This window comes from Fringilla coelebs, assembly GCF_963513975.1.
Source record: "Fringilla coelebs genome assembly, chromosome: 1".
In the NCBI taxonomy this organism is placed as follows: Eukaryota; Metazoa; Chordata; class Aves; order Passeriformes; family Fringillidae; genus Fringilla; species Fringilla coelebs.
This window is the reverse complement of record NC_140028.1, coordinates 122,608,910-122,680,998: the sequence shown is the minus strand read 5'-3', so window position 1 is coordinate 122,680,998 and position 72,089 is coordinate 122,608,910. Positions and strand designations below refer to the sequence as shown.

Genomic DNA, 72,089 nt, shown 5'->3' with positions numbered 1-72,089 from the left:
TTACATGCCACCCCCAGTGCTGCTGCAAAGCTGCTGGAACAAGACAATGCTCCATGAATGGCCAATTAGTTAGATATTTAACATGTATGCCAGAAGGAAAACTTGGCCTTGATCGATAAACCTGAAAAGCACGTTTATCCTGCAGCAATTATTGTATTGCGGCTTCTCAGCTCCTCAAAGAGGTTCCAGCACTGGCAGCACCTTCTGCCAGAGGCCCTCAGGGGCTGTTTAGGGGTCTTCTTGAGATAAAAGCCTAGCCTCAAATTAACATGTATTAAAGATTTGAGCAAATACAAAAATAACATTGATGGAACCAAGGCAGTTGCAGAACCCTAGACCTGCAGTGGAAATGAAGCAGCGTGTACTGAGCACCTAACACACCCCGCACCCTGCCCTTCCCGGTGGTAAGGCTTGGCTCCTGCTTTTGTGCTTTACCAAACCTGAAAACTCAAGAACAAAAAAACAGAACCAAAATTAAAGAAAAAACCAACCAAAAACCTAAGCTAACCAACTAGCAACAAAAAACCCCACCAAGTCTTCCTGAACAAGGAGCTCCTTTCAGCTGGATATTAATTAGAGAAGCAAACGCTGAATCTCCTGGCCCTCTGCTGAGCTCCTCGCAGTGAAAAGTACAAAGTGAGGGCCTGCTGTGTGGGTAAACTGATGACTCACTTTTAATATCAGGTTGAGCCAGGATCTTGAAGGCTGCCAAGTTAACTCTACAGGGATCCCCACTTCAGCCCACTCACATTTCCTAATAACAGCACAGCATTTCAGCGGGCTGCGCTCAAGCGAGGCACTTTGATTTGTAAACAGAGGCGGTCTCGGAAACAGCGTAGCAGTGTGGTTAGCTGGATAATATTGTGAGACAACAAGGTAGAATGGCAGCTCTGGTATTAAATGGCCAGAGGATATTGCTCAAATTTGAATGTGACAGCGATTAATAAGAGGTAATTTTTAATGGTATTTTAAAATTCTACCCGTGCTTTCTGTAGTCCCGGGAGAGGTATTACTGCCCTTCTTTGAATCACATGGAGAGGAAAAGGCTGCTGGTAAATGTATGCAGAAGCACACGTTTTAAAGAATTTTAATTTATCGTTAGATGACCAAAAAATATTTTGTACAAAATAGACCGCTTGTCCCTGTGTTTTGACATAAGGGCTTAAGCCATCATGCTTGCTGGAATAGTTTTATGGGTTCTTGGGACATTTTACTTCAGGTCCCCATGTCTTAGCCTGGTAAAATTTAGGATGTGCTGAAACATCCCAGAATACTGACTCACTCCTGGCAGATTTGCATCTCATTCTATCCTGGCATTAGCTACGACTCATGCACTGTTGCCTCGCAGATCAAAAGATGCATGTTTATTGTCTTGGTCACATGACTGAAAATATATCACTGTGGAAGTTCTGCATTAGGCTTCCTGCTTGAGGACAAACCTCCTTCTGTTCAGACATGAAAAGGTTTCTTAAAAGAGATGTCTGATTTTAAGATTCCATTGCCAAACTGATTGCAAATCCAGTAGTGTATTCTGAAACGTTAAACAACTCTGTGAAAGACGTTTAACTCCCTACCCACACTTCTTACCTTCTTCGCCCACTTGGCTAAGGCTTCAACTTTCTTTGTGGCAGGCAGTCTTCCACATGCCTAACCCTTGGCACTCTTTCAGGATTACAGTCTTGTGCCTGTCCCTTATGCACAACATAATGTGCAGGAGGTTTAAGTCCTGTGGTAGGAAATGAGTGCTTTTCCCTCTCACTAAATCACTTTTACTTCCACTGGGCAGTCACAGAAAGTGAGGAGAAAATCCTAACCAAAGATTATTTTTAAATCTGAATGCAGGTAAACAAGAGGAAAAGTCCTCAGCTGACTGGTGCCAATGCACCCACCTAATCTCCCCCAGCCAAAGTCCTGGGGCAGGAAGCGTCCACCACACTCTCAATCCACTTCTGCTTCATGCAGCAGGTTGTCACCCTTAGCTTCCTGCTAGGGTCGTGCTCCACAGACCTCAGGAGGTAACTTCTCTCCACATTAAGGTCCTGGTTGTGCCTTACATCATTCATAAACCACGATTTTTCTTCTGATGCCTGCAATGGTACAATATGATATAAGGCTTTTTCAAACTTTATTCAGAGTTCAAGCAGAGAACTGATTTTAAATTACCTTAAAGAGGGCAATAGTATAAAGAAAACTTGTAGTGATTCCTAACTGCTGGGTATAGCAGCTCTTAGAGATATTGATGATGAAATACATCTGCGTGTGTGTGAGGCAGTTATTTTGCCATGTAGCCATTAGCTAGAAGCCTATTGGAAAGGGGGGGAAGAAGTCACCAATTGTTTCAAAGGAAATAGTATTAAAACAGTATGTAAGTTACAGAATCATAGAATCAGCTCAGCTGGAAAAGGCCTCTGAGGTCATCAAGTCCAGCCTATGAATGCCACCTTGTCACCTGCACTATAGCACTCAGTGCCACATCCAGTCTTTCCTTAAGCACGTCCATGGGCAGTCCATTCCAATGTTTTGTCACCCTTTCTGTGAAGAAATTCTTCCAAATGTTCAACCAAACCCTCCTCTGGTGCAGCTTAAGACCGTGTTCTCTAGTCCTGTTGCTGGTTGCCTAAAGAGGCCAACCCCCACCGGGCTCCAACCTCCTTTCAAGCACTTTTACAGAATGATAAGGTCTCTCCTGAGCCTCCTCTTCTCCAGGCAGAACACCTGCAGCTCACTCAGCTGCTCCTCATAGGACTTGGGTTCCAGACCTTTCACCAGCCTTGTTGCCCTTCTCTGGTCAAGTCACTGTGGCATTTGCACCTCCTGAGTTCCTGGTTGGCTGCCTATTGATTCTTCATATTCTAGGTTATTTCTAAATGGAGCATCTTCTAAATTTTAAATTTTCTGTGAATAATATCTACAAATCTTTGATATAGCCCAAAATTTTAAGAACTTCAATAGGATTTTGGTGCAAGATGTGCAGAATTTGTCCCAAAACTTATCAAAGCAGTAGCAAAAATTGCCCATTCCCTAGGTATGTATATTTGGCATAATGTCCACTGCACTGAAGGCTGTGCAGGAACAGTGGTTTAATTATAATAGGTCACCACACCTTTTGGCAGCACTAACTGTAAATGACCTTTGTGTTTTCAATCCACTGAAATGAGTTCCCTGAAATGTGTTAATTTTCCATGGCAGTGATATCTTTCCACTGATACAGAAACAGACTGACACAGCACGGATATAGCCTGCTCTATCCTGGTTTGATGAGAAAATGCCAAAGCTAAGTCATCTCTAGTCTTCGCATCAATTAAACCTGGCAGAGGTGCAGTAACATTATTTTCTTGCTGCTGGAACTGATCCTGATGGCATTGATGGGACTGTTTATCATTTCAGTATACTGTACTTGATAATCTTCTCAGAAGACAGCATAGGGGCACAGATTTTTTTGGCAGGTTCTTAAACCAGGGCCATGTTAAAAAATATCAATGAGCCTTCTATGGATATAGATGTCTCAGGACATTCAGGATAGTAATGGGAGTCAGAGACAAGCATGAAAGAGCCTGTGGATGAGAAGTGAGAATGAGATTTAGTGTACCATTTTAATCTGTTTGATGAACACCTCAGGGATAAAATTACAACCTTTTGTACTGCCCATGAGAACACAGGGAATCCACAGTGCATTGTGAGCACATGGGAACACAAAAATGCAGCGAGAAGCTTTCTTGTCCTATTGCATTTGAAGAACAGAAGCTTTTAACAGTTGTGGGGTTTTTTTTGGTTCTCACCCCACATAAAAAACAACCCAAAACACCTTTTCTCTCCAAAATATCCATGAGTCTGAAAGGCAGAGAACTCATGTAGGATACATAAGTAAGAAATGCCAGTGCCAAAACAGTTTATTATCAAGGCTCTTGCCTTGGCAAGAAATAGACAATTTTCTGGAACCATGGCCTCTCTCCAGGAGCTGGGGCAATTTATAATATCATCTCCTTTTCTGCAAATTTTGGGTGTTTTAGTCTCAACAAATTTTCTTCCAGTGCTTGGCTCAAGTGAAAAGACAGTGGTGCACTGACATCAGGGAGTTTGCATTGCTTGTGTCTGCTGTGAACTCAGCACTAGTTGGGAGGTTTCTGTAAGGACCTTCACAATGTAGAATTCCATTTACTTTTTATCCACAAAAAATTAGCAAGTTCTAAGTTCCAGATGCTGGATTGGTTTACAGATTTTACTTTATTTGACAGACAGATTGCAGTAGTGGCATGAAGACTTATTTTAGCCTCTGAGAGATTAAACAAGATCAGGCCTGCCAGTTCTCTAGAGAAACCCATGTGGCAATAAGAAGTGCAGATTCAGCAAACCTCTGTCCTTTTTGTAGCTCCAGTTCTGCAAAATAAATGTATATATGAGCACTTCAAACTAATTGTGGATACTGAATTACAAAGATTACAGATATATTTGAAATATATCTTGCTTTTCATCCTAGACAGATGGTAGAGTGGCAGGGACTCCTTGTCTACAGATGTTACTAATTATCTTAATTTACAAGAAAGATGCTCAGATACTTTGGTAATGAGCAGTAGTTAGGTTGAAAGGGTAAGAGCAACTCAATTTTTCTAATGAACATTTCTGATTTGACACTACTGCATCAATAAAATATTATCAGCACCTGATATTGCAATATCCCAGTATGACTGACATTCATTCCCTGCTTGTTGTGCCTGTTCATGGACTGAGCAGTCCATGAATGCTGGTGCCTGTTACTGCCAAAGCCAGATAACATAAATCCTTTGCTATTTCATGAGATGTTCTGATGAGGATTCTGGGACTCAGGAGGACCTCACCTATTACTCCAGTGTAGGATTTCATGTCCAGTGAATTTCAAGGTCAGAAGAAAGAGTTTCAAAGAGCACACCCACTTCTCTCTGCAGGTATCAACATCATTTTGCTAATCTAATTAACATGCAGGACAATTTAAACAATACATTGACTCAGCTGCTCTTGGAGCCCCATGGCACTTGGTTAAGTTACTTTCCAACACTGCTGTAAATCAAAAGAGAAAGTCTAAGGTCGCTGTGTTTGCTGGATGTTTCAGTTTGGGACCCTGATTGCTTTACCAACTGCTCACTGATGTTTTCATTACTTGCTAAGGAATACTTCATTTCTTGCTCCAAGATTTTCATTTGTATCCTCACCTGACATGCAAGGTAGCCTTTAGCTTGAATATAATATGCTTAAATTTAAGAAACAAAAAACAATTCAGGGAAAGTACTTGCAAAGGACAAAGCGTACAGCAAAGACTTAACATAAGCAGCAGAAAACCATGTAATTCTTTGGTGTTTTGCTTTTAAGGTTTCCATTCCATCTGGGCACAATTCCCATTCTTACAGGGAGCAATATAGACATATTGTTTGAGAGGAAAGTAAAAACTTGGACAGAATCTTCAAGAACAATTTCTGTAGAGAGAGCAGCCCAGCAAAACAAAGCGATGGATAAAGAGTGGAACAAAATGTTATTGGCTTGAACTGGCAGATGGTAAGGGAAAAGCAGGAGAAAGGAGCAGACAGGCTCAGGGCAGCATCAGTCCTCAGGACAGATGTCCATCCCTGACCTGGCTGGGACAGCTCCTCTGCTCTGGGCTGGGGTTGCTCCAGTGGGGAGTCAGAGGCAGAGCAGTATGGGGATCTCTAACATCGAGTTTCAGGCAGGTCTTGGTCATGATGCATTCTCTATTCAAATCAATACCTTTTCTTGTGCTGAGTAAGAGTTTTGGAAGAATCAGCTCCCAGCTGTGCAAATTTTGTCACAATGCAGTTTTTAAATCAACATTAAAAATGCCAGTGAAAAACAATTTTCATCCACAGTATATATTTCAATTTCCCAGCTAGCAGACCCTTGATATTTTATACCACTATTTAAGTAGTTTTGCTGTCTTATTTTTGTTCTGCCTTTCATATAATACTGTGTATACAATTCTGTTAAATATGAAGAAAACTCAAGAGTATAATTAGAAGTCAATGCAAGGTGAAAGAATTGATAAGACTTGCTTAAGTTTTCTATTCAAGGAGTGTTTTTTCTTGAATAGTATTTACTTATTGATAGACAAGACTGTTAGAACTGGCAAAACTTAAGGAGATTATGAAAAGAAGGGATTTGATGTGATCCTGTGAGTTTAGACGCACAGATGCTAAATTTTCTTCCACTAACAAAATGCTGCATAAGAAGAAATAAGTCTTGCAATGAAATCAAATATATTTATATTTAATATTTGGTCCTCCCCATGGTTTTTTTTTTTTTTTTGCAATATTTTGCAAATGTCAACACCTATGAAATACAGCCTCTGTATCTGATATCCATTGTGCAAATACCTTTTAAAATACCTTTCTGAGACACTTTCACTTCAGGCAAGTAATCTTCAACTTTGTCAATTTTCTGTGTGGTTGTCTGCATTTATAAAATTTTCCTAAATGCTCCTAAAGTCCTCAGTGATATTTTTTACTACTTCTGGTTATGTGGTATGTATCTGGCAATAACCCCTGTGCTTGCATGTTTGCATATACTGTCCCATTGTCTCTCCTGGTAGTTGTATACAGATTTTGCAGGGTGAAGACATTATTTATTTCTATATTAATTAATAATCCTTTCCTTGAATGGATCACATACTGAAAATATTATTTGTGACCTAAATCAAAGCTGCAGCCAATATTTTATATGGTCATATATTTCAGACATGGAATAGATTTTACTTTAAAGAGTCACAAATCATTCTTGAATTTAGAAGTGTAAGGACAACATAGGACTCAAAAATAATGTTAATGTGGGTTTGAGATGAGAAGCTTCTGCTGCTATAATGTAAGCAGGAGTCATAGAATCATAGAACCATGAAGGCTGAAAAAGCCTCAAAGGTTGTTGAGTCCATGCACTGTGTTCTGAATTTAAAAAGCATCTGGCACCATGTGAGTGTAATTCTGATTTGGATTGGAGGATGTACTGTAACATTCTTTTATTTTTGTCCTCAGTGTGTAAATGGATTTTCCTAACTATAAAATCTAGTTCAGTGATTGAACTAGTCAAGTTTGACTTGATTGCCTTGAGTTTTTTTGTTATTTAAACATACATATAATATAATTCTTGGGCATATCTGTTCTGTATGTCTAGTTATTAATTTCTAATTTTCATAGAATCTGTCAAATTGTAAATAGACATTAGATGTAATTTTTTTTAATCCTCTCTGTCCAAACATAATTCAGTGGATAACAAGCAGGTTTTAATTGGACAAAGAAGAACTAAGAATGGGGTGTTACAGCTGCAGTGTAACATGGCCCGGTGCCAGCCAGGGGGATTGTCAAAAAGATGACATTTCAGCATGTCCTTCATTCCCAAAAATCTCCATAAAACTTTCCATGGCCAGCTGTAACTGCAAGCCCATCATAGATACAGCTGTGGAATGAATGGGATCTACCACTGCCTCCTTCTCTTAATCTCCAGGGGATTTCTACTCACAGTCTGACTAGCTCACCCTGTTTCATCACAAAGCAGCTCAGTCACTGTAGAACTGTCAGATGACAGGGTTGCACTGGCTGCTCTTCCAGCCAAGCCTCTGGGAGCTGGAGGGGCTGTGGCAGAGCTCTGGCAGAGTGACCTACAGGCTTGAGGTTCCTGCTGGACTCCCACCACTTGCCCTCCTCCAAGGGCTCTGATGGAAAACCACAGCTCAGTCCTTTGGGCTCGTAACTAGACACAAGCAACTTGAGAGAGTAAAAGGCAGGATGGAAAAAGGCAGCCAAAGCATCAGGATAAACCTCTGTCCTGACTACTGGTTCTGGAATAATACCTTACCTGAAATACATACTCCCAAGTTTCTCCTCCAGTTTCTGGAAGTGATGGCTATTTCAGAAGAAATCAGTAAATGTCAGTGTGCATAAAATATGGGGCAGATCAAATAAAGGTATTTCAGTATTAAAAGCCATTAATTTTGCACAACATACATTTGAATTACAATATTATTAAATTCCATTAAGCTAAAATGATATATTTAACTCAGACTTCAGAGTGCTAATTTCATAGACCCCTCCAAGCTGTTCCTGCAAAGGTGTTAGGGGTAATTAACTGCCATTTTCTCAGTAATTCAGAATCTGCAATCAATCAAAATGCAGGGCCAGAGTGATTGTAGAAAACAGTAACACTTAGTTTATTATGTAGTACATTTTCATTCTGATTGTTTTATGATGGGATCAGCTACACTTTTTCCTCTGAATTTATTATGCCTACCCTTCAGCCAATTAGTTTTTCTCACTTTACTTTAACCTAAAACCTGGTGAGTTTGTTATATATATGTGTAAGTTTGCCTGTCAGTTATATTGGTCATAGGACTGCGTATGTTTAAACAATTAGGAACCGAGTATTGTCCAGAAAAACAGCAACTTTGCTTCCTTAAAGCAGCGTTTCTTCTTTAAAATATATGAAGGGGAAAAGGAGAGCAATGGGAAGGCTGTTTCCCATAGCTACAAGTGCCTGGCACAGAGGGATGCCCAGAGCCAGGTACCAGCTGGGGAGTCCTGGTCTCCAGCTGCTGGCTGTGGTACCTGGATGGGCCATGCCTCCAGACCGTGCAAGCACTGCCAAATCAGTTGTCACCAAGGCATTGTGATAATGATGAAGGAGAGATATTTGATCTTCATATTCAAAATGAAGCATAGAGGTAGTATTCCCTACTGAAGTTCTCATTTACTTTTGGAACTCAATCCTGGTGCTTTGGCACATGTTGACTTTACAGCTAGTCTCGCAGGGAAGGAGATTTTAAAATTATAGCCAGTTAAGTGGGTAGTTTGCTGAATGTTACTGGTGTGGATAACAGTAGCAGGCCTCCAAGATGGCCTGATGGGAAAGTATAATTGACTTAGTCCATTTTTGTTTCCTAGCCATTTAAACCTGCATCTGGAAATCCTTCTCTAATTTCACAGCTGGGGTGTTGAAACATATGGGGTTGCAGTGGAGTTTAATCAGTATTATAAAAAATGATGGAAACTCTGAAGCAAACCAAACTTTTTCAAGAAATTTACCAATGTGAAGCCATAAGAAGGACAATACTGAAAGACTCCTGCTGTTCCTGAGAGTGTTGGTAGAAATTATTGTCCCAGTGTGATAATGCTGACTGGACATTGTGCAGTATTGTTCGATCAAAGCGCTACAAACACCTTTGCTAGGACATAATATAGGTATAATTTTAAAATCTTGCTACCCTATTTTACTAACTCCAACACTCTGGGTGCCTATAAGCCCAGCCCTCAAAAGTAGCTCTCAGGTGGAGCCTGTGCTCTTACTCTGTCACTGCAACACGGTGTGCCCTGCGTGAATGCTTTCAGAAGTCCTTATCTAGGCAGGACCGGGCATTGTGTCTGATTTCCCAAGGGCAGCTTGGCACATTTGGCAGATCTATAGAAAGGTCCTTTTTGGTTCGTCTCTACTATACTGGCAGCTGCTGCTGCCCTCTACTGAGAGCAGAGACCACTAGGCTGAAGGATGGGGTTTGTCTGACTCCCACCACTCTTATTTTCCCTTATTGATCTATAGTGGACAAAAAGACATTTTTGATGGGGTCACAGTCTAGATCAAGAGAATGACACAGTGTACGGACAGGTGGGAGACCCAATATGTCTCCAAAGTACAGGTTTTGCATACAAAGGGGTTGTCCCATCAGCTAATGCCAAAGAACATGGAGAGAGAGGATATTGTGATTTTAGATTGCTTCACTATGTGTGGTCCTCGAGATACACAAAAAAACCTGAGTTGACCAAAACAAACCTCTTGACTTGAAACAACTGTTGTTTTAAAGGTAGGCTATATTACTTTTTGACTCAAGTACCCTATTTGAATCTGAATAATCCTAATGATCTTACAAAGTATCTGAGAGCACAGAGTTTGGCAAGATAAATTGAATATTTATTTCCTAGAAAGCTTAAAGAGACATGATATTCAAAGAAGTGACACAAAATTGAGATTTTACAGTGTTCTAGGTAAATGTTAGATAAACATGAGAAATAGCAGTGTTACCCTTGTGATGGTTGCAGTGATGTAGTCAAAAAATGCCAAGTGGTATTTCAGTCTGTCATAGCACCCCACAGCCTTATTGGGTTTTTTCCCCTTGAAGAAACTGTGCCAACATATATTTCTCTTTCTTGGTTCTGAAAATATAAGATTATATAGAAAGAGATGAATAGAAGTCTTGTATTTACTTTAGGATGAAAGAGAAACACATAGGGAAGTGGAGTAATAAAGAAATTTTGAGAGAATGATGTTAGGAACAGATGTTGCTGTTTATTTTTATTTCTCTCTCCCCCTCCCTGATTACAACAAATTTTCTTATTTGCAATGATTAGGGAAGAAGGGGATTACACCAAGGTTAGACAGAAGCATCAGATAAAACTGATTATAACCCCACTTAAATCCTCTATTCAACATTACTCCAAGGTGGAATTAAAGCTACTATGTAATCTGGTACTTTAAATGAGTGAAGATATCAGAGAAGTGCACTGTCTTTAGACACACTTCAGGGAAAAATGAAAAGAGTTTTCCATCTGGTGTTTGAATTCTGGTCTGAATTAACTGTATCATCACATAATTTCCTATTTTATGTTGGTTAAAACATGAGAAATAGGAAAGGCAAGTAAGGATTCAGAGATGTCAGAAGAGGTCATGTCAAAAAATGCAGGGCTATTCCACATACTGTGCAACTGACAGTATAAAAGACATTGTTGAAGAGCAGGTTAGTTTGTCTGAACCATTCATGACTCTTTAAGAGTAATACCAAAGAAACAATTTAGTTAGCTGCATTTTTCACTGTTCATCCTGTTTGCCTGCTTTTTTCATATTTGAACTTTGAAAATTAAACGAGACATTTTTACAGCAGACTGTTAGCCCTTTGCTCCAAGTGTGTTTGCAATGTTCCAGAGTTTGGATAAAGATATCCCAATCCACTGCTCCTTGCAACAAACCCCGTAAGAATTCTAGGCTAAATAAAAGTATTCCTAATCATATTTATGTTATCTTCTAATATAAGCATAGGGATCAAATGGATAGCAAAAAAATAAAAATATTAGGCACAAACCTCTGTGTTAACATAATTATGACAAATCGTTTTCTGTCTTCAGTAACATTAACTTCTGTGATAAATACACTGGCTCATTAAGAGTTTCCACTTTGGAAACCCTGCTGTCTTAGAATCCAAATATATTGTGGTTTTGTTTGGGGGGATTTATTTTCTTTTTAAATTTTTTTTTTCTTTAAAGTCAGACAATTCATGTTTATCTTCCCTACAGAGGAAAACCATGAAGTTTCTGCAAAGTGTAATTGAGAGGAGATGTTCAGATGTTGGAAAGCCAACAAGGTCTAAAAAAAAAGGAATTAAACCCAAAATTATTGGAGCATCTCCACCTAGCCTGAATCACTTGGAAAATCTTAAACAGGGCCAAAATGTGTGTGAATTGTCATGAGCCATGCAAATACATCTTTTAAGAGGTATTGCTAACTTTCCTTTTAATTTACGAACTATTACTTCTCACAAAACCATACGACAAATGGCTTTTTACTTTCTCCTCCCATAAAACCATACAAAGCTTTTTGCCAGGCTAGTAACCATTAGCAAAAATGTTAGTGTTAGTTTTGTATTGTAGGAATCTATCTCCTGGGATACAGATACAGTAGCATGATTTAAAGCTTCGCCATAGTAAGGGTCTTTAAGTTTCTGCACACGCTGCAATTTTAATAGAATGTGTACATTCTTTCTGCACTCAAATGTTTTTTTGTATTATACCTTCTTCTATTAAAAAATGACACATATGAAACTGTACTTAAAATCTTGAATAAGATATGAGCACTTCATTATACAGTTCTCATACTTTAAGGAATGATTTCCTTTAAAGTGGTTCAAGCTGAAACTTGGCACACCAAGTTCTAATTGGGGAAAGGCAGGGATGCAGAATGGTTTTACAAAGTCTCACATAAATCAGTCTTGTCATTTTTTAATTTTTTTTTTAAATACAATTTTTACAGAAGAGCTCGACACCCGTTTTAGTACCATTTCTTGTTCTCTTAATATTTGCCAAGTCTTAAATAGAAATAAGTTATTTTTCTGAGTTGTTTTCACAGTATTTTATTGTCAGTTTAAATCATTTCACCTTAAATAGAAAGTTTACCAAGTCCCAAATCCTACTTAGTATTTACTTTTCTTCTCTCAGAGCATGCATAGTGATGAACGTTTCAAACTAATGTGAAAAACGCCAAACTGTCAGATGTAGAAACTAAAATAGTGTGTTTGTGCTGAGGATATTTTATTTTATTTTATTTTATTTTATTTTACTTTATTTTATTTTATTTTATTTTATTTTATTTTATTTTATTTTATTTTATTTTATTTTATTTTATTTTATTTTATTTTATTTTTAAAATTGCAGTTGGAGGCTTCTCCAGGGTTGTGCACCACGAAGGTCTGTAACTTTGACAGATGTGGGAGCTGGTGACAATGATGAGGCTGGTAATGGAAGCATGCTGGCTCATCTGTGCAGCATAAAAGACGACCTGGAACACAGCACTTTATTTTAAGTACATCTAGGATACTACTCTACCTCTCATCAGACTATCCAAAATTTTGCTAAAAGCAAAGGAAAACACACTGGGGTAAAAGAATGTTTGATAGAGACTCATTGCCAATATACAGCAAAAATATCAACTTACTGCCTGTGATTAAACACAGGGTGAGCTACTGTTGAGACCTCTTAGCCAGAAGCTGTCCAAAAAATTGCTCCTCTGTAAATCTAATTATTCAGTTATTTTCACAAAGGCAAAATAGTAGGATATGAATTTTCCCTGGGTAAGGACAGCAACTTTGTTCATTTCTTACCAGTTCAGTAAAGCGTATAAACCTTACTTCACCTATCTCCTCATTATTTATTTTTTCCTTCTTTAGGTTAGGAAGGCATTAATCTATGTGTTCTAAATATCTACATCCAAGATGACTAGCAATGGACAGATTTCCACAGATACTTTTAAGACAAAGGATGGACCTAATTCTTCAGCTGGGCTTTTATTCATTTTAACTGTAACTTGTTATCATTTTTCATTACAAACAGTACAGTGCAGAAAGAGCAGACTGTTCCATTTCTGGGGCAAGTACCTACATTCTCAGTAACAACCACTAGAATTATATGAATTAGAAAATACTTGCCAATATACCTTAAGACCGCTGTTTTTATTTTTCATTAAATTTTTATTCTCTTGCCAGAAGCATTTTCTTGCTAAAAATAATTCAAATCCTTTTGGGGGTTCTTTTTTTTTAATATGATATTTTTAGATTTAATATCTGCTACAGTCTGTTCAATGTCACTGTGTCAGTACAGGAATATGGCTATAACATTCTTGCATGTGAAACTGTACATCAGGCACATTTTAACAGATTTATGTCATCAACCCCTACACAGTATTAATCATTCTTCAAGGTCATTTTTAGCTACCAAAGTAAGAACCTTCGTAAAATTTCCAAGGCAGCTTTCAAGCCAGGCCAGTTGCAAGTTTTCAGGTGCTGGGAAAAAAAAATAAAAGAAGAAGCTGAGGAATTCACAAAGTAAGTTTCTTGGCAAAGTGTCCTTAAAGGTCTGTGATGGGAGAATAACCATTCATCAGCATCCATGCAAGCTGTCTCTGTTATGAAAACCAGGGCACATTTAAAGGAAAAATAAACAGATTTATCAGTCTGATTGCAATTTTATGAAGTACAATATTGAAAGGCTACCTCTGTCTGTTTCAGACACTGACAAGATAAACTAGACATGGCCAAGGTGGAATGTGTCACTTCTGTCAGATGCTATGATAAGTATGAAAAGCCAGGTATGCTTCACACACGGACTCCAAATAAATTTCAGACAAGGTTTATGTTCCTTTATTTTGTTTTCCACGTTTCATCACTGCTGAAGCAAATCAAAGACACCAGATTTGGGGATGTTTATTACCACACCAAATGGCTGAGGCCTGCAAGTATGGAAAATCACATCAAACTGTTGGGTTTATGTAAGACCATGCTGACATTTAGCAAAAAATATTTAAATTATAATTGCTTGAGAGTTACTCTGCTTGTTTTACATCCTGGAGAACTTGGTAACAGGACAGTGCTGGTTTCTGGGTCAAGTTCAACTACAAAGGCTGTGCAGGGACGAGAGGCAGCCTGGAGAACAATTACACACTAGATTTTTACTAGCATGTAGGAACCAAAAATCTGCTCTGGAGTAAATTCAAGAACTGATCAAAGCTCACAATGTCACTACATTAAGTTTAGGATGATTTTTTTCATCAAGAAACCTTGAAGATATGGTTATTTATATGTTCTTTAGGAATGTGGAATGAAAACATTACATGTGACGATGTCTGCAATGAAATCCTTTTTCTCCTACTTCCTCTCCTACATTCACACCCACTAGCCCTTTTGCTTGAAAGAGACAAAAAAAAAATCACATTAAATAGAACTTCTGATATTGGAGTGGCTTCCTATATGACATACATGGGCAAAACAGAGACTGATATAAGAGACAGACCACATATGATCCCCTCTTTGCTACAACAGTTTGCATCCCACAAGTGTTGTTCAGCTTCCTTTATTAACTCATTACTAATTTAAGTCCCTGTCACACCTAGCAGCTATGCAGGTAACTTATGCTTTTTAGATCTGAAGAAAGACAGAAAATTAGAATAAATAAAAGTGTGAAATAAATTGAGGAACAAACCTCAAAATATTTAGGGGGAAGTGCAATTAAAAGAGAAAGCTGATAAAGAAAGATGTAACTGATCAAGCTGTAAGGCAAAAATATTAAAGGTGATAGAGTTTACTGTGATTTGTTTCCTAGGTTCATCTCTTTGTACTCTATTTACTTGTCCCCATGCTCCTCTGAGGTCATTCATGCAACTGAGGTCTTTAATTTTTAATCTTGAGTGTTTGCCTCACTTTTAAAAAAAAGTCGGAATGAATGCCTTTGCTTTGATGTGCTGGCTGTCCTCACTGCAGGACTGGCAGGCATCCCACAAGCTTGTCCTGATCCTCAGACTGCCTTAGAGGCAGGACATGAGCAGCACAGGAGCTTGCTATGGACCCTGTGTTCTGTCACCATCACTGACACCCACTCTGTTTGAACTGTGCTTACATCAAATATGGATTGTTTTATTGTTTAACCTTCCCTTCATAGCAGCCAGTGTTGGATGAAGATGCAGTGCTCAGTGGGTTTTATTGCCTGAGGCAGAAAAAACTGGCTTGATGCTGGAGGGTCAGAATAACACCCAATGAAATATGAATGAAAAACTAAGACCAGAACACAGACGGGCAGGGGAAGGAGGAATAAAGTTCTTGGTCAGGACAGATCCCTGGAGATAGGAAAGCAGTATGAGACATGATGTTGAGAAATGAATCAGACAAAAATCAAAGTATAGATTCCTTTGCATTCAGTACATGCATGCATTTTATAGAAACTTATTCTGAGAGAAAGTTGAGCATCAGAAATACCTAAGAATAGCACTTGGAACAGCTAGGAAAAAATTGTATATTTTTTCTAATGTATATCTGAAGTGTACGTTGTTTTGTGGGAAGAAAGTTCCCTTTACAAAGTCCAACTTGCTTCAAGATTAAACACTTCAGCAAAAGAAAAGTAATATGCCATCTGTTACTATGTAGGAATAAAGAATGTCATGTTTCACCAAATAGCCACTGCAGAGATTTTTGTGCTGAGCTTATTAACAGCTTGATACTCTGATTAAAAAAATCATAAAGAAGAATAGAGATATATTCCAGCATTCAGGAGAAAGAAAAGACTTGATTTCATTCTGCTACCCAGCCAACATCTTCAAATAGGGAACGATTAAAGAGTGACCTTCTAATGTCTCCATCTGCCCACCATAAAACATACCTTCCCTCTAACAGAGCAGTTGACTGTGTTGGTACTTCATAATGAAGATCATGGCCATTTTTCCCTATTTGCTGGATCTTCAGGTATGAAATCTTGGTTTTGACCTCAGGATTTGCTATTTATGTTCTTGTGATATTAGACAGCACCATTGTTATTCACACATGACCAGTTAAATGGATTGGTGAATGAAAAATAAAGGTGTTTTTTTCTGTAAATAATGTTATTAGTTATGAAAAGAAACAGGAAAAGCAGAAGATTGATAGCTTTAAACGATAAACAGAGAAAATTAAAATGGCTTCTCTTATGAAAAATCGGCACTTAGAACTAGGGAAAAAACCTGAAATATTTAAGAGAACCTTTCTCAGTTATGCACACTGATAAAAAACCCTTTAAGCCTAAAAAGAAGAAATTAAAATAAGATGGATTCAATGAGATCTATTTCCAGCTCTGATAACTGACTGAACACCTTACGTCTATTTTCCATTATTGAAAGGACTGTAAGGAGACAGTTGTGAAGAGATTGAAGATAAGAGGCAATCTGATGCTCATAGATAAAAAAAAACAATTAAAATTGTTTATTCTGGGAATTGATTCTTCTGGGATCATGGGGTTGATGTCAGTAGCCCCACTACTCTGTGCAAAAATACTATGGACTTGATCAAGGCTAGACTTTCAACCTTGGCTTCTAGAAGGTAGAAATTATTTTAAAGGAATAACATAGGCATTGTGCCAAGTGCACATTAAATACAGATAGGGATTCCCATTTAACTTCTGCTTCAGCTGCAGAAAGCAGGCATTTGTGATTCAAAAAGTAAAGGAAGTTTGTCATTCTTTGAAGATTGGGAGGAATAGGATTTATTTGTTGGGGTCATGTTGAGAAAAATGGCGACAAAAATAGCACATAGTGAATGGGACCCAAAATGAGATTTGGGGATTCTGCTTACTCCTGAAGCACGGACAATCCAATAAACAGAAAGCTGAGAAACAGCTCTAGGAGGAAGCCATCATCCTAATACAATGATCAATAAAAGCATAGTGTGCTCTAAGCAGCAAATTTAAAACTGGATAATAGGAAAAAAAATCAACAAAAAAGCTTGTCAAATCCTTCTTAAGGGAAGTCACTCACTGACCCAAACCTGCATGAGACTCACAAAGGTGGCACAGGGGCCAAGGTGCTCTCTCCTTGCTCCCAGGATGCCTGTGCATATGTCTCCCTCTGGCTTGCCCTGAAAAGCTGCCTTTGGCTTGGTCTAGGTAAGAACTATCCTTAAAATTCTCAGAATTCCAAACAATCATTTTTGCCTTAAGCAACAATCCATTCCTGCCTCAGGAGTACTACTAATGATTGGATGATGATGAAATTTCATTTATGTTCCTGAGATGTACATGTTTTGGCTGATATGAAGAAGGACATCAAAGGGCCAGTTCTTCTCTCCATTCATGACAGCTATTTCTTTTCTTTAGAGTTATTCCAGGATTTTAATTAAACAGCAATATACTCAGCTGCTGGCTAGCAACTTCTAACAGCTCCTATCATACTTTGAATGGAGCCAGTGCATATGTGCACACCTCCAGCCCCTGCAAAGTAAAGTGGGGGGCTTAGGCTGGGTGGGGGCAGCAGCTCACCCTGACAGTCCCCTGATCCTCCACAGCAGGATCCAGCTGGTGGAGCATGTGGCAGAGCCCCTGGCACAGCCATAAATTACTTCCAGTGTGTATGACTATGATTAGCTGTTTGACTTCTTGTTAAGCAACACTTCCAGTATCTGTAGGCACACAGTAAGCAGTTTGGAACTGCTGATTGCTCTCTGATTTACGAGGGGTGGTGGAGAAGGATGAAGAGAGACATAAGTCTCGTTTCACTGCAGTTTGGGAATCGGAAGCAAAATGTAACTGACAAGAAAACCAGACACAAATTTAGTTGTCAGCCCAGAATATGCACTTTTCTCTCTTTTTGAGCTTGCTGTTTACTCTCTTTCTCTCTTTTTCCTTAAGTGATTAACACACTATTTATCTTACAAATTTCAGCTAAAAATTAGAGTATCAAAATAGGGGAAAAAACTCTCCCAATAGCATTTATAAAATATCACATCCAGACTAAGCAACAGCAATACTGATAAATGTAAATTCAAAACACAGTTCAGATTCATGAGATTTCCAGACCAAACAAGGTTAAATGTACTTGGAAGAAGTTCAGCTACAGATCTGCATTTTGGACACATGTCCCTTCATAACTTCCCAACTTTTGGACACTTGCTCATCATTTCTTTCTCAAATGATGTTTCCAGATCAACAAACTTATCCTTCCCTGGGATCAGTCATTTCCTTTTAGAAATGATCAGTCCTGCCTTTTAGAAAGCAACCCTTTTACTGTCTGTTTTATGACACTAGTAACACTCTGTGGTCCAGCTCTGTATTAATCTTCTGAGAATGTTATTTATTTTACAGTATTGGCACAGCAGGAGAGTTTCCTCTGCTTTGGATGAGGGCCCCTGGAGACAGCAGACACACCACCAGCACGGTGCCAAAATAATACTGCAGCGCATTCAGCCGAAATTAGCACAAAATACTGAGATAACACCATTTCTTTTTCTTCTGATACTGCTCATATTGATACATTATGTTATGAAGAGCAGACTGAGATCATAGTTTTCCACGCCTGTAAGCCCCTAACCATACCCTCCTAACTTTCCTAGCTTCAGGCTCTCAGCAGAAGTCCTGCTATTCCCCATCTTGGCTTTGCTGCACAGTGCTGTGAATCATCCTACATAAACTGCACAGACACACAAAACTAAGAATTTACTTGATTTGTCACTTACATAACATTGTAGTACTGATCTCACAAGGAGTCTGGTAATTTTACATTGAACTAGTGAGAATACTACTCTCCTTATAATTTGTGTGAGAAAATTTTCTAGTTAGAAAATCTAATTGGAAAAAGTCTCAGGCTAATTTTGTACCTGAAAACAGAAACACTGTCAGTTTTTCAGCACTAGGATTTTTTTATGAGAAGACATTTTGAAAACTGTTTTTCAAAATGTATTATTGGAGTTTCAAGACTAAGAGTAAATGAAACAGCTCAGTGGTGAAAGGCACTTCTTAGTAAGACTGACAGAGTGGAAGTCTTTAAGCGTGGGTGACATCTGTGGAAGAGAAGATTCTGTTTCCTACAGCTTTAGTAAGCAGAGCTGCACAAACACTGGTCCCATGTAGGCTGATTTGCTGGATAGGCACCTATACTAATTTTTATAACAGATCCCTGTAGAAAGCAGTGTGAACGAACATATTCCGTAGTTTAGGGCACATTTCCATTATATCCCATTAGCTAAATTTATAGTGAATTTAGCTAATGGGATATAATGGAAGTGTGTCCTAAACTTTAGCGCTGCCTCTAAAGTAATATATCAGTACTTTTCTTTTTCAGATAATCCCCTTAATTCTACTCTCTTAAATTTAACAAAAAATCCTGCAATTCCTAAAATTAGTCAGTGAATAATTTCATGACTAAGTCTGAAACAACCTGAGTGACATCCACATCCACTCCAGAGCTCAGACATAATGCAAACACAGTTGCATATTTTATCATATTCTATCATCAATTTTCACACACACTTGGCAAAATCTTACTGATGCTTTTGAGTCCCCACGCACAGAAGCCTGACTCCCCCCTCAGAGGCAAATCCCCACAACCATTTCACGAGCAGGGCTCAGTTTTCTTTAAAAATGTCATTCATTACTAGGGGTAAAGAATTTGTCATCCACCTTTTCTGCAAGATTCTAATGGTTACATTACTTACATGTAAACCATATGGATTTATGTTGGGGTGGGAACATCACTCACCACACTAAGGAGGATTAAGACACCTTTTAACCTTCCCAGTGAAGCTCTACAGACAAGCACTTAAGGGTACCTTATTAAAAACAAGGCTAAGTGTAATTGAGCACATTACTGTATTTCAGTGTAGTCAAGTGCCTCATGGTCTCAGCCACCAAGACAGTTTCTGTATTTCACTTTGTGACTGACATAGTGCAGAGGGCTAAAAATGTAATCTGATGTCACTCCTTTTACATTGATATATTTCAAATGTGTCTACTAGCGGAATTGTGACAGCACAGGAGCCTACTAGGATGGGTGGTATGCAGAGAAATTCTCCCACCTCCCATTTTGCTCTTTAAAAATCTTAATTCCAAGTCTTGCATCAGCCATTGATATTTAACATAACTGATACTGAGGTTTTGATGGTTAACAGTGGGCTTATGTGAAAGCTGAAATGCTTTGATGAACTCAACACTAAAATGGACTTTTCAGCCACTTTTTCCCTTGTTCCCAAGGGGAACAAACAAACTGGTCTACAGAAAAAAAAAATTTCATGTGAATAAACACAAAGTCCATGTCAAAAAAAACCAAAAAACCCCAAACCCCCAAGTGCAATAAAAAAAAAATCCAAGTTGTTTCCTCAGCACCAGAGCTAAGGATGCCTCCCTCCCCTTTCCCTCATGTATAATAAGGTGCAAAGTTCTGCTTGGAGCTTTTCCCAGTGCCATGGAGTCCACAGAGTGGTTTGTATTCACCACAGCTGAACTTGGGTCACTTTTTCTCAAACAGGGGCAATAACATAATTTCTCTCCTCTGCCCCATAGCTAGTGTCCATGAAACTTATAGAAATCCAATATTTCATTTAAGTAGACAGGAAGCTGCAAACTGGCCATTAACTAAAAATTTACTCAAGAACAAACGAATGCACCCATACATCACAGCATTTGCATGAACTCTTATTCACAGCATGGCCATGTAAATCTCTTTTCCTACACAAACAAGCTACAGAAAGGATATGAAATATGAACAGTGAAAAAACAGATGAATACCAGTACTATCAGCACTTGGAAATATATGAAAATTAGACTATAAACTAAAGCAATATGGTCACAACAGCTAGGGTAGATACCAAGGTTTTGATGCTGATATACAGAACAGGTACAAATTTTATTTTTCTTCTACTCTTCTATTTCAGTTATTTGAAATACTTCTCATCAAATACCAGTTCACAGAAGTTTTGAGCTCTTTAGAAGATAGGTGTGGGAAAAAAAGCCCAGAAGAAAAAGCAATACTCCACCATGTGGCATTGCATGAGAACAGGCAGAACCCTTCCTCAAGGCAGGCTTTTCTGTCTTACATTGATTTGCAATATAAAGTGCAAAATCATAGTGGAACAGAGCACTTCTGTGGAATCATATTCAGACACATTTGGAAAAGAAAAAAGAAAAACAACAAAAACAAACAAACAAAAAGACACCTACCAAATTCAGTCAAGTTCACCAGACTACGAATTTGGGAGGAAAAAACCCTTTTGGCTTCCTCCCTAACAATGCAGTTCAGGTATCTAGAATGAAATAGTCCTCTATTTGAAATGACTACTTACACATTTAAATATTTTATGTAACACTCAAAAAAATTAGAAAAGCATTTTTATTGGACTGAAAATATTTAGTGGAGAGATAAGAAAGGCCTTTAAAGAAAAAACTTCAAATTTCCTTTCATTCTCAGGAAAACTGTTGAGATTTCAAAAACCTCCTTAAACTGAATTCTTTTCCTTTGCACTCTTTATGAATAAATCCCCACCTTTTTCTCTTTTTTTTTGTTTAAAATCCTTCTCTCCTAGTCAGTTTTCCATATATCAATCTTGAATTTTTAGACCACTTTCTAAACTGTGCTCCAGAGGGAAAAAAAAACAAGTCTAATCATAAGTAATTGCAGTCCTAATTTCTGCCTGGGAAAATACATTTGCTATACTCAATTAATAGGAAGATATAAAGTTATTTACAACAGCTTGTCCTCACATTCCTCTTCATAATATGGCCCAACCACAGATTTACAGGATAAATGTAAAACAGTAACGAATATGGTGATGCTGGGTTCTATTTGGGGATCATTTATGACAATGGTTTTGCAAAACAGCCATTGAAGTGAGATAGAAATAACCACAACACAGACGGCTCCAAAACGAATCTGTGAGCATCTGCATATTTTTTTTGGTAAGTACTTCAGAAATACTACATGGGTAGAAAAAAGGATGTGCAAATGCACTTAAATCTATAACACATGCATATTTTTCTCTAACTCAGAAACCTTAGAACTGTCCATAATATCAATCATTTGGCACAGAAAACCGAGAGCTCAAGTTTAATTAATGTCTAGTCATAATGAAAAGATGAATTTTCAAATTATATCTATGAAAAAGAAATTATCCTCTCAGAGAAAACTAGAAAATATGGGATTTAGTTATAATTAATTTAGACATAAAGCAGGTCACTTCTGCTCAATTCAGTTTAACATCAAGAAAATCATATCAAAAGTATCTATCATATACCCCCCATATATCATCAGTACAGACTTATTGTCCCAATATATGAAATTTCTTTGAAAGGCAGAGGTCCTGAACTGCTTCCCTGGGGAGAATGCAGATACAGCAGAGGTGAAGGCAAGCCCAGCTTCACAAACCCACAAGCTAACACTGAGAAGCTCCATAATGAAACTAGAAATACCTGCACCAACTGTGTACTTTTTGGTTTGGGTTTGAGTTTGTTTTTTTGGGGGAGTTTGTGGCTTTTTTTCAGCTGAGAGACAAATGGCTGTCCTTCTAGGAAAGTGCTTCCTAGCAACTGGTCATCTGTGAGCCCATAAATCTCTGGATAAATCTCTGGAAAAAATGAACCTTCAAACACATATATTGGAAAATGGCATTATCCTGAAAGAGGGTCAGATGTCACTGGTTTGTTATCTGTAACAAAAAAGGAACTAATCAAAAAACTTTATAGTGCTCCAAAAAGTCTAATTTTTCTGATATTATTCATGTTTACCGATGCAGGATAAATTTGCCTTCTCTCTTCAACACTTGGCTCTTCTTCATTTTCCCTCCCAAGGTTACCCATCTCATTTAAAGGCTCTTCTGTGACATTATCTACCCTACAGTTATTCAGGCCATTTTCCTGCTGGTCAAGCTTTGGAATTTCATCCCCATTTGTACTTTCAGGGACTGCATCAGATTTTTTGGGCTGCATGCTGTAAAGAAACACACAACATAATCTGAATTAGACATGTTAGGGCACCTCACATAGAGAAATGTTAAAATTTGCTAAAACATGGATTTACACCAAGCAGATAGAAGAGAAACATTTGCTAGAAAGAACAACACATGGAGAACATGATACTGTGTGTTACAGAGAATCAGAGTGTAATCCTCTCAGGGTAATTTCTATTAACTTACTAGCTTCCTTCTTACCACATAATAAAGATTCTCTTTCAAATCTTAGCCTTAATTTCTTCTCTAAAGTGCCATACAGACCATTTGGTAGCTCGTCTTTTCTAGTGCTTATTCATCCCCTAATTCATAACTACACATCGTGTAGTAAAGATTTTTTGGGGTTTTTTAAGTCATTCACAAAAACACACAGCTAATGGCCTGTTCATATATGAGGCACACTGCTGATTTTACCATGCAATTTTAGTCCAGCTTTTAAATGTTGATTTGACTGATCCATACAGAATTTTAAAGTTATCCATATGCTAACACATTTATTATAAGGAAATGAAAGCACAGGCTGTGACTTATCACTGGGAGCTGTAGCCTACTCTTTGAAAACAAGATGACTCTGGCTGTAGCCGGCTCCCTGAACGACTGGGAGTTATTCCATACTAATTTTGACAAAATGTTTTCAATGAAATCTGGGACCATATTTGCAGAGCCTGCAATTCCACTGACTGCTGCTCTCCAAGTCTCCATCAGGAGCTGCGTGTGCTGGGCACGGAGGTACCACAATGAGCTCATGCCCACTCATTATGGCTTTGCAGGTAGATCTGAAATTTATTTCTGAATATGACCTTACCTGCAACTCAAGTCAAAGCATTTGATAAAGATCTGCTTCTTCGGTGTCCAAACTTCACATACCTCATGTGAGCTTCTAAGCAACAGAATACTGACAGATTGGCTCCTTCTAGAGCCTTTCTCCTCACTCAATTTGTGCAGCACAATGAAATCCTGCTCTTGAATGGGACATCGTATTTACAGTGTATTAAGAATATTCCTAGAGAAGTTTCTACACACCAAGGACACCAGTGAAAGAAAATATAAAGAGGAACATGAGTAATAATGAGCAAGAGAGCTTTGGAGGGCAATAGTTATCCCTATCTTTTTAACTGTATTCTTACTCAGTATCATACAGATTTAGAGGCCAAAGGTCACAGCTTAACCTTCTAATCATATGAAAACCACTAAAATAATCCATAAAAGAGAAAGGTATTGATAATGAATCCTGTAGCAAAATTCTTTCCTCTGGTTGTAAAGTTTCTTTGCTATGTACCAAAAACTGCTTCAGTTTCACTCACCTTCTGTACAGAAAGTTAATTTCATCTGTTTTTACAGATAGGTTTCTCAAATAAGTTCTTTTCCAAGTTCAACTGTCTCTGGTTGTAACAGAAGCATTCTAGCAGCAATGATACTCTATAGATGTATCACAGCATTTGGGAAATGTGAGATCATCTCGTATTCAGTCTTTTAGAGCAGGGGTTATTAAAATTAAAGTTTATTCCTTCTTTGCATAGGACAGTTGGTTTCAGGGGATCTTTAAGTCATGGCCAGGCTGCAATTGCTTTTACTTGCTTAACATCAGGTCAGTTGAGTGGCTTGGGACAATATTTACAACTGATTTCAACCCAACTGTAACTTAATTTTGTGTAAAGTCATGAAGAGCAAAAACATCATGAGCTGTGTCTGTAAAGAAACTTTTCTACTGACAGTACTGGACAAGTGCAAATCTTGATTTTCAGTCTTATTTTTTTGTTCACATGAGTCCAGAAGATACTTAAAACAAAGAAGATCCTTATAAACAAAGCCTACTGGATAGTGAACTCTCTCAGACTTTATTAAATATAGAGAATTTCTAAAAGCTAAATAGCAGAATAAAATCAACATTTTGGTAAGAAAAAGATAGGCCATATTAGATTGAAACTATTTCAGCACTTCCATAGCCAACAGTAGCAATCCTGAGAGCATCAGATCGCACAGCCTTTTCACAGCACAGGTCTGCTCTGCCTGAGGGCTCTCTGAGGTTGGGATGCTTCCAAAGGCAAACCATTTACTCAGAGGCACATTTGATCACGGCTCATGTTTTTCCAAAAGGCAGCTAGCTTGCTTAAGCCCTTTAAAAAAATCCTTTCCCTAGAGCTCATCCCCTGGGCTCTTTGGGCTAAGTATTTAAAGCAGTAGCAAAGTGCCAAGTCAAAAGCAAAGAATTTGTTTCTAAGAGAAGCAAAGAAAAGACAAAGAGCAAAAGTTAGCACTGCAGATTATTGCAAGCTTCAGAGAATACAAAACAATTGTTTTAGAAACAGCTAAAAATATCTTCTTGTAAGACTGCTTGCTCTTCTGCCAAAGGCATACAATACACTGAAAAACATTTGCAGAATCAAAATATTTATACTACAAAGTAGCAGTTTCTACTTGAGAAACTTATAGCTGATTAAGCTGGAACTTCATGTTCCGTAATAAGGACAAAAGAATATCAACCACAGCCATAAGTAAATATTGGCTTTGCTACAAGCTTATTGTCAAAACAGAAAAAAAAAAATCAATCCAGCATTTTTTTTCTCTAGATCACAGTTATCTTGGTGTAACTATCAATACAGTTATAAGATAAAATATAATTTTACTTTCTAACCTTCTCTTTTTAATGTGACATGAGTTGTACATGCATCCTGAAAAAAATAACAGAAGAGCTGTACAAAAAAAATGAAGTCACCTGGTCTCTGCGGAAGCTTTCTAAATGAGTGTTCTATATACTCAAAAATCTTGTCTCAACTCAAAATTCAATATAACTCTTCATTTGTAGTCCAAGGGAACACAGAAACTTAAAGGTTTATGGAGATCAAACTTCAGAGAAACTTTATTGGAAAGCGTCAAGTTCAGCTCCTTTGTTAATTACAAGCATCAGAAAATCTTGCCTTTTTATGGGGAAAAAACAATGACAAGTGGTTTAAATCATAATCAGAGTGAAAATTCACTTTTGAAAATTCAAGATTTCTTGCCATATTTAGCAAATGTCAAAACAGTACTTACAGCAACATCAACAGTGCAGCTCTGAGGCTGCCAATATTGCCTCCAAATGTGTAAACCACGTTTTTCTTCCTTCTTTTTTGAAGTCTTTTCTTCACTTTTCCCCTTCCAAAGACACAAAACTTAGCAGGAATTTAACATGTTATGGCATTTGTATCACTGGAGAAACAAATTGTTCAGCAATCATTAATTGCCAGCTCCTGCATTTATTTTTAATTGCTCTCTTTGGTTGTAACCCAAGAAAGAAAACCAAAAAATGATACAAGTGGGTGCCAGCCAAACTTGTGTGCCAAAAATAAACCTGCCTTAAGTAAAGCCCAAAACTGAGACTATTGTAGGCTTTCAGAAAAGACTAATCATCAACAAAACAGCACAGTTTGCTGAACTACAGGAAGCAATTTCCAGTAAGAGAACAGTAAAGCAGCAGAAGTGGAAACAGAGCAAAGTGCTGAAAGCATTTATATTGTCTATGTTACTTGATTGATTAGTTGCAACTTCACTACTTCCCCCTGAATGTCTTCTTCCTTTGCATGCTGATGAAAAGGCAGAACAGATCAAAACACACTTTTGGTGCTGCAAACTGCTTCTATCAACTGGTGAGGTTTGACTCTGGAGATGCATTCCCCTTCCTTTGAAGGGAAAGTGAGGTACATTGAGTATTGAGGAGTAAGAGGTCAAATCATGTGACTCAATCTTTGGTTCATCTGCAACAGTAACTGCCTCCATCCTTCTCTTCACCTTGGCATCATCAAAGAACGTCTGTGCTTGCCATCCTCCTCTCTGAGATGTTTCTTACCCATCCATCCAACTTGTCCCTCAAGTCACTACTTAATATCCATATATTTTTTTTATATATATATATATATAAAGGAGGAACTAGCACATAATTTCTGACTAAATTATGTCTCAACCTTCAGCCTGCCTGTGTATTTAGAGTACAGCACCATGGGACTTCTGTGTCACTCTCTGCAGCCACGAACACACCAGAATGCTGCCCTTACAAACATCATCTGACTTCTCAGGTTTTGTCACAGCACAGGAGAAATAGATAGAAGAGCCAGTGTCTGTGAAATTGCATGGAAATCAAATGTCAGAATCATCACACATAGAAACACAACAGGGACAATTCATGCTCACCTCAGGCCTGCTCAGAAACTGGGCTCATCTCAAGATGAAGTACACTGAAGAGCAAACACAAGAGGACATCCTGCAGTTTCTGCTGCTACTGCTGGCATTAGCTACTTAAGTGCACTTTCTTGTAAGTCTTCAAAAAAATCTTTATTTGGTTCTTTATAGTGCCATAACTTTAAAATGTCTACTGTGTACTGCCATGCCATTGAGCCTGTAAGCTGGTAACTTTGTCTTGGAACATTTGGAGCTTTGAAGAAGCATTAAAGACACTGATGTAGCACAAAGTGAGCCCTAAGACAAGTATTGTCACACTTGAAATTCAGAACATGCTCAGTGTGAATGGATGTTATTAGAAGTTGTAAACACTTCTGTTGAAGTGAGCTGCTAGCATCAGCATTAATCACTAGAGCAAAATGCTTTATCACCTAGAAACAGAGACGAACAGCAAGTTTCCACATTCATGCTGTTTACTTAGAAGGCCTTCAAAGACCTAGTTATGTTCTTCTTGTAACAGGAAAATCATCACAAAATGATGGCCTCCTGCCTTGGTGAAACACTAGACCATGTCACACTACAGCTCTCCCAGAGCTCTTCACAATAGCTAAGAGCTACAACCAGAAGCACTGAAACTCAAAAAAAATTATCTTTTAGGCCTCCTGGGAATTCACATGAATTTCCCAGAAACTTAAAGATAATTCTAATCTACTCACGTAAAATCAAGACACTGATTAGCAAAGATGGAGTTAGAGTAGCACACATCCTAACTACCAACTGGCTAATGCTAATGTGGAACAGGAAAGCAGACACAGAGGTGATGCATGTGCTCCTATAATACATTCTACAGTGCTTTTGTGCCTTGTTTTCCAGTAAAAAAGCCAGGCAGATATTGCTTCTATCACTACTTTAAAAGATTCTGCCTTTCAAACTGCTGGTGCACATATGCACACAAACACCATCTGACCTAACTGTGCAGACTGTGTAGTAAAGAAAAAGTGCTGTACATTTTCAAAACAGGTTTTTATTGAAACTTATCAAAAACATCTGAAATGTAATGCAGGGAAGACACTTCAGACCTTAGTCCTTTTCTTTTTTGCTTTGGGTTTTTCTGAGAGCTGAGATAATTCACTTTCTTCAACTTCATCACAATGCTTTCTTTTCTTTTTCTTTGACTTTTTAGGGTCACTTTGGTAACCACTGGAGTCACTGGTAGGCAATACAAGTTCCTGTTCTCCTTGCTTGTCCTTGTCCTTTTTCTTTTTCTTCTTCTTCTTTTTATCATCACATAATCCATTCACAGCATCCACACTGGGCTCTTCTTCATTTTCCCTCCCAAGGTTACCCATCTCATTTAAAGGCTCTTCTGTGACATTATCTACCCTACAGTTATTCAGGCCATTTTCCTGCTGGTCAAGCTTTGGAATTTCGTCCCCATTTGTACTTTCAGGGACTGCATCAGATTTTTTGGGCCGCATGCTGTAAAGAAACGTACAACATAATCTGAATTAGACATGTTAGGGCACCTCACATAGAGAAATGTTAAAATTTGCTAAAACATGGATTTACACCAAGCAGATAGAAGAGAAACATTTGCTAGAAACAACAACAAATGGAGAACATGATACTGTGTGTTACAGAGAATCAGAGTTTAATCCTCTCAGGGTAATTTCTATTAGCTTACTAGCTTCCTTGTTACCACATAATAAAGATTCTCTTTCAAATCCTAGCCTAAATTTCTTCTCTAAAGTGCCATACAGACCATTTGGTAGCTCCTCTTTTCTAGTGCTTATTCATCCCCTAATTCATAGCTACACATTGTGTAGTAAAGATTTTTTGGGTTTTATTTAAGTCATTCACAAAAACACACAGCTAATGGACTATTCATATATGAGGCACACTGCTGATTTTACCACGCAATTACCCTACTCTAATTAAAAAAAAGGTGATGCCTCAAAAGTTAAAAAAATCAAAAAAAACCCAACAACAACAAAAAAACTCCATAAAAAACCTCACCAGATTCCCTCCCCCAAGAGGTACCTTGCAACCAAGAGCACTGGAAAAAATATCTAAGATAAATAAGGAAAGAATGCAGTTAAAAACCTTGGAGGTTTTCATGTCCCCAGAGGCACTGAAGACAAAACTGCTAACTTTCAGTGTAAAGTCACAGAAATGATTCAGAGCATCCTTCCAGATCAAAAGAAGAAACAAACAAAAAATGCTATGAATTTGCCAGTAGGAGTCATATTATACATTTAATCAAAAACAAAACCACGCAGAAAGAAAAACACTGCTCAGTGAATGACTGTTTTAAAAGAAAAACATGAATGAACTCTTCTGAAGGCAAGATTTCTTGCAAGGTGCCCTAAAAACTTACAGAGGCCTAAGGAGGAAGTTGACACGTTTTCTCATCCTTGAAATTCTCATGTTTCAATAAGTATTTAAGTCATGTATTTGTCATTATACAATTAATATGCATGTGTTTGTGTGCAACTGTCAATGTAACCAGTGTGTTCAGGACCCCTGGACTGTTTGCACTTGAAAAGCTTATGCACAAAGCTACTCCTGGCCACCTGGATGTGCTAATTTGTGCATTTATTATATATGCAATCGACAGTTAATAGGTCAACATACTCAGATTTTTAAAGCTCAAGAAACACCTAGTTTTACTTTTTTCAGAGAAAACTTCTGTGGGAGTCCTAAACAATGGAAAGTTTCATTTAAGACAACATATATATATAACTATATAACTATATATATATATATATATATATATATATATATATATATATATAGTTATATATATAGTTATATAGTTACATATATATATAGTAATATAAACAGTTATATAGGAATTTGTGTAAAAATAAGCTGAAAGATTAAGGTGCAATTAAAATCACTTAGTTTGCAAAAAACCGTATTAAATCAGTTTAAAATATTCTTTATTAAGGCAACGTACCTGCTTTTAGTGAGTCCTCCTCGAATGAAGAACACCCCAGCTGTATCAGAATCCAAGTGCAACACTCGAAATTTCAGTTCATCCCCTATTTTTAACCCCAGCTCTTGCCACTGTGCAAGGGACATTTGTTCAGGCTTAGGGATAGATGCATTGAAGCATCCATGTATCAGGCAGCCAATGTGACTAGGGGCCACTTTATTAATTATACCCTAAAAAAGAAAAAGAATGTCATGCAAGTCTATAGCAAAAATCAGCCCTTTCAATGCAAACCCTTTAAATATTTAGCTTGCCATACAGAAAATTTTCAGTAAGAGTTTATGTACAAGTTATGAAGTCAGTTTATATAAGTTAACACTCCACTAAAATCAAAGTCAGTGCTGTAAACTCTTCACACAATTCCTCTGAAAATAGAGCTGAACTGCAGGAGAAGAAGTCAAAACATGGGATTTAGCTACAGTGAATACCTGAATAGAGTAGGTAACTCTTTCCTTACACTACAGCGATCAGCTTTGCTTTGGAGATATTTTAAGCCTGATTTACTTGCCTAAAATGATCTTCAAGCTGGCACAGCAGTACTTGGCAACTGAAGATAGGGAAGACACATAAAAAGCTTCTAAATATTCTATTCAGTGGGTTTCTGACACATCTGCATACGAAACCATATCCACCTTTGTTTTACCCATAGAAATAATGACAGACACTGGAATTTTCTCTATTCTCTTCCTAGGAAGATGGCACATTCATCCTGAAACACAATTATAACGACACCACCTGCGCTGCAAAAAGTATGGCACAACAATGAATGTAAGCCAGCTCTCAACATGCTTCACCCACAAGCGCTCAGCAAGCGTTTTGACAAGCTTAAAGGTGTTCTGTGATCCATATGCCTGAAAGGCAGGCTTCAACTCGACGTACTGCTGCTGTGCTTGGAGGAGCCGAACTCGAGAGCATCCTAAACGTTCCTGTCACTATAACAGATGCACCTGGTTGAGAACGATGTGCTCTTCAGAATGGAACACCCGTATGATATATGCAGTTATGATACACGCAAACACGTGTATTATTAAGCACATTATTAAACACGCAATCCTTACGACACAATGGTTTAGCAATATATAATTATATGTAAATTCAACAAACCTAGAGAGAGACAAACCAGACAAATTACAGTAAAAAGTACTAGTACAAACTACTAAAATTTGCTATCAACTACCCATAAACGAATAAGCTAACGTAAACTAAAATACGTCTCCACCTAAGCCCCAGACCACCTGATGCCGGAGACAAGCCAAGCTTTGACCACTTAATAAAAAACGCCCATCCCGTGAGACACCAAGGCGTTCGCATACCACCAGCTTCTTCCCTTTCTTGGGGCTGAAGATGACGAAGTCCGCCTCCACGTCCAGGTGGACGAACCCTTGGTCGTCGTAGATGTCGCCGAGCTCCCCCACGACTTTGATGTTGTCGTACGCCACCGGCACGCCCTGCAGGCTGGAAGGACAAGGAGGAGGGGGCACGGTCAGCAGCCGGGCCGAGCCGGCGGCCCGGTCCCGCAGTCTCCCCGCGGCCGCACCTCTCGCAGTAGCGCAGGAGCTCGCCGTCCAGCTGCGCGCGGATGCCGGAGCGCTTGCGGCCCAGGAAGCGCGGGGGCAGCGCCACGTGCCGCCGGTGCGGCGCCAACACCAGGCACGAGTGGCGCCGCGCCACCAGCGCGCGGGCCGCGCCGAACGACGGGGCGCCGGCGGCGGCGGCGGCGGGGGGCGGCAGCGCCGGGGCGGCGGGCGGCTCCCGCGGCACGGCCATGCACGGACGGGCCCTCGGCGCGCTGCGATGGCGTCAGGCGCCTTCCCTCCGCCGCGGCGGTGACGGAGTTCCGGGGGCTGTGTTCGCCGTTGGAGGGGCGTTTCGTGCCGTGCGTGTCATTTTTTAACTCTTTCCGACCCGTTTTACGTCTCGGAATCGCGGACTGTTCTGCGATGGAAGGAGCATCGAGCGCGGCTATCACGGGAGCGGCTCTTGGGCTGTGAGCGCGGCGCCCGGAGCCGCCGGCGGCAGCCCCGGGAACCCATCCCGAGCGCCTGCGCTTGGGCCCGGAGACACAGTGTTAGCTGAGAATTTGCTTCTGTGAGAAAAGTCACGTTATCGTATTATTGAATCCACTATCTGGACACATTTCACTCGCTAGCTGGAAACACACAGGAGAGTTTCAGCACTCGAAACATGTGAATTGGCCTTGTGAATTTATATTGGACATTTGGTGATCCAGGCAACAGAATTTGTTTCTGTGAGAAAGGTCACGTTATCATGTTATTGAATCCACTCTCTGGACACATTTCACTCACTGGCTGGAAACACACAGGAGAGTTTCAGTATTGGAAACCTGTGAATTTGCCTTGTGAATTTATATTGGACATTTGGTGATCCAGGCAACACACGCAGTGACGAATTACCTTAGTGGCGTTCTTCATATAGAGCAATTTTAAGAATACAGAATTTGTCGTCTGTTGCTAAACCCCAGATTCAGTTTGTGCATGTGGTGAGGAGTGTTTAAATGCATTTAATAACCACAAACTGAGGAGAACAAAATAAAATACAAGTCCTTAAAAGGGTTGCTGGTGTACTCTACACTGTAATTTACTTAAAAAGTGAACTGCACTACTACAAATAGAAACCTTGTCCAGTTGAGAATGATGGAATTTTGACTGGTTAGTGAAGACTTTGTCCAGAAAAGTAATTCAGACTTTATATCCACACAAAGTGGCACAGTATGATTTTACTTTAAACTGATTCTACTGAACTCATGCAAAACATCGAAAAGGTGCTCTCTCATTAATTTAAATCTAATTTATATCAACTTAACTTGTTACACTAAATGTACACTTTCAAACTGATTGAATCCATATGGGGAGCTACAAAATAAAAAAAAATATAATGGATGTATCAATTTCATTAAAGGTGTTAAAATTCCTTTTATACTTTGGAGGGCTCAGAAATGCTGTTGTTTTGTGAAAACAAGACTTACGTCAGATACCAGAAATCCTTGAACTCCCTATAAAACATTTAGTGATGCAAAAGCCTTTGAAAGTTTTCAAGTACTACATCACCAGAAAGTTTTCTTTGACTGAGCATACTGTGAAGACAGGACATTGTTAGCTTTCACAAGTAAAACAAATGGTATAATTTGCAGTACTTTACTGCAAGTAAAGTTGGATTAGTGTGAAAGACCTGACATAAAAATGGCTTTCAGATGTCATACCAAACTCCAAAATTGAAAGAGAAAAACGTCTTGAACTACTGTAATCTGTATTCCTATGTGGCTTTAGTCCTCCAAGGTATTTAATGTCTGTTGAAATTAATTTCATGTTATATGGTCTCAGCTTTCTGGAAAAAATATTGTATTTTTTATTTCAATTATTTGGATCATATTTAAACCTTGCAATGTGCTTTCAATCTTGGTTAAAGACTTTAAACAATAACTGCATGCATTTCTATTCCTAAAAGAAATATGATTTTTATAACTCTTATTTATGAGTGGATTTAGTTTGCAGTGAAAACATATAATACACTAAGGGCTCGACTCAATTTTCTCCAGGACAATAAAAACCTACCTTTGCTCTTAAAATAAAAACTAATAATAAGATGGAAAAGCAGCATGAACAAAAATGTAGACCTTTGTCTTTTACCCTGTGGTCAGGTTGGCCAAGATGATGTCAGAAGGGCCTGCAGCTATCCAAGGTTATCCCCACGGACTTCTGTCACTAGAGAATTCCCTATGAGACTGAGTCTCTACTTTCTAATTGAATCTCCATTTATCCCTGGTTCTGTGCCTGGTTTTCATTGCATAGTGCTCCTGGGACTTCCAGATTTCCTTTCAGGCTAAAACAATCAGGAGAATGAACTTTAATCCTAATTGTCATTAAGTCTGCATGGTAGGCCGGAGATAATTCAAAATATTCTGTTTGAAATCCTTTAACTGTAAATACCTGGCCTCAGCACCAGCTGTTTTCCTCTGCAAGTCCACACCTGTCAGGTCCCACTGCTTGCTGATGCAGCATGGTCTGTACCAAAAGCAATGTTGTCTTGCAGCCTTGTAGATACTTCAGACCCATGGCATGACTTGGACTCACTACCTCTGTGTAAAAGATACTCTGATGAAAGAGGAAATCTCAATCCAAATGCCACCTCCTCCAGCCACAGATCAGTTTCTAAAACCATCTGGACCATAGGACTTAAATCCTAATATCCCCACATTCATTTCTTGGCTCCTTTTTCTTCCCTGGTTGTATAACTTTTCAGTTCTTGATGTAAGCTTTCAGCTTAGAGAGTCTGTCTCAGCTGACCTTTCAGCAGCACTGCAGTGAGCCTGTGTCCAAAAAGACAGCTAAAATTAATGTCTAAACCAGCACAGCTGTTGGTACATTTGCCAAGTCCCACAGGTGCTGATAAGACTGTGCCGAGCCTGTGTTTCTCTAGAGGTCAGGTTGCAAGTAACAATGGGGACCAAACCCAAAAACTGCCTTTGCAGTCACTGCTGTTCTTTTTCTTCTTGTTTTATCTGGGTTTGTCTTGTTTTCTCTGTGAAAGGATGGCCAGATTCCAAAAAGGAGGTTCCTTGACAGCCACAACTTCTGCATTTCTCAGCTGGTCTTTTCTATCCATACAGTCACTGCCATCTTGTATCCAGGTTTCTGAATTGACAATGTATGTTGGATAGAAAGTTTATCCAATTGCTTATTGGTGCTGTGTTGTGGCAGGCGCAACTCATTTATTCAGAGTGGCCCTCACCCAGCCTTAAAATCCTGGAAGTCTTGCAGAGTGGAAAAGTGCTGATGGCAGTGTGCTGGAGTAGGAAATACACTCCCCCTTAGGACTGTGTGCCTGGAGGAATTTGTGCATTTTGAGATTTATTCCATTGCAGGTTCCTTATCCCACAGCTTGCACTCTATAAAAAGGATAAATGAAGAAATAGGTTGGCTGCATAGGTTAGATACGGTACAAAACCTGTGCTCTGGATTTTTTTTTTTAATGTTTTAGCTGGCTCCTCCTTTTTCATTTTTAACCCTACAGTATTTCTAATGACAGTTCTTGCTGTCATGAAGGAAGAATGAGTACTCAAACTCTCAGTTTTGAAGTTGTGGGGTAATAGGTTTGCTTCAATATCTTTGACCCTTACAACAAATGCAGACTAATCCTATCATGTTTGGTCATTGAGAACTAAACATCTAAATGCCATTGAGTTGTGGTCCTATATATATTCTGTTAGGAATTCTGTTTTGTGGAAGTTATTTTTAAAAGGGTGACCATTCAATTACACTGATAAAATCTATCAGTGCAAAGGGTTAGCTAAAGTTAACAACAGTTACAGTAGTACTGGCTCATTTGACTGCAAATGTGAGAGGAATTAAGTTGTTACTGTCAGGCACACATTAATTTGAGCAAATGCAGGATGATAAGATGAAACTGTCAATGGCCAAAGAAGGTAGATACTCCTGACAGTGTATCAGGACTCTCTTTATTTGTACTTAAACAAAATGTACCAAGTGCTAAAAGTCCACCAGATGGCACACAAAAGCCTTGGTACGGATAAGCGCCGTCATCCCAGAGAATGAGAGGAACTGCATGCCTGGCTGAAAATTTAATCTGTGTTACACTATGCAGACTCTGCTTTGTTTTGTCAGCAATTAGGAGGTCAATCCCTAATAGCTAGGAAATGACTTAGAAAAACATTAAGGGAAAGAAATGCGATAAGACAGCAGTTATGTTAATTTCTTTCAGCTACTAATTTGTCTTGATTTGTAGTGACATTCATGATGTAAGGACAGGGAGTGGTTGGAGTGAGCCAGAGGAGAGTCACAAAGATGATCAGAGGGCTGGAGCACCTCTCAGTGAGGACAGACTGAGAGAGTTGGGGTTGTTCAGGCTGTAGAAGAGAAGAGACCTTAGAGCACCTTTCAGTACCTAAAGGGGACTTACAAGAAAGCTGAAGAGGGACTTTTTACAAGGGCATGGAGTGGTGGGGCAAAGGAGGAATAGCTTCAAACTAAAAAGGGATGAGCTTAGATTAGATATAAGAAAGTTCTTCCTTGTTAGAGTGATGAGGCACTGAAACATGGTGCCCACAAAAGTTGTGAATGTCCCTTCCCTGGAAGTGTTCAAGGCCAGATTGGATGGGACTTTGAGTCAATGGAAGGAATCCCAATCCCCACAGCAGGAGGAGTTGGCACTAGACACTGTTTCAGGTCTCTTCCACCCAAACAGTTCTGTGATTCTGTTCTTGGGATGGACATCTTCAAACAGCTGGGGATTGACTAGATTTGCTATTGATTCTCTAAGTAGGTTATTGCCTCCTGGGAAATGGCTGATATGGCCGGCAGTCACTCTTGTGGAGATAAAATATCTATAAGATATTATAGAAAGAAACTACTGAAATATTACATATAACTTTATATATATATATATATATATATATATATATATATATATATATAATATATATCCTATTTACTGAAATAAATATATTACTGAGAGACCTGTGTTCGAGTAGCTCCCCAGCCTTACATCTGCAGAAATAAGGAATCTGATGTAGGATGCCTGGTGCTGACTGTGGTGCCCCTCTCCAGCTCCACTGGTGCTTGAAGGCATAGTTTCAATAGCAGAGGCTTCATGACCTGTGGAGGTCTGGCCATTTGTTGATCCAGTGCTGAAACTCTCCTGTGTGTTTCCAGCCAGTGAGTGAGGTGTGTTCAGATAGTGGATTAAATAATATGATAGCGTGACCTTTCTCATAGAAACAAGAGGTGATGTTGCCACAGAAACAAGGGAGGAAAGCAGCCTGTGCCTCTGTAAGCACAGTAAGGCTTTTCAGCAGCACTGTGAATGCTTCTGATAAATGATGCTAACAAATGAGATGGATGCACAGGTTGTAAATGGGGTAAATGAGGTTCCTCCTGACAATCTGTCCGTGCTATTTTGCAGTTCATATTCTGAGAAACTTCCAGCTACCTTTTACTCTGGTGTTTTTAAAATGTCAGGAAAGATGGGAATTAAGGATCCACAGGGGATTGCCTCCAGAAAAGTCAGCTGCTATTCATTTGAAGAGTAGAAAATGTCTTTTTGTCATCCTGTTTTATGACTCCTATACTTCTTCCTGATACTGCAAAAGACAAAATAATCTTCTGGTTCTACTAATAGTAGCCTACTCTGTCTTTTCAATGCTCCTCATATCCTGAGCCCTGTTACAAAAGGAATTGTGAAGACATTTATAAATGAAATGAAGAATATTGAGGCATTTATACTTTATTCCTTTCTTGCACAGTGCTATTCCTATATTTTTTTAAAATGGAAATTCAGGCCTGGAAAACAGGTCACATATCTGAGGAGTTTGCCATTCAACAGACGTCCAAAGTAATAATCTGTTTGAAAGAAAGATATCTGATTATATCTCCTAGGCTGTTTTCAAGCCCCTGTACTGCAATCTGATTTTTACAAGTGAATTTCAGGAGGGTTGACACTTGAGAAGTATTAAAAACAAGGATAAACAATTCAGTTATGTGGATATTTTTTTATCTACAGACTTTAGTGGGTAGATTATTATCAACTGTGTTCAGGGTAGCACATTAATCTTGGGGGTTTTTGTCTGTATTTTTTTTCTGCAGTTAAGCGTGCTTTTGTATTGATAGACTGGAAAAGTTGAAGCCTTTGCCCCAAATGTAATAGAAATGAGAGACAATTCTTTTTGAAGTTAAAAATGTGGTTAGTTTTAGTCTCCTAAGTGTATGCATTTGTTTTGGATCAAATATGGACTTGCTTGGATAGTATCAAAACAATTGTTCTTGTTGTATTTCCATCCTATGAGGATGAAAAAAACCCCTCAAATCTGATAGGGATTCTGTTTTCACATTGCAAGCCAGAGAGGCTGAGTAATCATTACAGCATTTTCCTGTTTATCCTGTTTATTTTCAGGAACCACTGAGATTCTTTTTCCAAGAATAGGATAACTCAAAGATAAGCTTTTAATTATTTTAATCAGTGTTTTGTACTTGAAAATATGCTTAAATGATGAAGAAATCTTCCTAAATCTCTGCTGAATGTGTCATTGCTAGGTATCACTTGATGCCTGAATGGTCACTGAATGTCAAGGATGAAGATAAGGTAGCATAAATTTAGGCAATTGTCAAATTCTCCTAATTTTAAGAGAAAATTTTCTGTTCTCGTTCAACTTCCTGCTGAGTTCATGGATTGTCGCATTCTCATTTACCTGGTTCAACTGCTTACCATCACATCCACCCCCTTCACATAAAAATCCCAAGATTTCAGAAGTCATGGTAATAATAAACTGAAACCAACCAACCAAAAAATACCACCTCCTCAACCTCCCACCGCCAAAAAAAATCACATCTCCTACCCCCAAACCAAAACCAAACAATAACAAAACAAAACCCCAAAACAACCAATCACCCAACAACCAAAGCAAAACAAAACATGAGTGTCAGGGACTCTTCTGTGAGAAACAATTTTAATGTTCCCCACACTGTTAAAAGTAGGAAAAAAACCAAATGAGGCTTGGACAAAATCCTGCTCTCGTATCAGATTCTCTTTTATTTACCCAAATCACTTAAGATCATGAGAAATTTCTCTGCTTAGGTGGTGATGGAGGAAGGAAGCCCCAACAGCCAAACCTGTGAGAAGCTGCAACAAGCCAACAGCAGAATTCAATGTCTGCAGCTGGCTGTCCTAGCCAGTAGTTCCCAGAGCAGTGCTCCTTTTCATGCTCCTCTGTGCAGTAAATCATTCTTGCTTCATTCCGACAGAAGAGGGCCTCCCTGTGTCATCCTGAGTGACACAGTGGACGCTGCTGAGAAATCAGAATGGGAGCTTGGGATGCTCTCAGGATGAGCAAAATATGCTTTTGCTGTCCAGGTGTGGTTCAGATGGTAGGATGTTGAAGTCCTCTTCAGGCAGCCTGAGTTTTTAGCTGCTCAGTTCTTTAACAGGTTACTGATTTATGGTAAAAATTTTGAGCTCTGGATTAGGAGAAATGTTTCCTCTGGAGAGCCAAAGCTCACCCCTTTCTCCACAACTAGCCAAATATTTAAATAAACTTTGGATTCCACTCTGAGAGCAAGGCACTTACGACATCAGGTTTGCAAGGCTTTGTTTGCAGCTCCCCAAAGCTGATAAATATCAGCATCTAATGCCTTTTAATGCTGGACTCACCAGTAGGATTTAACATTACACAGTCCTGAATTGAGCTTACTCTCAGTTTGAGTCCATGTTCACCATCTCCATTGGAGGATTGAAATGCAGACCTGTTGTCAAACTGGAGTTCACTAGCACAGCCAGGCTCGAGTGGAACTCCAGAGAAGTGGTTTGAGGACCCTGTGTGCCTTGGAGTGCTCCCAGCTTCTCCTTGGCCGGATGAGCGGGATGTGGTGTCCCTCCAGGGCAGCACGGTGGTGGCAGCCAGGCTGGCCAGCTGGAGGCAGCTATGAACCATGCAGACCACAGGGTCCAGCACACTTAAACCCATGCTGAAGCCTCTTCCTAATTTCTTGCTGATGAGCTGTCCAAAAAGTGAAGTAATCTGGCTAAACCAGCATTGAGCTCTTTCTCGGTAAGTAGTGTCACTTCTGTGGTGACCCCCAGTGCAATCAGTGGGGCAGTCAATGTGGCACTTGAGGTTGTCATTTGGAAAAATACACTGGGGTGGGGTTTTTTTTGTTGTTTTTGAGGGTTTTTTTTTAATCTTGTTTTTATTTTTGTTCTGTTTTCGTTCTGTGTCTCAGAGCAGAAGACAAGATGCCTACCTTAGCTCTGCAAATCTTTGGACCATCTCTACGGATACTTGCTGACAGGAGAAATGGAACAGATCTCCCTGGCAGCCCCTTTACTGCTGGACTGTGTGCATCCCAGCAAAAAGGACAACTTTGGGTGTCTTTGTTTTCTTCACTTTTTTCAATTCAGTTTTCAATTCAGCAGAGTGATGAAAAAAAATTCTCTTGTAATTTTCCACCACAACTGCATTCCAATGAACCTGTGGGCTATTATAACATACAGTATAATTTTACTGTATTCATACTTTTTATTTATTTATTTATCTTTACTGGACATGTATATTTTTAATTATGCCTGTGCAAACTCATTATGTTGGATGAGCTGTCTCATGCAGGTTTATAGATTGAGAATAAACTTTGTGGTTGTCACACACTTTTGGTAGGAAATAATACATATGTTTATATGCAAAAGGATTTATAGTTCTTAGATTTATAAAGAGAACCCGAGTCTGCCAAGTTATGAAATTTTTTATTTGCAAATAAATGTTCCACTTAAGTGTTCTTAAGACATCAATATAAACATTGGTAATGCAAATGCCAAAGATATGAGTGCCATCAAAGAAGGCGATTTTAAATTAAATTCTTAGTTCCCAAAAAAATGTGTTGTTTTGACAGAATGTCCTCTCTTTGCCAGTAAGCTGGGGGGCATCTGTAATGTTTCCATTCCTTGATATAACCAATATATATCATGGAAGTCCCCAGAATGCGCATTTACTTGAAATCAAAAGTAAATGCTTCCAAAGAAACCGTGCAGTGTTCAAACATGAACCTTTTTGGGAGGGTTAAGAGAATGTATTTGAAGAAACCATTAAAAAGAGTAATCTTAAAGGCTTGCAGGTATTGCAGACTATAAATGTAGGTGTTGTGAGGGGGAAGGATGGTGCAGTCTATCTTGTAGGAGTGTGCAGGCAAGGCAGCTGTGATTGCACTGACTGATGGAAATGGGCATTTTTCACTATTGGGTGCTAATGGAAAGGTGGGGAGAAAGCAGCAAAATTCCCTATGTTTTTCCCTTTCCTTTTCTTATTCTTCAGTAGGTCTGTACCTATAAAATTCGTTTATCCTGATTGATGACTTCTGTGCCTGCACATCCACTTACTATTTTTTGCAGTGTTCAGGGCAATGCAGGTTAAGGCCCTGATTCTCATACTGACACCACTACAAAAATAGGTACTAATCATTGGACTTGTCTGAGTGTTGGTCTGCCATTACAAAAGAATCCTTATTTGAGACAATTGTTCAGGTTTAACTTGAAACATAAATTTTAGTCCAATTACTCTCAGTGGCAGCAGTTTCTTAAGTATATCTTAAAATATAGTCCTCAAAAGAGAGATTAATTTAGCTGAATTTGAGAAGCTGAACCCCCAGGTACATGAACATACTGACTTTTGTTCATAAAGCGTGAGCATTTACTTTCAAATATTCTTCAATTTTTTTTTTCTGTTTATGCAATTTTCAAACCAAATATTGAATATAATACTATAGAGCATTGGGGAGTCATAAGTGTATAACATGAAAGAATAAATTGAACACACAAAAAAATTGTTACAATGAAAGTGAGGAACTTAAAGATATATTGAACAAGACTACATTAGTGGTATTTTTTGTTTTGGTTTGATTTTGGATTTGGTTTGGGTTTTTTCATTTTGGGTGTTGCGTTTTGGGGGTTTTTTTGTCTGCCATTGAAGGCATGATGTGTCACTACATCATTAAACCCTTAAGCCCTTTTTCTCAGAGGTTTTTTTCCCAAATTTCCCAGTCTTCTCAGAGGTTTTTTTCCCAAATTTCCCAGTCTTGCAACAGAGATGCAACTGGCTCCTTTGTTGGTACACAATCTCATAATTGCAGCCATAGAATTACCACAGAGTTAAGACTGTTGCAACATTTTCTTGAAAGACAAATTGCAGCAAATTAATATTTATGTATCCTTGAAGCTGTTTTGTTGGATGGTCATTCTGGCTCCATTACTTGCCAAGAGACTGTTGTGACTCAAGCACATAGCACAGACTCTGAAAAAGCTGATATGTGTCCTAAGAGGGGGAAGAAAGGTCATTCCCTCTTGAGCAAACCATTTAGCATGAGGGAAGCATCTTTCCTTTGGCAGATGGGGATGCAATCCCTCAGCATAGTCCTTCAGCCTTGCTTGACAGATGGCTTGGAAAGCTAGAGAGGTGTGTCTGTGCTGAGCTAGGCTTGGCTTTGGAGCAGTGTAGGTGTGCCTGTGCCACACAGTGCATTCTTGCACATGACCTGCAGTGTGCAGGAGCACTGCATTCGTGTGTGTGTGTGCTTCTGTCTTCATGTTTGCCAGCCCCACCTCCCAGCATGTGACTGAGGAGCTCAGGTCAGGGGTGCCTCAGTAATTCAACTTGCTCTGCATCTGGGTTCTGCAGAATTCCTTACAGCATATTTTAAAATCCTAGGTGTATATGTGTCAGTGTTAAACTTGCCAGCCTGCAACAAATTCCCGCATCTGTCTATCTATTGATGGAGATCAGAGAAGGAGACAGATTCTAAAATATAAAGTAATTCCTTATTTTCTTCATTACTCCTACGGGTAAAATAGGCTCTTTGTCTGACAAGAAATTGGGGAGAAAAAGCTAAGACAGTATGGAATTTTATTCAATTTTAATATCCTTGTAGGATGGAGACTAGCTCAAAGCAGTTAAGGAGAGGTGAGAACTCTTAGCCTGCTAGCTGTTGGTCCAATGTAACTTTGGTAAGGCATGGATGAATGGGATAAGAAATTAAAGATACTGACATAATTCCTATGCACAGGACAAAAAGATGAAGTTTGCATGGGAAAATATTAAAGGGTTTAGAAGAGAAGTGATGTATGTATATGTATATGTATATGTACATGTATATAAATATGTAGATGTAGATGTAGATGTGTTTGCATATGCATATGTATCTGTCTGTAGTCTTGAAATCTGCCCCACAGTGAGGGATTTTAAGAGGCTAACTCAAGAGAAGGTTAAGAAATTACTTGATTCCAGTTTGTCCCAGGCTCTTTAATTTAGCATACAATAGCATAGTGAGAGCCAGTGCCTGGGAAATCTGCAGAGAAACAAATTACTTTAAAGTTGGAGAGTTTGTGGTCATTGGAAAAAAAAGAGGTAATAGATGACATATTTTGATGGAAAAGTATATGTTGCTTTCAAACATGTTATATGATTTGTAAAAGAATTGTCAGATTAAGTATCCTGTTTTGTGCTATACAGAAGGAAAAGTTAATAATAAAATCCATTCAGGTATTCCTTCAAGTATATCTAAATTTACAAGCTCAACAGTTTTCTTCATAGTTTTATACATTGTTTTTGCAAGAATGAAATAGAAGCAAAACAATCCATTGCATAAATATGGTCATGCAGAATCCCATGCATTTTAGATCCAGAACCTTTGGAGCATTTCGAGATCTCTGCTGCTGCCACCGTAGTGTTAGTATAAATATTAACCTACTGTTCTTCATGCATAATAGTTAAAAAAGCAGCTCTGACAAACCCTTTTCCAGGGTGCTACACAGTTAATAAATATTCCTCAAAAATACTAGCTGTCAACATTCCTGGAGTGTATTCCTGGATTTAGGGTGGAAGACAGCAATGATATCAGTAATGTAGCAAACCACAGGAATTTAATAGTGTCAGTCTGCATGTTTGGACTTCATGGCTTAGATTTAGATTTGCCTTGTTTGCAATCTCACTGTAAAATGAAAGCAATTATCTTTGTTTCCTTTCTCTGGGCAAGAAAGGTAAGAACTGATTCAATGTTAAACACTTCAAAGGATACAGCTGCACTTTTACAGAAGAAAATAAATAAGGGAGGTATAGGACACAGTCTCCTAGCTTGAACCAGCATGAAGTAGGAAGGAGAGAAAATGGGTTCATATAATTATGTGGGAGAGGAGCTGAACAAGTTTGTGGTCCTGGTAACATAATTTGATTTGTCTCATACTAGCTACTAGCCATGGGACTCAGAAAAGAGGGTAGGAAATCCTAATGATTCCTTGATATTTTTAAATGTATGTATGATTTCCTAAGGGTGCAGAAGGAATTTGTGTTGATTCCTATACCTTGGTTATGTCAGCAGAATTATATGCAGCTTTTCAGTTGTGTTTATGGTGCCCCTTCAGCCCTGGCTTCCTAGCATGTTGCCATTGCACATTATGCCAGTTCATGTAAACAGGTATTTTCAATATGCAGATGAAGCTATTTTCAATTAATGTACATGATCAACCTGTTCAAAATGCCATAACTGCATGCATTTTTTAGAAGGACACATTTTGCAGTTTGTGGCAGGATTTTAAATGCATTTCAGAGAGATCTCTGGGAAAACAACACAATACAAAACAAACCTTCTACTGGTCATGAAGCAAAGTTGCAATGATGTGGAAGTCGCTATAGCAGCCTGCTATGACTTGTGGTTAAAGAACATAAAAGATACCTTGCAGCAAATCAAATGCAATATAAGGGGAAAAAACAACAAACCTGCCACTTCTGTATATGCTGGGAGCTCATTTGTGGGGACCACAGAGCAATAGTGAGTTTATAGTTGGTTCTCTGGCAGAAGTAGGTGTGTCTGTGCTGTGTCTGCAGTGTTTCTTGGACTGTTTTGATGAGAGGTGGCAAGAGAGACCCTGGTGCAGCCCTCTGGACTTTCTGCTCCAAGTCAAAGCTGCTTTTTATAGCAGAACAACAATTTCATAGCCAAGCGAGTCTCTCCAGGCACGTACCTTCTGCTTAAATCCCAGCTACTGATTAATCTCAGTTCCTTTTTTTTCCTTCAAAACACCATGTTACATTCTCATAATTTTATAATTAGGAGTGAAAAGGCCTTTCTGAGCAAGCTTCCCAAGGTCATTTAGAGCTCCTTTAGGCTGATGATGCTAAACTATGATGGGTTTAGCATCTTTACTCCAATCAAATTATGTTTTACCAAAAATATTCTGCTATTTTCTTCTTCCTTTTTTTTTTTTTTCCTGCCCCTAGCAACTCCAAGTCTGTCTGGTTAGCCCTTGTACAAGTTCTAAAAATATTCCTCAAATCTGTCTCCAGATGCATGTAAAACAGCTTTGGTTGTACATACTGCTTGCTGATTTTGGAGGTTTATGGTGAAGCTAAAGATGTCACTTTGATAAAGAAAAGGAAAACTAGATAGAACCATTTTAGGCAGGAAGATTATGCAGAAATATCTACAATGATAGGGTAGACTAATACCAGTCTGCTTTTAGATATATTTCTAAGCATTTCATTATAAAAGGTTCCTTTTAACTCCTTAACCTGCCTAGGACTGGGATCTGAAAGGATTAAAAATGGCTTAAACCATGAGACTCTCATTTCACTGCATCTTTAAAATCACACTGTCAGGGAAATTTTTTGCTAATAGCGTGACTATTTGTGATTATGTATATCAATTTTCTTAATGTATATCAATTTTCTGTTGAATGTGGCCTGCTTCACTGTTCTTCATACTTCTCCAGACCATCTGAAGGGAAATTCGTATGTCCTAATGCAACAAATATATTTTGAAGATTGTGCAAGACAGATTTAAAACATATTATGCCCACTGTTCGGCACAGTTTGCAATAAGCACTGCTGATTGTTGTAAATTCAAAACCTGTGTGTTTCTCATCAGCTGAGGTTCAATGAAATGCTAAGTATAGCATAAAATATAGCCTAAGGTATTATAACATGCATTAAGGACTTACCAGCTAAGTCCTCTGCACAAAGTTCAGTAAGTAAGTTCCTTCAGGAAGAGTATTGCTTGACCTAGTAAATAACAGCTGAATATCTCAGAAAGAATCTAAGCCAGCATCTTTTACAGCAGCATGAATCAGACAACTGTGTCAACAGCAATACATGTTTCATCCTATTTAGATTGAAAAGGACTTGGGTGCCCAGCCTTCAAGTGTAGTCACACTGGCTGGTCACATTCTGAAAAGTGAAAGTTTTGTTTTTCATGCAGTTGGATAAGAGGAATGAGTGTCCTTTCATAAAACAACAACATGCAGCACAACAAAAACATACAGAGAATGTTTCCATTACAGTTGAATTCTGTATGCAATTATGGAACAAAACCATTAAACAAAGTGAAACTTTTCCCAGAATTCCCCTACACATATTGTGGCAATTTACTCTGAATTCTGACCCTCTTTTTATGTCTCAAGTAGGAGCACTCTGTCACATTTGTTCCCAAGTCTTTTTCATTCCAGATTTGCATTTTCAAGGCTTTTATTTATGAAAGGACCAGCCAGTTTTTCTACATTCTACTTGACACTAAAGCTTGACACCAAAAGGAGAAAAAAACCCCTACCAATTGAATTTGGGGCCCAGATCTCTTCTTTCTCCTTCCAGCACCTCTGTGAGCAGACATGATGTGGTGGTATTTCATAATTTACAGCAGGGCTTCAAACATTGTGAACTTAGAGAATGCATCCTCCTTTCCTTTCCAAAGTAGGAGGAAGTGGCTGTTGTACTGCACTACTGTGTTGGATATAGAAAAATCACCTATTTCCCTGCACTATCCCATACTCTCACTAACAGGCCAGGAAATTATATGGTTTTTTGATAAATAACTGGGTGATGTTATGGTCAGTGGTTTCATGCCATTCCTGAACAGATTCTGAACTGTGACTCTGAACTGCTCCAGGATCTGAAGCTACCATTCCGTGTCCTGAGATGTCACAAGAGACTCTGGTGAACTGTGATATTATAGTTGTGATGAATCTCAGCCAGGTAGTTCCAAGGTTGATTTTTTTGTAATATTTTAATTTAGTCTTGATTTCATAAGTCCCTTGTTTTTTTTTTTTCTGAGACAATGAGGGAAGTTACAGAACCACCTCCCCAGGTTGTATGTTCAATGTGTATTTTTCAATATATGTGAATCTCTGCATCCATTTATACCATGGTCCTGCCTTGGCAGGTTCTGTCCAGAATTGCAGCAAAAATGCTCCCATAAAGGGCCTATAATAGGACAGATTTATCTCATGCTTCCTGCTGCAAAGAAAGAGAAGTATCAAACTGAAGGGAGACAAGGGCACCTATAAAGAGCACAAGCAATCTATGCCATAGTGAAAGAGGCAGTTTAAAGATAGGTAATGCTTGGAAAGGGGAGACCCTCCTTGAGCAGAGATACCTTAACATCTAGTTATTTTGCTATGACAGTCTGTATTCTTCAATGAACCTGAACAATCTCACCAGCAATTTCTGAGGTATGGAATGAATAATAGTGTATCAGGGCCTGTGAGAAAATTCAAAAGCTCTTTGGGACTGTAAGTAAGTGAGGAGAAGCCTTATAAGGAGGACTGCTTTTCAACTCATAAGCTTAGCCATCCAACTAATTAGCTTGGAGTTTAAGGGAAAGACTTAAATTGCAGTGAAGATGTTCCCCATGTTGTAATTAGATCCCTTACGGACTTCAACAATTCTAAGATAGTAAATTTAAAGATTGTTTTCTGCCATATAGATTCACAAAACAATTTGGTGTAATTTATAGAGGTTTTTGTGGCATGGTTTGAACATTAATAGGGTTCTATTCATACCTGTCTGGGAACATGGGTATGAATCACCAAATATTGCCAGTCATCAGTGATGCTAACATCTGAAATTCATGTTGCTGTGCTGGGCAATACTGCAAAGTCATAGACTCACTATGTAGCATATGAGTAATTTTATATGAATATTAATATTCATATTATGCTGTAAATGTTCTGCTACTGATGGCACCTTCCATTTTTCATGGCTGTACAAACCACTAGGTTCCACAATGAAGTTTGGGCTCAGTTAAAGTTGCATACCTGCTGCTTTAACGTACCCACAAAAGTTATTGTTGGTGTGCAGAATTGCCAGTAACTTCTGACCTTGACCATGACTCTGTTCAACCTTCATTTTTTTCCTTTCTGAGGTTGCTTCACTCTTTTAGAAACTTTTCAATGTATTGTGCTAACCTGCAAGCATGACAGTTCATCTCTGCAACATCTTTCCAACAAGAAAAAAACCCCAAAAGATCTCTCTAAAATCTCTGGTTTAGATTTCATTTTATTTGTCATCTTTTATGAACAAATTACGAAATATACTTCATTCACAAATTGGAAATATTTACAATTTCTTTACAACAAGGCATTATTGAGGTTTTGATTTATGGCGTTCTTAGAGCATTCTGTCTTTCAAAACAAAGACATCGGTGTTGTTTTCAGCACACTGTTCATTTGCACTCTGGATGTGAAATGGGAGCTTTTTGGAAGAGGCGTTTTCACTCTCTTTTGATATGATCTACTGGGAAAACTGAGGCAGGATGCATTCAAAATGTGAGGAGAGGGACTGTGCAGATGTGTTGCTGTACCATGCCATGATCTGAAGCCATCATATTAAACCAGATGCTGCTAAGTGGAGAGGAGAAAAAGATTCCCCTGAGCCATTCTTCCTCTGCCTTCTCCTTTGAGTGGGCTAAATGCAGTTCAGTTTATTTTTCTGATCTTTGAGTCTTCATGAGAATAAGAGTCTTGCGACGTCTATTTCAAATACTATCACAATTCAGAAAGATTATTCAGACAAAAAATTGAAAGAGAGTAGCCAGGAAGTGAATAAATATTGTATATCTGCAAAATGTTTAGGAGACAAATTTTGAACATGGTTCTAAAAGGGAATTGCAACTGTGCTGGTCTGCAGTTGTGACATTTGAGCCATAAAAGCTAAGATTGTTTCATTTTCTTAATTTCTTGGAGTCTGGTTTTTTTTTTCCTGAAGAAAATTCTAAAACCACTTCCTTCCATGGAACTTTTAAAAATTTCTTAATATACACTTCCATTATAAATCAGATGTGGGCCACCATTGCTTAGGTTGTCTGTCATTTCCTAGAACAAGAATAGAAAACATTAATTAAAATTAGAATTAGTGCAAGATGTTCAAAATTCAGTTATCTAAGGTTGTGATGAAATTTGAACAAACTCAGAATTTCAAACATTCAGAAACACTTTACATTTTTATTTAGCTTAATAAATCTCATTATAAAAAAAATCAGGTTTTTCCTTAATAAATTAGGTACATTTGGAAGCTGATAGATTCATTGATAGTGATTGAGTTGGACATTACGCTCAGACCACATATAGAGCATTGATGGCATCTGTACTAGTTTGTGATGGTGTCCTTTGAAATTGCATCAACTCAAGCTTGTGTGCTGATCTACAAAAGAACGAAATGGTAGTTAAGTCTGTTTCCATTCAAACCTGTCTGTGCTGACATGCTATAAACAGATGCCATTCAATGCTTGCTGAAATAGACATTTGGGAAGTAGATCTAGATCCAAACAGGATCTAAGGGTTTTAACTGCTTGCTTTCCCTTGGGATGGGACTGATTTTAGTTTTCCCTTTTTGTGGCAATCTACAATTTTTAGCAGTTCAGGGATTGCTTCTCCAGTGGCAGGTGAGTCATCTCAGAGTAAGCTGACCGGCTCATGAGTCAGAATCCTAAAGCACCTGAACCAAGATTTGCTCAGAGATAGATTTTCTAATTCTCAAATTGAAATGCAAACAATACCCCCTTAGCAGCTGTCTAAGCATCGAGATGGCTACATTAATTAAACAGTTCCCTGATCTCCAAGCCTGCAAAGCCACACTGAGTTTATGGTCAGAACTATCTTATTCTGAGCAATCCCAGGCCTATTTCATACCAGATTGAATCTGGATGCAGAAATAAGTGATCTGCTGCTTATGTCCAATGACAGAGAACATTCAGCTATGGCAAGAGGAATGGGTACAGGTAAAAATGCAGCTTGGAATATTTCTAAAATTCAAGTAGATGAGGTGGAGGTGCCAGTGTTGGACTAGTTCTAAAATAGCTGCATGATGACCAGAGGCTCTTCTCTGCATGGAAAGATTAAATTCACCTCTTCTTCCTCCTAGGTACACTTGGAGAAAACATGGAATAAAAGGGATTTGTTTGTCCCCCTTCCTGTGGAAGTTTCTGGAAAAAAGTGAAGCAACATTCATTGGGCTAGACAGAGAGAGAGTAAAAGATGGAAAGCAAGAACCCGACTCTATAGCATAGCAGCTGAGATTCGTGGTAAAGAGAAAAAAATTATTCAACCTGGTCTTTATAGCTAGTCTTACTCTGTCTCTCTCTTCTTTTAATCCACAATATTTGGCAAGCAGAGACCAGAACTCATAGTAACATAAAGTTAAAAAGCACTTATGCCTCCTTTCTCAGATTACCAGCTACATTTTAAAGCAAATCACAGGACTTAATTGTTCCCTTCAGTGTTTGAAAGAAGGGATGTTCTATTCTTCTCTCCAAAGTCACCAAACCAAGCTTAATTCAGTACTCCTGAATTAAGCATAAGCTTCAGAGAAAATCAGGTGTGAAACTAATTTTGAGCATTTTCTACCACCCAGGTCTTCATTTGCAGATGATGGTTTGGATGTTTTGATATTGTGCCTTGTGCTCTTCATATATTGAAGAGGAGCATGCATGCCTAACGCTGGACTATGGATCCCAGTTTGGGTGTTGTCTGGCACTGTAATTTGCTTATTTGTGGGTGCCTAAAGCCTTTGTTGGATCTGCACTGAAGGTATCTGTCAGCTGGGAAAGAGACCAAGAATACCAATTACTAGCTATAAGTTAGCCATATTTTGATAGCAATGATCTGTCAGAAGGCTACTCATGAATTTCCTTTTTTAAGCATCCTCACTTGAATTGTCTGCAAACATCAGCTATTAGAATATCAACATAGTTTTGGAAAATATCAACACCCATTTATTTTCCCCAATATTTCTACCTAAAAAAAAAGTTAATTAAAAAAAAAAAAAGTTGCTGAATTTGGGGAATGAAGGAGCACACAGATTAGAAGCAGAGTGAATCAATGGTGGCTACATCCAAATAAGAGTATTTGGATGCCTGTAACTAGGGTGAATATTTTAAATACTCAACTTACTTCCGGACTGCAGCGTTCACCACGTAGAGTTATGTCACTACCTGGAAGCACCATTCCTGCCTCAGAGTAACATCACAGCATCAGCCAACTTTGATTAGCTGAAGCTATGACTTCCTCATAGAGGTGGCCCTTCCTGAAGTGACATAACAACATGGTCGCTCCCTAGTGTTCAGCGTACCTTGGAGGTAACTCTGGTGTCGGGGGAATCACCGGGCAGCTGGGCAGGTCGGTTATTTCAATACCCCTCAATCTCTAATATAAATATAACAATTATACAATAAATATAGCACAAACAAATGCACATGCAGTACATGTCTACATTACTGTATATCAGTATAAATATACAATATAGTCATATATATAAAACACTTCTAAGCTGTTTTCTAAATTCGGGTCTAATTTAATGTAAGTTTTTGTGCCTCATGTACTCAACCCTGCCAGCAGCAGGCAGTGTGTGGGTCTGAGAGTCCCAAGTCAGGCCCTGTGTACATGCATACTTGGCTCCACAGCAGATGTGCAGGAAGTTTGCCATCAGTGGGGCGCATCCCAGATCTGCTGAGTGCGTGCAGTAGGGTTGGTCTGCACGTACATTGTGGCCCTTCACCCAAGATAAGTGGACACCTGGCAGTCCTTGCTGCTAAGTGTCAAAAAGCTCAGTAGGTCAACAGGCCAGGAAGGTAGGCAGTGAACTACTGTTACATGTGGTCATCCTCACCCCAAACTGATAGGGTTGGCGGCTTTTTTTATTTTGAAAGGTTTTTTTCTTTCCAAACTGTTTCTTCTTCCTTTCCCTCTCTTCTTTTCTCCCATCTTTGTCCTTGTTGAGGCAAAAGTCTCTCTGAAAGTCAAAATCTAGCCTTCCATCAGCAAGACCATCATATTAGCCTAATACCTCATCAGAATTCTTAATTTTAAAGTGAGATGGAGAAATGTATCTCATCTGTTGATTTTATCACTGTTTTATGTTACTGTTGTAACCTCTACTATTTAACTTTTTAAAGCATGCTTAAAACATCATCTTTTTAGAAAATTTCAAACTCCTTGTTTTTAAGACACATTTCAAACAACACCTAAGATTAATTCAGTTTATATCTCTACTTGGAGTCTCATCTCAGTTAAAAAACTAAAGAATAGTGATGAATCATTTTTAACTGCTATATCTTGTTTTTTCAGGGAATCTGAAAACAATTCTACAGTCTGAGAGGACTAATCCTTGCTCTGCTCTTCAGAGGTTTCAGTAGACAATAGACTCTTGAACTTAACAGTAATGCAGACTTGCAAGTGGAGGTTTAGTTGGGCAGTCCACTTGTCTTTTGTTCTTTTTTCTGCTCATTTCTCAAATGAAAGGCATTGGATAGATACTAAGTCCAAATGCAAAGCACAGGTTTACAGCGGACATTTAACTCCTCAAATATTATTCAGATCTGTTAAGACAAGGAGATAATTTCAAGAATTCCATTCCATTACTTCTTTTGATCCTATGTGCTCAGCTTTTGGAGTTTCAGTTTCAGCACCTAATTATATTCCTATATAACTTGGTTAGATTCCTGTTAATACAAAAAGGAAGTAAATGCTCAGTGCTGCAAATGAGACCAGTTTTATTTAAGCGTCTAAATATGCCCTCAGATGTTTGGTTAAGTCACCTACATTTGTGAACTAAGGCTTTTCTGTTAAAATAACCTAATTTATAAGCTGAGTACTTGGGAGAGGAAGAGATTGATTAAATCCTGGAAGCATGCAATGATGTGGTTACAGAAAGCTCTCTGTGCTTTTTTTATAGCACAAGACATGATAATTCATATTGATAGAGCTTCCAATTATTTAGGAAGTGCTATATTTAGCAGCTAAGCCCCTAAATAGCTATACAATGGAATTATGTTGAAAATGGATGTACTTCATTGGAATGGATGTACTGCAAATATACAGTACCTAAAAATAGCTCCATATAATGCAACATAATAAAGCTTACACAGAATGGCAGCATTTCATTTTCCAGAATCTCTTTCTCATATAAAACTGAAAACTGAATACATCTCTTGCCAATTGTAAACGTTAACGCATACAGTAGCATTTCAGGAGAAGCAGAACAAATAAGGGAGGACACACAACTCACTTTTTCTGCCATTTCATGGGAGTGATGCAATGAATGTTCCCTTTCTGAGAACATTCGCCTTTGTTCATAGCTGGCTAGCCGACAAGTGAGCCATGAAGAAAGGGTGCAACCACCAATTCCAATGCATGCAAGAGACATGGAGGCAAGATGCAAAGAATAGAGAGCAGATGACTTCTTTGTCAGAGCACGAAGAAATTGAAAATTTAAGATTCCTCCTATTAGTCCACAGATGCAACAGGCAGAAAAAAGTATCATCTGTCAGGAGAGACAAGAGAGGTTATGTCACAGTAATATTTTTCAGAAATTGATTAATGCATATAAAATATGAGATAACTACAGTTTAATTCTTTGATAGCATCATTGACTGCAAAACACTGCACAGCTCCTTGTTTTTTACTCTCTTAGCTCCCCCATTGCACCGAATATATTAACTTCTGGTATACAAGAGTTAAGATTGATATTGCATGTAAAAAAAAGCTGGATAAAATGAGTAGGTAAAGTTGAAACCTATTCAACGGAAGGACTGCTAGGACACAAAACTGATTTCCAGCTGTTCATGCAAAACAGTAACATGACAGAAGGTGTCGTAATTTTCTATTGTGCAATTTATCACCCTACCTCGGGAGTGAATGCCTCATGTATTTGTAGTGAATCTCTCTTGCTTTGTGTGCATTCTAACTGTGCCTCCTGCTCAGTTATAATTTATTCAGTCAGATAGCAAATTGGAGGCTTTCTGCAGCTTTTGTGGAGTCTTTGAAAGTGTTCAAGGTGAATGTGCTGGTCAAAGAACCAAAAGAAACAACAAAGAAATCTGTGATGCTGCTTTACAGGTCAATTCGATGACTATATGGTTGGTTGGTTGGCTGCTTGCTTGGTTGCTTGGTTGGTTTAACTTTACTAAAATGTTCCTGAGTTTAACTTGACTAAAATGTTCCTGGGAATTTTAGAAATCTGTGAAACAGGATGCAATCAATGAGACATTTTTAAAGACCTCCTATTGCTTTTAGTCACAAAGATGGTTCAGGATGTGCATTAACCTCAAATGATTCAGGAGCAACAGACCTTATGGAGACAGTGTTAAATGATTGTCTTATTCACTTCCCGTGATACTGCTGACCTGTCAGATGATGATCTAGGTGGGCCTTTAACTTTTCTCGATATGGCTTTGTATATGTACTTATCTACTGTGGTGGCAGAAATTTATGGAGCCTTACAGACTAGCTCTGTACAGAACTAGGATGAGAGTTTCCTCAGGAATGTGGCATTGAGGACGTATTTTGCAGTCCACTGGCAAGTGACTATTCCATGAGACCTTTGGAACAGATGTCTTTTAGAAACTGGTTGTGGTACACATTTTAAGAAATGGGACTGTCATTTTAACAGAGTTTAGGATTGTTATTAAAAAATAATTGGAAAGAACTTTTGATTACCGTCACAATTATGCTTGTTTTATGTGACTTCCCTCTGTATGTGGCAGAATAATCAAGATGACAGAAAATTAGGACTGAAATTATCACTTAAAATAAGATCACGTCTTTAACATGGAGTTCTGTTGTGACTTGTTGAGTAATAACACCATTTTGCTGCAGTCAGAAAATTACTGTACCTGGAGAGACAACTTCCATCACTTTAGAATTTATATGCATATGTTTCAGACTGCAGAACAAACTTGCTAAGCACTTAACAACTATCATATCTAGAAACAAACTTGGTCAGCAGCCTTTTTGAGATGGCAGTCCAGTGATGGTTTTTAAAGGAGAGAATATACAGTCCAGCGACATTGAGAAGCATTTATTGACTTGACATAAAACTATGTCAAGTGACTTCTGATCAAAGTTTATCCAGATACAGATAAATAGGGATCTATGGCTTAAATGGCATGACCTACATAGGCCATTTCAGAACTGCCTTGTTTTTTGAGACTATTCCAAAGTGCTGATTGCTTTTTTCAGATTGCCAACTTGTAATTTTTTCTAATTGTTTATTAAAAACCCTTGCATGCAGAAAGCCCCCAGTAAAGAGTTCAAATTAGATAAGTAAGCCTTTCAAATACTTATGTGTTATGCATGCAGTAGAAAAACTTACAACAAGTCCAGATTTTTTTTTGGCGCACAATATTCCGCATACGCCGCAAAGCAGGAACTGCGAAAAACAAGAAACCAAACAATTATTTCATCATTTAAGGTACGTAGTTCAAATTCCACGGTGTTGTTGTGGTGGTGGCCACAGTTCAGGAAATGGTTACAGTTGTCAGCATTTTTGTCACAAACCTTATAGTTCAGGAGGTTGTAACTCAACCATAAACACTCTTATTGGATAAAAAGCTGGAATGAGAAGTCATAGTGACCATGATAAATCACGAGAAAAGAAAGAAAATATGAATTTTAAGCTGCTTAGGTAAACAAGTTGGGAAAAAAAAATCCCAGTGTTGCAGGCATAAAAATGCCTTTTTACTGTTTTTTTTTTTTCTCTCAGAAGAGTTTAGAAAGATACTAGTCAATGATCCAAATCATCTACTTCTTAGCATAGGATTGGGACTTAATGCCCTGATCCTGCCACCTGAACCACTGAAGGATCACATATGGATCGTTGTCTTCAAGACAGTGGAACTCTGGGCAAGAATATAATTCAGTCATTTCCGTGGGTGCAGGTGTAAATATCAGTACGTCAGTTGGTGTGACTACTCTGGGCATGAAGAAAGATCTGTTTCAGACTCTTGATGGCCCAGTTTGCGAGAGAGAGCATGAAGGTATCTACTTTTTTTTTTATGTCATTCCCTCACACAAACTGATTTGCTAATTGTAGCACCAAGCATTAGGCAAAAATTAATTACCAAAACCAGAAAAATGCCTACCAGCTGATGAAAATAGATGATAATGCTTAATAGTGACTCTGTCAAAGACCAGTGATGTCCTCTGATGTCTTTTTCCTCCTACAGAAAAGTTTAATGAGGAAAACAATGAAGAGTCCCCAGCGGAGCAGTCAGGGTAGGAACTACAGTAATTGTATGAAAACAATAAGACCTCCTCCACGTGTTAGCAATACTGTCAAAAAATTTCCTTGATACCTCATAAAGTCCTTTATTAAGAAATCTATGCTACTTATTTTCAATAAAGCTAACCCTATTCCCCCATTGGGAAGTAATTTCATTATTTTAAAACTGTATTTTTGTACGCTATTTTTGCATTGAGATGGTATTTCTAGCAAAAAGCTCTGCTTGATCCTGATTTAGAATTAAATCACAGAAAAGACCTGGCTGTTACATAAGAAATTAAAAAAACAACAACAACAACAACAAAAAAAACAAAAAACAAAAAGCAAACAAACAAACAAAAAAACCCCAACCAAAACCCCAAAAAACCAAACCCTAAGAGGTTCTATAAAGCATTCAGGGTCTGTGTAATATATTGCAGGTACTTCTTATTTACACTCTAAAATTTTGTCACTTCACTATTTCAGTTGAGGAGTGGCTTTAGCTCATAGTTTATCTCCCTCTAACTGAAGTAGTTCATGTGTATAGCTAAGTATAAGTCTTGAGGTATCTTTTTACTCTGAGTTAGACCCATGAAAACAGTTCCCCATAATGAATGTGGATAAATTGTGTATATTATTTACTTTTTACTAAGCATGGGATGTGGATTTAATACCAATCAGATTATAGAGAGGGCTGGGTCACGTGGACCGTGGTGCTGAATGGCTCAGGACATACCAGAAGGCACAACTGGTAATTGCTGCTAGAACCCACTGACTGGAATAACAATAAAACAAAGCAAATCACCAAGGGGCAGTGCTCCTTCTGCACTTTCCCACAGGCAAAGAAGATTTCAGCTCATCACATCTGCTTTGTAAGTGTTCACTCAGGCTTTCTGTGAAGTTTTGGGGTTTTACTCCTAGTCCTGCCATTGCAGATTGCCTTCAACTGAAGGCACACTTCAGATTTCCACACGTCGTGTTTTCTATTTCTCAAAATGCAGAAACCTCAAATGAAATTTGTTGAAGACATCTTTGTAATTAAGTTCTATTCACTCAGATTTGATAAAGTGGATTAATAATATATTTTCTCTCTGTAGTGATTTAAGAGGATTGAAAGGAAATTTTTTGTATATAGAAAAATTGATTAGTGTTGGAAGATATCATCATAGATAGTTTTAACTTGTTAACTAGTTTAAAAAACTGTGTTTGATAATTTACCTTCGTAGCTGAAAAAGCATGAAAGAGAGAGGATTTTTTCAGAAATGCTTTAATTCTGCTCCAGTTTGAGTCAATGAAGCTAATCTACGAGCCCTAATGGACCGGCTTCTCAAAACAAGGGGTGACTATTCCATTTAAAACATCTGACTACCTGGAGTAAAGATCTGGATGCAGTAGTTAAATGCACATTCAGTTTGCTAATGATACTGGACTAGGAGACACCACGGACTGTTAAGTCTAGAGAAGCCTTTCAGAGAGATTTGAATAGACCTGAGAGCTGGGTAATTACCAATCATGTGAAATTTAACAAGAGCCAAGTGCCGGATTCTGCACCTAGGACAGTGTAATCCGGGATATACATAAATACTGGGGGTCAAGAGACTGGAAAGCAGCCACAGGGAAAGAGATCTGGGTGTCTGGTTTGATGACAAATTGAATGTGAGTCAGCAGTGCCCTGGCAGCAAAAAAGGCCAACCACGCCCTGGGGTGCATCAAGAAGAGCATCACCAGCTGGTGGAGGGAAGTGATTGTCCTGCTCTATTCTGCTCTGGTGCAGCTCCTTCTTGAGCATTGTGTGCTGAGATGGATGCCTCAGTACCAGAAAAGCATCAAACTGTGAGAGTGTGTCCAGAGGAGGATGACCAAGATGGTGAAAGGCCTTAAGGGCAAGACTTATGAGGAGCAGCTGAGGTCACTTGGTTTGATCAGATTGAAGAAGAGAAGGCTGAGGGGTGACCTCTACACAGCCTACACCTTTCTCAAGGCAGGCAGTGGAGGGAGAGGTGCTGATCTCTCTCTGATGATCAGTGACCACAAGGAAATGGAGTGAAGTTTCATCAGAGGAAGGTTCTTCACTGTGAGGGTGGTCATTCTCTGGAACAGGCTCCCCAGGAAAGGGATCATGGCACCAAGACTGTCAGAGGTCAAGGAGTACTCTGGATGCTGCTATTAGTCTTATGATTTAGTATTAGGTAGTCCTGCAAGGAGCATGGAGTTGGACTTGGTGATCTTTATGGGTCCCTTACAAGTTGAGAAATTCTATGATTTTATGATAATACTGTATCATGTCATGTATACTCTGTATGTATTTTCTCTCTCTACATCTACAGTGTTTGTAGATATAGGCAAGGAATAACATGTTCCATAAAGCTAAAAGAGTTCTTTGTATTCTAACTCAGAGGAATTGCATATTCATGCTTCCTCCACATTCTTCTGTTTAATCAGGAGGTCATGCTGAAGTTTTACAATCCATATGGCTATGAGATAAACAAGTTGTGAAACTGAATGCCCTCAAGAGCCTGAGTACGTTAAAAAAACATGGAAGAAAAGCATTTGGGCAGTAGCAAAGGATTAATGTTATTTAGGTTGGGTTTGTTTTTTAAGATGACAGTGTGTTGCATTCATGGACAAGAGGATTGCCCAAAACCTAGTATGGATATTTATTTATGTCAGCATGCATTTTGCAGGTAAAACCAACGGATGACTTTGTGCCACAGGGTCAAGCAATTTTACCTCATGCAAAGCTTTGAAACTTCAGAGCCAAGTTCATGACTCTCTTCTAAGGCTGAGTCACTGGAAACAGTGGAAACCTGCTCTATGAAGAGAGAGCATTAGTAATACCCATGGCTCAGGAACACTCCTCATGTAGAAAGCCAAGCTTTCCAATGTGGAGACATCTAGAACAGATAGGATTTCAGTGAGATATTATGTGATTGACTCTATTCTCTGCTGTTTGATAGCATAGCAACTTAAAACTTATTTTTTTCTCTTTTTTTCCCTTTCCTTTTTTGTTATTTTGGGTTTCTTTTTGTTGTCGTGCCGTAGGAATTTCCTATAAAATTTTTGATGTCTCACTGTTCTGATCAGCAGTAGTGAAAAGTGGATGGGAAAAACTACACTGGCCCTTCGTACCAGAAAAAAGATGAAGTAAAAATCAGATTGAAAGTGTCCTTTACTTAGAATCTTCTATTTTATAATACTGCCAACTGGAATGCAGCCATCATGGGCTCAGTTGTCTTGACATTCTCTCTATCTGTTCTTGGCTATTCTGAAAGACTTCATGTCAATGTGTTATAACAGTAAAACTTGGATTGTAACTGTTGAGCTACTCTGGACTACAGTTTACCCTTGATAACTAATTCTGTCATGGTGAGGACTTGCTCCTTTCTACATGATCTTTGATCATCCTTAATAAATTTTTACCAGCCAATCTCATGGACTTTTTAAATGTAGTTATATTTTCTAGTTATGTATTTTCTAACCATGTCACTTAACTTACCTAAGTTAGGCAAACACACTTATACTGAAAATACAGTAAATCAGGAGTGGAAAAGGAATAAATCACTGAAGATAAGCTTCTTGTAAAGAATTCTCTGTTGTTAAAGTGTTCACAAATTATGCAGCGAATAAGGCTAAAACATTTCATTAAGGATAAGCTAAGCTAATAAGCCCTACAAAATGCCCTGGAAGCCAGAGAGGGAACTTCAGCTGGAACTATTTTAAACAGATGTCTCATTGTTGGACTTCCATTTAAATTATTATTCATAATTTAAAAAAACATAAAATGCTAAAAGACTGAAAGGCTCACTTAAAAACCTCCACAGATCACCAATTACAGCCAGACCCTATTGGTTATAGGGTTACTTTTGGCTGCAGACTTATTCATACCTCCTATACATACATGATGTTTTGCATCAAGACTAGCAGAAAAGCCTTGTATTGAAACTTTCGGTGCAAGTCCAGAGAAAGCCCAGGAAGTTGGTCAGAGGGCAGGAGCACATCCCTTAAGAAGTTAGGTGGAGAAAGTTTGGGCTGTTCAACCTGAAAGAAGAGAAGGTTCAGAGATTCACAGATTATTCTGAGCTGGAAGGGAACTGGTTTGCGTGGAGACCTCATAGCAATCTTCCAATATCTGGGAAGCTAGAAAGAGACTCTGCATCAGAAACTGTAGTTACAGGACAGGGAGTAAAGAGGTAACTGGAAGAGGGGAAATTTAGGCTAGATATTAGGAAGAGATTCATTACTGTGAGGGTGATGAGGCACTGGAACAGGTTGCCCAGAGAAGCGGTGGGTGACCAAACCCTGGCAATGTTCAAGGCCAGGTTATACAGGGCCTTAAGGCAACCTGGTCTAGCAGGAGGTGTTCCTGCCCATGGCAGGAAAAGTTGGGACTAGATGATCTTTAAGGTCCCTTCCAATCCTTATTGTATGATTCTGTGATTCTATGAGTTTATGAGAATGTACCATCAAGTAATAGACTGGGGCACAACCCCTCTTGGGTGAAAGGTAAAAAATCCAAAGAAAGATACTACAAAGCACAAAAGCTACTTAGAGACTGAGTCCCTCAATCCCACTTTCAGTGATAATTTACCATGGATCCACCAAAGTCAGAGTCGCTCTGATAGCACCAGTGTCACTGCAGGGTGATGCAGTAGTGTCTGTTTGTCTGTGGCATTTTTGTCATTCACACTGCAGCTGTACCTGCTGATGTTCCATACACATATTGGAAAATTTCTCTTTTTGTCTGTTGAACTTTGGGAAGGAACCCCAAAGACCTCCCAGAAATGAAGAATGTTTATTTTGAGACTGTTTTAATTTACTTTATATTGAATATTGCCTTGAAACAAAACCTCAGATCCAAAACCTCATAAATTTTGGTAAGAAGGCTAAAATCTCAATTTATATTCAAGTTCTGTGGTTTGGATCTATCCCTATTTCATATTTCCTGGAACAAAAGACTTGGCTTCTTTCACTTCCTTCTGGAAAATGGGTACTTTGTCCCTGGTAGTCTGAAAAAGGTTCTGTTTTAGTTAATCTGCAGGAAGCCAAAGATTTGGTTTTTTCCACCATGCAGAAGAAAAGGAACTATTTTTATTTTATATCTTGAAGCTAAGAAACCTTTCTGTCTTATGTTTTGAAAAGTCAAAAGCAATGGTGAGTGTAATTCCATTGAAAAAATGAAACTGCTCATAGAAAAATTTCCTGGACACAGGCTGAACAAAATAGTAGAGAAAACCTGTTGAATATAAGGACAGCTTGATTCCTAGTCATTGTTCATGACAAAAAAGACAGCTAAACTGTAAATACTGTATGGGAAGTCCTCTGTAGGTCATCCATATGTATCTGAAGAAACAGAGGAAGGGAAATTATTCCAAAATGGAATGTAACATAGTGAAAAAGTAAGTGTATCATACCTACTCAAATGACACTCTACTTGGAAGACTAAACCATCAAGACAGAATTACCAGCTTCGCTTTTATCTACCCTTGTCAGATCATAAACTAGAAACTTCTGTGTTTTTACACTAAAGCTGCATAAGCATGTGACTTTCAGGACAGTAACCAGGAATTTGAGATTAGTAATGTAAAGAAAGAAAGATTCTATTTAATAATGTTGTTTCAACTCCATCCAAATGAGAAAAAAGCTGAAATCCCTAATGGATGAACTAAGGAGATATCTCTAATTGTAACTCTTATTCAAAGCAGTATTTCAGAACAAGGATTAAATGTTCTTAGCACAGACATAAAGGGCACAGAATCTACTCATGAAAACAAAGACATCAAACTAAATAACAATTACAGCAGGCAAGAAGATCAAGCCTAGGTACCAGGTTTGCCTATTACCTCCACAGAGAAACACAATAATCTTTTGCAAATGGGGCATGGAAACTTCTAATGATGTTGTTGTCCCATGCAAGTGATTGTGGGGACAGCAATGTCTAGCTGGCTGAAAGGCATCCAGACACAGAACCAGAAGCAGCAGCATTGCCAAAACCCAACCTTGATTCTCACCAAATCTGTCATGCTGAAAGGGGAGGCTTTGTTATAACTGAGGCATAGTGTTAAATCATGTCTAATCTGAGCCAATACCTCGTCTGGCAGTGTGCTATTGGGTCTTATGAGATCAGGTGCTGCTACCCTTCCCACCGATTCAAGCCATATGCAAGCAGTTTAAATTCTATCCCAGTCCCTCTGATTAGTGTTTCCACTCATCTGGCTATAGATGCACAGAGATGCTTTAAAAATGGGGAATGGTTTTTAGAAACAATCAAGGAAATTAAAAAGTGTGTTTCTGAATCTGACATCAGTGGTTCAAAAAACCTCCATCCATCTCTAAAAACACTTAAATTCTCAGCACAAAATAATAATGTTTACTTTTTGTTTGTTTAGAGCATATCAGAATAACAAATAAAAAGAACGCGTTTTGTTTATTCTGTATCAAGCATTTGGTTTAGAGTATGACTGCTTACATCTCAAAAAAGTAATAAGTGAAAGATTATTCCCTTCAGGTGAACTACAGTCTTATAGTAGTAAAACATTTAAGCATATGCTTAAGTCAGTCCATATACAACAGATCCTCTAAATACAACCCAGAAGCTAGGTGGAACTTCTTCTAGGTTTGTTTGTGCCTCTGGAGTCTCCAAATGACAAAAAAAACCCTACTGCAAGACCTCAGCTAAATTCAGTGAATTGTCCTCACTCCATGCAAGGCAAGAAGCTTCCACCCTTGGTATGCCCTTCCCTAGCTATAGGTACAGAACCCTTTCCAGCTTCTACTGAGCTCACTGAAAGTCCTGTGATTAATTTCATCACCAGCAGGAGCCAGACAGAAATATGGTTAGTTTGATGAAAATGCAATGCATATGTTAAGATAAAGTAGGATCACATCTGCATTTTGTCTGCGTGCTAAACAATAATGTGATTTTTTTTTAGTGCTGTTTTTGAAAAAAAAAAAAAATTTGGCTGTTCTTTCCAAAGGAAACTTGGCAACAGTAAAATCAAGATGTAAAATCTAGTGGTTTAAAATTTCAGGCCACCAACATTGATTTAACAGTCTAAAAAGGTTTTCTTCCTCTGGGAAAGTCCATACAGACTGACACTTTTTCTTTTCCTTCAAATCTTGAATCAAAAAAATTAAAGTAATTTAAATCAAATATTTCAAGTGCCAACTTGGAACAAATTTCTGTAACCAATTGCAGATTTTTAATGGGCAGGCAGACTTCCACTGTGATAAAATCACAAATCATGGAAACAGTAATTCTGCCTCCATCTACAGAGAGGCAAACAGACAACATACAGAAAGTGAATATCTCTCAAATACATTCAGATATTTGCCTTTATAAGGGAAGAAATTATTACTCTTGAGGGGCACAGCCATAAGTGAATCATCGAGTATCCCTCTCGCATATGAAGATAGATGGCATATTTGTCTAAAGATGTGGCTTTTGTCTCTCATTCTCTCTCTCTGTAAGAGAGACTCATTTACAGCAAGGATTTATTCACCACTGCAGGATAAATGAGGATAAATTACACAAATGTATGTGTGTGTGTTAATATCTATTCACTACTCATAGTGAGAGTGATGAAACCACTGTGTTCTAAATATAGATGGGGAAGCATGTGACCATTAAAAAAAATATCTGTGAATACTTTTTGGTTGATTATCTTCTGACTTTTGTTGTTTGTGCAAAAGCCTTTGCTATGGATGCTGTCATTCTTTCTATATTATTGTTAGTGGTTCAGTGTTCTCATTGGTTGAATTATTCTATAGTACATCATGTAAATGAATAGGAATGGTGGATTTCAGAAATATCCCTCAGTTTCTGGGAAACAAAGAAATCTGGGAGACACTGATTACAGCCTGTAGAATAGTTTATCCCAATACACAACAGAAAACAGAAAGAAAATTTGGAGATCAAGAACGTGTGCACTTCAGGGTATTCGGGACTGTTTTTATTGTGGGTTTGTTTTAGTTTTTAGCATTTTTTTTGCAATTTAACAGCCATGGCCTATTTTAAAAAGAACAGATTGGTGATGATGTAAACTGGTTAGTTGTCTTCACATGCTCCAGATAATTTGAGAAGACGGTCACACCTTCAGTTGTTTTCTTATGGCTACTTTTTAAACAACTTGTACTATCTTAATCCAATTCAAGTCCAATGAGAACAACAGATTTAAAACTTCTTCTTTTTTTCCCCATTCTAATGTATTTTTTTTATACAGACATTGCCTAGGCTTTCAATTTCTTCATTCTGGTGTACTTTACTTTCCCTGGCTTGCTTGTACATAATGCAGGGCATGCAATGATCAGGGTACTTCAGCCCATGCTTAACTTCACTTGCCTCCATAATGCTATGGATGGAATTCACATGGTTAAAATTAGGTGTGTTACTAAATAATCTGTCTGAATGGAGGCAGTGAACAATAAGAACAACTCTTTTAATAGAAAAGCTAATGTTTGTCAAGTGCAAACCATCATAGGGAGGCAAGTATAGAAGATAGAATGTGCATGATTTTTAAGATGCCCAAATTTTAGGAATTCAGGTTAAGGTTTCCATGGTGATGCTATCTTCATCTACTTCCTTATGAACTTGGGTCTCTGCTGAGTTCCACCCACATAAAAGGATAGAACAGGGTCAAAGGTTTTCTGTGAATTTCCAAGGAAATTGCAACAGGAGGAATGACACTGTTCAATTTAAGCGTTTTGTATCTAGCATGTCAAAGAATTAGTTTTCCTTTAATGTCCCTTTCTTTTCCTTAGTGTTCACTTCTCAAAGGAAAACCCTGATTCAAGGCTGTGAATTGAAAAAAAAATAACCTATTTTATGCAAGACATATCCTTTAACACTGGCAACACGAGCTCAGTGTAAGCTACAGTGAGCAGAAAGGAGACTTATGCCACTTCTGCAGCAGGACAATCCTGAGGATTGTCCAAATAAACCTTTGTCCAGTTGTTTAAATTTGAAAGTAGTTACCCATGACCCTAAGTATCCCTGAAGAACAGTAAATCTCTGGTCCCTTTCTTGGCCTGCCTCCCTGACCTGCTAGTCCTCTAGTCAGAAGAATGCAACCTAACAGTTTGAACTGCTGGAGTAGTACAAAGAGAGTGGTATAATGGCGACAATTTAGACCACGGATCTTTAGTTCAATGAAAAGTAAGTCAGCCTTTAGAAACATGTCACCCCATTCTGCATGTCACCTTGATTTTCTAATTTCCTCTGCTACATGAAGCATAAGGTTCCTTCTTCCACTTTGCATTTTCTTTGAGGCCTCTCTCTGCCCATTCAACCTGCAGTTTTTGCTCAGTTCCCAGCACCTCATGCCTGTCTCTGCTGGCTCTGGTTGTGGGCATCCTTTGCCCACTTGTTACATTTGCAAACAAGTCCCTTTGGGTTAACCTCCATGCCTCTGCACTCACATAGGAGAATAATTTCCTATAAATATCTGCAAAACCTCTTCACTGTCCTCTGTCTTATTGCTCCCTAAAACTCTACCTATGAACAGCTCTAAATCAGCCAGACTGCTGGTGTGTTAAGGCAACCACCTGTTATACCACTCAGTTTTGGTTTGTTTTTTCTTCATACTCACACCCTTTTACACTGTATCTGTCTCTTACTATGATTAAAATGTCCTTGGAAGCCAATATCTAACATAACAGAATCTTACTCTATGTCTAGTACAAACTCTGGGGTAACAGCATAAAAATGAATGAGGCAGTTATCCAGGGAATGTGCATCGTCATGAAATGATATCAGCTGTGATAGCATTGTCACAAAATGCAATCACTGCATGAAATACTGATCTCACTGACTGATCAAAGCTCTTTGACCTCAGTGAAATCCAGGAAATTGATCTTTGCCATTAAATCTTCAGATAGACATGTGGTTTTAAGTAATTTTTTTCTTCATTAACAATGATGAGAAACGTCCCTTTTTGAAGTGATTTTGATAATATCATTACCTGTTGGTCTGGTAATGTCATTACCTGTCTGATCTGGTCTTCATTTTCATTTCTCACCTACCTGTTCTGCAGTGCAGAATTATATGTGTTCTTAAATACTGCCAAAAATATTTATCACTGTTGTAAATAATTAATAATTATTGACAGGGAGAATATTACATGAAGCACTTTGTCTGAATTAATCTATAAATTAGAGGAGGTTATGCTGGTGAATAATCAAGAGTGTTTTACATTTATAGTGTTATCTGAAGCTGAGCAAACAATCCTTTTAGAAATATTGCTGTACAATACAAGCTGGCCAAAACCAGCTTTGGACTTCAAAAATGCCCACTCATGTTTAGACTGAATATTCAACGTTTCCTATTCTTTGTTTCATAAATATAAATAACTATTTGGAGGAAAATTCTTCCTAGAAACATGCATATCTCAAACTGGAAAAATAAGAAATATTTTTGAGAAGTGAAAAATGCTCTGTGATAAGAACATGCTGCTTCTATTAACCCATTACTGGGCTTTCATATTTTTGGTTCATTTTACAAGAAGCTCAGGGTGCCCAGTACATGAGAACATCTTTCTCCTTTTTTTTCCCAATGCCTCTTTCTATTTTTCCTCCAAAAACTCAGGATTCAGCTGGCATACCCTTGACATTAATTTAAAGCACCTTTTGACAGTCTCCTCATCATGGACAGGGCTGTTCTTTTGAAAAAGCAAAACTCACAGTCAATTTAAAGACCTTAAGCTATGGCCCGGGTTTCACGCGAAGCATCGGGCTTTCCCAGGTGTGAGAAGGGGTTCAGAGAAAGTTCAATTGCTCACAACAAGACTGAAAAACGGAAAGGAGCGAGAAAGAAGAGGTCTCCCCCCGCCCAACACACACGTACATCTGTCCCCGCCGTGCCTCCCCCTCGCCCCAGGACTCTGCAGACCGTACCCCAAGCACATCGGAAATGGACCCGGCGCGGTCGGCGCAGCATGCACTCGCGGGAGGGAAAGCAAGGGAAGGCAAGGGAAGGGAAGGGAAAAGGGGATGCCTTCGCACGGTCTGATCATCACCATAAAGAGTTAAAGAGAGAGTGAAATGGCTAACGTACACACACCCCGCTCCATACCGGAGAAGAGTCTCCCAGCTGAGGTTTATGCTCTGTGAGGACCAGGCTGAAACTGACCGCCCCCACGGCCACGCTGGACACCCCTAACCCTATCTCCAGCACGGAGAGCACCAGGAGGCTCCCGATGATCTGGCTGCTGGTGCACATCCTCCCTCGGTCATCCTTCCTTCCCGATCAGCCGGGGAAACCGCGCATCCTCCTCCTCCTCCTCGGGCGCTCCCGCGGCCCTAAGTCGCCCCCAAACTTTTCTTCCTTCGCAGGCAGCCGGGGCGGAGCGGCGCATCCGCGGCCGGCGGGCGCTACCGAGGGTCGGCGGGGCGGCCCCGGCGCCGCCGGGCCCCGCGCAGGCAGCGCCGCGCCGGCCCCGAGCGCGGCCCCGGGCGCGGCCCCGAGCGCGGCCCCGAGCGCGGCCCCGGGCGCGGCCCCGAGCGCGGCCCCGGCGCGGCGGAGCTCTCCAAGGTGCCGGGCCGGCGGTGGGTGCGCGGCTCCGCGCTCCTAAGGGCTGCGCCTCCGCCGGGAAAGTCGACCTTGTCCGCTCTCCTCCTGCGCTCTCATTGGAATGACCTCACCGGGATTTTTCACCCCCCCTTCTTGTTTCTCTCCCCCTTCTCTTCCAGGGCTGGGGGGTGGGGGGTAGAGGAGTGTGGCGAGCCCAGCCCGGCTATACTTATGTATGAATCCAGACCCAATGCACGGGCAAGGCGCACGGCAGCCCCGCCCCAGGGCCACAAGGCTCGGCACCTTCCCGGTCCAGCCCCGGCACGTCGCTCGCACACCTCCGCCGTCCCGCGGCGGCCGTGCTGGCGGAGGGACGCGGGAGGCGATGCCAGCCGCAGGCGAACTCTTGAGAGGTGACCCTGCTCGGAGTGGGGGTCCGCAGGCCTCCCTCCTCCCAGGTGCTGCTGTCAAAATTCAGGAGGAAGCTCGTCTTCCTCTTGTATCAGTCGGTTAAAGGGCTGGAGTATGCTGTGTCTCACCACTGCAAAACTCTGGTCTTCTGCAAAACCCTACTACCAAAATAGGCGATTTCTGTAGCCATTCCTGTCACTCACAATGACCAGAACTGTGTCAGTCGCAAAGCAAATAAGCAATAAAGCAAAATAGAACAAGAGATTCAGGGCTGCTAACTTGAGCCTTGCTGGATTGCTTGGTATCAATCTTTATTACTGTGCTTAGATACAGAAGATGTTTCTTCACTCTGACTACAGTTTTACAATCCAGATGTGCTGCACAACACAGTAAGACACAGACACTCAATCTAGCACCTTGGCTTTCCTAAATATGGATCACCAACATTTGGATATTTACATTAACAAGAGGGCAAAAGAATGACATAGACAATTATGTCTCCAACTCTGTAAAAATATTGGCATCCTGCAGGATTTAATTATTTCTTCTATATACATGCTATGTTTTTTATTCCAACAAAAACTTATATGGAATCTTTCCTTTTATCAAAAAAATCTGCAATTCTTAACCTGTATATAAATCCTAACTCAGATGTCAGAATCCAGAATGGCAGTCTAGATTTGTCCAGTATTTCAAGGTGCAATTTGGTAGCAAGAGCATAGGATTAGCAAGGTCCTGACTGAATATTTTCCTTTGGACTTCACAACGTATCTTGTGTTTTGAGAACAGGTATTATGGTAGATTGGATTCACCATTGCAGGTCAGAGTTTAGTTCTCATTTGTAGAAATCTTCAATACTTAATTGAGGTGGGTGGAGATAGACTGGCATCAAAGTCTGTCACCTTACAGTGTTTATGCTTTTTAGGTATCCAAAAGCAAGAGTAAGAGGTCCTGAGACAGGATCTTGATGCTTTCTAGTTTAATACTTAATCTGTTTCCTATTTTCTCACACTTTTTCCACTTCACAGAAGCAGAACAGTTGACTACATCTAAAGGCGAGCTCTGTTACAGCTAAAGCTGAATTGTCCCTTTTCATCTCTTATGTTTTAAATGGTACCTGACATCTCTTATCATTAAAAATCAAGGCACAGCATAAAAGTTCCTAAGCTACTATATTTATGTAGGAGGATGGAGAAAGCACAGATTTTCAAGTACCCACATGGGTGTAGGAAGGTGTTTCTGCAATGACAGTATCCTTATTATGTCAGATTGTTATAAACGCTGAAGTGTGCTAAGGTGCAATGATTTTACTGCTCAGAGTATATTTTACTAGGTCTTTAAAATCCAGTGGTGATAAGAGGAGAATTGCATAATGCCAGACATAATTAATACATTTAACGCTTGCAGCCAGATAGAGAGCCTGTCACATCAGAATAGAGCTCATGTGACAGAAATAAGATTTCCATAAACAGCTTGTTTTATGTAACATTTCCATTTCAGTCATAATAGGCTCTCAGAAAGATGGAGGGAAAGAGACCTTGCAAAAAGTGTGCCCCAGATGGAGATCACTTCATGCAACAGTTAATAAAACAGAGATATAAAACTGGGGTCCAACAGCAGGAGAGGAAGTGCCCTGGGTGCCTGCTTTCTAATCAGCATGCTACATAGAGGTGAAGAGCTGAGCAAGACCATAACCAGAGTTCATGACTGCTCAGGAGGAGCACCCTTTTAAATAAAGACAGGAAAGAAACATAAAATTCTAATCACTACCTTTTTAAAATGAAAAGATGCAGTCTTTGTCATGTAACTTGTGTACTATGGTGCTGCATCATCATTATGTGCTAATCTAGGCAATTAACTTTACACATGGGACTACTCATGCATACGTTTCAGCACATGCTTACATCTTTGCAACATTAAGTTATTTAACTGCTTGATGTCTCAGCTGGCTGGTTTTGAAATTTTTCCTGTATTTGTGATTCCAGTAACAAAAATATTATGATGAAAGGAAAAAAAAGGGGAAAAAAGGGAAAAATCATTCAATATGCAGGCAAGTTTTCATTCTAACTGCAGAAAGTCAAATACTAAAATCCCATCTCCAAAGTAAAATTAATTGGAGTCATGAGGGCTTTGGATCTTTTAATTTAAACTGTTGGATTCATGAACAAAAGACATCAATCTTATTCTTCTTGACTTTGAAGGAAAACTTTTTTTTCCTCTCTTTTTTTGTCATTGGAGACTTTTAAAATGGTTCATGACAAAAAAAATTCTAGTAATACAGCAGGATGAAAGGTAATTGTATGACATAGTACTGGCAATGAAGAAGTAGAAATCAGAGCAAAAAGATTCATAAATATTTAGTCCCTTTTACATGTCTCTGATGACCAAGAGACCCTAACAAGGTTATAGCCTCTCTGTTGGAAATTACCAGCTTTATGTAACACTTCTGAGCATGTATTCATAGCTGAGTACACTCTGTTCAAGTGGTTCAGTTTATTGATTTCCTAATTCCATGAGTCTCTAAAACAATACTGTAAAGATTTTTATTATGAATAAGAACTGGTCCTACAGCATTAAATCAGAACTCAAGCCATTGAATCCAATTCAGCCTAGGAAACTGTGAATAAAATTGAAACTGTACACCATCCTGTGGCTTCTTAGAGGATGAGAAACAAGCTGGTGTAGTCCAAGAGGGGAAATACTCCCTAAGTATTGGTGTTATTAATATGCAGATATAATGTAGCAATTTTGGACAAATAAACATAACTTTGAGGGGTCTTGGAAGCTGTATTACTCTTTTACCTTATGGATTTATTTTCTAGTCAGTACCAAGCCTTATCAGTTGTGCTATCTTGCAGTATTTGACATAGACTAAATGACTTCTACCAGAATATTCTCTGGGAAATGGAAAAATTCAGCTTCAAGGGCAGCTTGCAGATCCTTTTCTCTTCACAAGTACGTTATGCTTTCAACTTACTTTGCAGACTCCATTTCTTTACACTTTTTTTGTCACCTGGATACCTTCAATTCAGTTTGACTGAAGAAAAACCACGGAAAACCAGTACTCTGACAAACAACTTTTAAGTGTTTGGGCTGACACACTGCCTTGGGTTCTATGAAGGGTTGCCTATTGATATTATTCTAAAACCAGCTGTATCAATTGCACCCTATCTATAGAAATATGTGTGAAACAGCCTTAACAGCCCTTAGAGGATTCCTTTTTTTTTTTTGGCTTTTTTTTTTTAATGCAGAATCAACTCTTAGTAAATTTTATTCCTTAGTCTGTTCATACTCTAAATTAGTATGTGCTGGTGTTCTAAAATGGGAAGAAAACCCCATGTAAAACTTGTACAGGAGAAGATAAGGGAGTGTCATTGATTTTGTGTGTTCAAAGTTCAATACACAGGCAAACTTTCTGCTGAATGAGTAGTTCAGGCCCAGTAAAGCTGGGATCTGTGTCACTCTAGTGACTGTTGAGCTTGTTAGGTCACAACAGCTTTTCTTTGATCAAGCACTAAGTCATTGGCTGGTAACACGCACCAAAGAATCTGATGATATAATCTAAAAGTACTTGGCACATAGTTTCATTCTCACTCTTTGTATAGTTGCAGAAAGTTATTCTACAGCTCTATAGTACATCTCATAGCTCCACTCCTGGAGTTGTGGAGCCGTGGAGAGGTGTTAGAGAGGATCAGCGTGATCAGTTGGAGAGGATCAGCAAAAAGGAAAACCATTGCCATGGACTGCCCTCTTGTACTGTACTCAATAATTATTAAATCTACCAAGACAATGAGCATTTTGTCCAGACCATTCTGAAACCTGCCTACAGCGATGAAGAAATTGTACTTTTCAGTAATGCACTGCCATAGTAGGTGAGAGCATACAAAAATTTCAGATACAGTTCCTAGCTATGCCACGAGTATCTCGCTGACGTCTCCTGAACACATCTCATTTTCATCTTGTCCTCTGCAAAAAACTGAGTGTTTTCAAATGACATTCTTGTTGTCACTGCTGGCAAGAGTCTCCTCCAATTTACTCTGCTGTTTGGGAATACTGATCCAAAATAAAAAAGGAACATAAATCTTTATTCCAAATAATTCATTTTATGCAACGACCGGGAAGAATCCTGACTTGGTTATCTTCTTTTTGTTTTATTATCTCAGTTGGTTAGAGCATGGTGCTAATAATACCAAGGCTGCAGGTT

At 38.9% G+C, this 72,089-nt stretch overlaps 2 protein-coding genes across 2 annotated transcripts; both read right to left on the bottom strand.

Annotated features, from left to right (window-relative positions):
- Nucleotides 1-28,141: 28,141 nt before the first annotated feature.
- Nucleotides 28,142-31,928, bottom strand: POLR1F (RNA polymerase I subunit F; the record flags this gene model as incomplete). The annotated part of the gene is made up of 4 exons (XM_084221765.1): nucleotides 28,142-28,645; nucleotides 30,126-30,334; nucleotides 31,475-31,616; nucleotides 31,699-31,928. 4 exons carry the CDS (start codon nucleotides 31,926-31,928, stop codon nucleotides 28,240-28,242), a joined length of 987 nt encoding a protein of 328 aa, XP_084077891.1. The 3' UTR covers nucleotides 28,142-28,239.
- Nucleotides 31,929-48,746: 16,818 nt separating this feature from the next.
- TMEM196 (transmembrane protein 196) lies at nucleotides 48,747-67,183 on the bottom strand (the record flags this gene model as incomplete). The annotated part of the gene is made up of 4 exons (XM_084226919.1): nucleotides 48,747-48,809; nucleotides 52,999-53,253; nucleotides 55,084-55,140; nucleotides 67,019-67,183. The coding sequence occupies 4 exons, from the start codon at nucleotides 67,181-67,183 to the stop codon at nucleotides 48,747-48,749; spliced, it is 540 nt and encodes a 179-aa protein (XP_084083045.1).
- Between the last annotated feature and the right edge of the window lie 4,906 nt (nucleotides 67,184-72,089).